The sequence below is a fragment of the Patella vulgata genome, chromosome 9 (assembly GCF_932274485.2).
Source record: "Patella vulgata chromosome 9, xgPatVulg1.2, whole genome shotgun sequence".
In the NCBI taxonomy this organism is placed as follows: Eukaryota; Metazoa; Mollusca; class Gastropoda; family Patellidae; genus Patella; species Patella vulgata.
The window spans coordinates 42,001,759-42,073,847 of NC_065887.2; the positions used below are offsets into that span (position 1 = coordinate 42,001,759).

General features: G+C 36.4%; 1 protein-coding gene and 2 long non-coding RNA genes across 3 annotated transcripts; all 3 read right to left on the reverse strand.

The window, feature by feature from the left end:
* Positions 1 to 427: 427 nt before the first annotated feature.
* Positions 428 to 42,410, reverse strand: LOC126832194 (uncharacterized). The gene is made up of 22 exons (XM_050562905.2): positions 42,277 to 42,410; positions 23,332 to 23,408; positions 21,270 to 21,434; positions 19,220 to 19,322; positions 18,269 to 18,534; positions 16,625 to 16,816; positions 15,734 to 15,874; positions 14,793 to 15,188; positions 13,546 to 13,711; positions 12,735 to 12,916; positions 11,699 to 11,812; positions 10,828 to 10,970; positions 9,607 to 9,750; positions 8,114 to 8,208; positions 5,948 to 6,231; positions 5,519 to 5,697; positions 4,481 to 4,648; positions 4,008 to 4,135; positions 3,079 to 3,341; positions 2,742 to 2,811; positions 2,139 to 2,326; positions 428 to 1,219 (listed from the first exon to the last, which is right to left on the reverse strand). Exons 1-22 carry the CDS (start codon positions 42,306 to 42,308, stop codon positions 936 to 938), a joined length of 3,780 nt encoding a protein of 1,259 aa, XP_050418862.1. The 5' UTR covers positions 42,309 to 42,410; the 3' UTR covers positions 428 to 935.
* A 25,478-nt stretch (positions 42,411 to 67,888) lies between these two features.
* On the reverse strand, positions 67,889 to 70,229 carry LOC126831816 (uncharacterized). Its single transcript, XR_007684368.1, has 4 exons — positions 70,206 to 70,229; positions 69,861 to 70,019; positions 69,015 to 69,089; positions 67,889 to 68,597 (listed from the first exon to the last, which is right to left on the reverse strand). It is a non-coding gene; the product is annotated as an uncharacterized LOC126831816 (long non-coding RNA).
* Positions 70,219 to 71,483, reverse strand: LOC126831817 (uncharacterized). The gene is made up of 3 exons (XR_007684369.2): positions 71,192 to 71,483; positions 70,973 to 71,001; positions 70,219 to 70,332 (listed from the first exon to the last, which is right to left on the reverse strand). It is a non-coding gene; the product is annotated as an uncharacterized LOC126831817 (long non-coding RNA).
* Between the last annotated feature and the right edge of the window lie 606 nt (positions 71,484 to 72,089).

Below are 72,089 nucleotides of genomic sequence, written 5' to 3' on the forward strand. Positions count from 1 at the left end.
TTTGGATAGTTGAAAACCGGCCATCAATCTCTATATGTTAGTTTGTTCTTCTTCTCCTGCTTCAGCATCTATCATTGACATGGACTATAAGAGATGGGGTGGGGCATTAGGAGTGCTGGGGTTTGGGGTGAGAACACGAGGGGTGCTGGGGCGAAGGGTGTGGACACGAGGGGTGTTGGGGCTGGGGTTGGGGGCACAAGGAGGACACGGGGAGTGCTTGGGCTCAGAGTCCAAATTTACTGGGATCTCATGGCATATTAAACATGCACTGAATAAAACATGATGAATGGAGAAGGGAAGGGTGGTACTGGTTGTGGACTGAGGGATTTATAAACACAATGTATTCATAATACACAAATATAAAATAATACATTTTATTTACAAAAACACAAGAAAAACAAAATAAAAATGGAGGTAAATTATATATACATAGATCAAGTTCAATAACAGTGACATAAATTTACATTTTTAAGTCTGTATCGAAATAATTAACCATGTTATTTTCAGGTTTCTACAATACTCATGGATTTTATAAATTTCTTGTATTTACAATGTCATCAATACTCATGGATTGTGATGACAAACATATTGATTGTTTTGATCTACGATTTTGAGGATGCATTTAGTGAATTCATGAATTGTGTTGATAAATTATACCTATACTGAATTCATGAATTGTGTTGATAAATTATACATATACTGAATTCATGAATTGTGTTGATGCATAAAATACTGAATTCATGGATCGTGTGATAATTATATTGAACCCATAGATTGTTATCATATTTTTTTATTGAATTCGTGGATCGGTGTGATAATTACATTGAAATCATGGATTAAAAGTATATATCTAAGTGAATTCATGGATTTAATAATATTTCACTTGAATCGTTTGACTAATCTTAGTGGATTTGATTTTATAATATTTTAATCTGTTAAATATCGCTATTGGTAATTGAGGTCTTTTTTCTGATATCAGTAAAATTGAAATCATCCTTATATGAATTACTAGAACTGGTGGTCTTTGAAACTTTTGATGTTGTTTTCCTGGTTTTGCAGCAGCAGAAAAGTTGTTTCCAGTAATCTCTGACTTTCTTATCTCTGGCAGTAAATAAGATAAATATGAGGAAACCCTGTAGAGAGTTGAGTACTGTGAATATATACTGAAACACCAGACGAGCATCTGATATTGCCAGAAATCCGAAAATCCAGGTTAATCCTAAAATATTAAAGATAGATATGAATGTAGATACTCATCTGCATTATCAATCTCGATGAAGGCAGACGTTAAGCCCATCGTTGACTTTGTGGTCCAATGGAAGTAGTCTCAATGCAGAAACTCCCCCGGCACATATACCAACGCCCTTTAAAAATCGGCGGATCTGGTTAAATGCATCTTCACTTAAGCATTCTAAGTTTGTGAGACAATTTATTTACCCAGGGTACTATAAAGATCATTAATACCACCAAGAGCACCAGCCCTATGTTGCTTTAGCTTTACAGATGGACAATAGTAAAACATATGAGGGCTGTAACACTATGACCAATCAGCTTTAGATAGTATTTAATTTCTCATGGTTAATATCAGTCAGGGTAGTAGCTAATTAGTTAAGTATTTAATCCATTATTGTTTATTTATGTTAATATCTCTAGGGATAATCCTGTATAGTATATGTTTTGATGTCAACACTTGAGCTTATCTATTTATAGTTAGAATATAAAAACGCTAATGTACATCAATAGGTACGAGTCATTAGGTCGTCCGACTTAGTAGCAGCTACGTCGGTCATGCACTGTGCTGGAAGTGTACATTGTATTATTGAATTATTCTCATATGTAAGACAAAAGTTCCAGTAATTATTGAAGAATAATTCCAGACATATTAATTATTAAAGAACCTAGCGGTTATAGTACCACATGTTTTATGGATTAGGACAAGACAGAATAAATATTTTAAAACTAAATGTTGCTCGACAATGTCAGGTGAAGTGAACAGATTATTCAACACTAGGCCCTGTTAAAATCTCATTTTAGCGCAATAGAAACCATGCCCAACAATGTCAGGAGATATAACATTTTGATTGTTTTTGCTTCTGCCATGTGTGTATACATAAATATATTGCAAAATTTTAACTCACCTAAAATAATAAAACAGCAGAACGAGGCTCTGATGTTAGTAACTGAGTGTTGGAGGCCTGTCGTGTTGAGATTTTTTCTGCTACAGATACTGCGCGTGACCAAGATATAGATGATAATATTAGCTAATATAATCAAACCAAGAGGTAGAGCAAAACCATAATACATTCCTTGTAGTCCCATCCAACAACTGGAATATAAGGGGAGGTAATTTACATATATTACATCAAGACACAAGTTGTTTTACAAACCAACAATGAGTCGTTCGGTTGAGACTAAAATCAGACGTCCCGTGTACACATTTGCGTGCACGCAAAATAACTAGTGGCAATTGAAATTCAAAAATGCCCCTAATAGTACACTTCATGGCGTATGCCAGTCTTCATTGGCTTAGTTTGTGCAGAAAAGTGGGACATTTACAAACCAAATTAGATTAAACGTATCATCAACCTAACATGTGGTATTTGTGTGCAAACAACGGAAACTCACTTTGTGGAAGCATTGATGTGGATCGTTAAATATACATCTTATGATCATTCTTATAGTTGCGAAACACACCTAGCTGTATTATATTATCATCACCCTACATCAATATAAATACTTACTATGTTTCACCACCGTTATACAGCTCTACATCAATGGCTAACATGATAGCAACTGGTATAACTGGTAAACCTGTCATATATAAATACATTTTTATTATTATAGTTGAAGGTATCTTTAGATGGCTTCGCAAATTATTTATAATGTTTTGGACTACTGAAACTATCTGGTTTGTCTTGTCCGCAGATTTGCCTTGTCGGTTTTGTTTTGGGAGATCGGTACACAAATTGTATTTGACCATGGTACATGATAAGGTATGACACTTTATGAAAGGTTGTTAAATTTCATATTCAATTTTTGTCACTAAAGATACCTAGTTGATTGATAATATTTTCTTACCCCAGGCTGGAATTGTCGCCTTAAGCATAAAATTTCTGACATAGGTTCCTAAGACTTTCACAAACAGAAAATATTGTAATATGCCTTCCATTAACATCCACACGAAGGACGCCATGATGAAATAATGTAACAAGACAGCAACAACAATACAACCCACGTGATCACCAGTCTGTTTAATTCCCGCCAAAAACACGATCCATGAAAACAACATGGCTAATGCTAAATTAAACATAATTTGTTGTGGTCGCCCTTCCCGTAGTTTTCTGGAAAAAAAGAAAGAATATGATACTTTCAAACCTTGTACCAATTGACGACTAGGTAATAACACCTTCCCAACTTCACCAACAATTAGTCGGGATTACAACACCGGTTTTGTTGAATAAATCCTCCCCGAGACCAACTGTTTCGTCTGGGGTTGTTTAATTATAGAATACTTTAGTTTATTTATTTAAATGGATATCGGGACCAATTATTATAGAACATCACTGTGTCAGTGTAAAATATGTAAATCAACAAATGAGTCAACTAGAATTTGTATAGAGCAAACAATATTTCAAATAAAGTTCCTTTTGAGCTTTAAAGTTTATGGGGTACTTTTATTGTTAATCATCGTCAATTAGATTGATTCTTTGAGCAGAGTATTACTGAGAATATATGCCGCAAAGTGTAAAGATCGTTTTCGTCTGTCGGTGTGTGACAGCAGGAATCACTAATAATGACTTGTTCTGCGATCGCAAGCTCCTACTGGATTCGCATGGAGTGGGTAGATCTTGAATATATTGTAGTCCTTAATTATTAAGTATTTTTAAAGTTAGTAACAGAATTTTACCTAAGTGCGATGTAAAAGAAATGATTGAATGTGAGATATTTAACAGCAATTTGCAGTATGTATTTCCAATTCGATACAGAGAAGATTAAAATAAACATACTTAAAGAAGAGGAACGTTAAAACTGTTAATCCTAATCCAATAATAGAAAGAATTAATCCAACATAGGTAATAATAGTTAGAGCCAGCTGATGACTATGTGGTACCAAATAATCTTGACCATAATAATCCTGAAAGAAAGTCCAATAATATTATGTAAAATATATTTCAGGGATAGTGAGAGTTTAATCTATAGCTATAGATTGTACAATAAATTAAAACGACCTTTAAAAGTAAGTCCGAGTGTACTATTGGCCAAAAATCGACAATGACGTCATCATCGCCATCTTTGAATTGTGAAGTCATACCAAACCTTAATTCAGCGAATCGCGGAATAGTTTTCTATCTTTCCTACCCATTGCTCTTTTCGAAGCATACCCTGTATCAACAGTTTTACCGGGCATTGGTCTGGGTGTTTAATTTACGTTTTCCAGGTAACAAAATATACAATAAAACACACAGTTTAAAGTTCTTACCAAAAGAACAGCAAAGTTTGTTAAATGATCACAAACACAGACGTCTCGTCCTTCTGTTGTATTCGCATAACGACAACCTTCACTCGACCAACCACCTCGAGAATTATTCAAATTAAAATCCCAAAATACACAACGACTGTATTTCTCTCTATATTTAGCTTGTAAAACCTGGAATAAAAAAACAACATCGTGTATAGACTACAATATTACAGTTCGTAGCGGTGATTATAATAAATCGTTTGGTGTATACTTGTTTGTTTCTAAAACAAATGATAACAAGAAACTATGTGTTGTACTCTTGTTTTAATAGGATGAGCCTCTGAAGCTTGTGGTAACCTCGGGACAAATGATCACAAGCAGACATGAACCAATATATTATTTTTACTTCTTCTATTTATACAACTTTCTTTATTGAATTTAAGAGTTTAGACTACTTTTTTTCTACATTTCACCGATGTGGTTACTTGTAGGCCTATAGTTGGATTTTACTACATATGCTTACATTCGTATTTCTTGTAGCATATAGCAGATCATGACTCATGCTGGCATTACACAATGGGTTCTTTAAGTTGTATTCCTAATTGTTTTCAAATTTAAGTGAAGTCTGTGTCACTACAGACCCGGGACTGTACAGCGCAGTGGACGCTTACGGCTAGCCCCCGGATCCATTCACTTTTTGGAATTGTCTGTATGTTTGTGTTTTCCTGAGTATGATGTCCTGTCCGTGTATTTGTTTTTGTGTAAATTTTGTGTGGTGCAGTCCCCCTGCACTTACTAATAGAGTTATTTTAATTATTATAGATCTGAGTTGTATGTTTCTATTTAAACAACTTTATAGAGTTTCTTTATTATAGATTCTTTAATGTATGTTTAATTTTATAGAATTTTCTTTTATATTTATATTCTTTTTTTATATTTATATTCTTTTTTTGTTGTTGTAATATATAGTGTACAGCGCACCAAAAACACACCGTTGTGTGAAAGCGTGCGCTATATAAAAAAAGTTTATAATTTTAATAATAATAAAATACAACTTACATTTTGTGGAAAGAAAACTGTGGTGACGAAAGAACCATTTAAATTTACAACAGTTTTTCTATCTATAGTTAAAGTAGCTGATATAACTTTACTATTAACTGTATCATTTTTATCATTGATAAACAAATTATTGGTACTTAATATATGCATAGATAGTCGTATATCAGTTGTATTCTTCTCTGGAATATTAAAACAATAATAAAATGGCACTGTGGATAAAACTAATCAATCGATACAGGTCTCAATAGACAAAAAATATTACTAAATGATCGAGACTCGACAACATGGCCTCCAGTTTGATAAATCGAAATAACCTATGAAGTACTTCCGGTCTCAATCAAAAACAGAGATTGTCCGCAATATCCCGAGGATGGTCAACAACATCCACAACAATATGTATGGTTTAAACAATATTTAGAGTTACCTTACCGTCTATTGTTCTTCTAACAAACTGCTTATTTAACAGAATCCCAACATCCGTTGTTTTGTAAATGAGTTCAATTTCTTCGTACAGCGACGATAGGGCATTGTTTTCAAATATCTCAACCGGATCAGAATCGTCACCATTTACCGACAGACCAATTATAGGGTTTCTCTTGAGTTTGGCCAGATTCCAAATTTCTACTACAGTTTTATTGGTTACTAATCTAAAACGTCCATCGTCGTTATTTGTTGGAATTCTCAGTTCGAGTTCATCTAAGCTAGCAATCAGTCTGAAATACAAGAGAACCACAATTATTAGTATTTCTACACATACACTATCTAAAGGGCGAGAGAGAGAGAAATGGGGTTTAACGTCCACTCGACACAAACTAGGTCATTTCGGGACTAACATATGGTTCAATTTTATTTCCATAATTCGCTTGCGCTAGGGGTCTTTAGCAATGGGAGAAAACCGGTGGACCCGGAAAAAACACAAGAGGTTGGACAGGCGACCCTACTCCTTGTCACGTACAACTGGGGATTCGAAACCACGCCAGTTGACTCAATGACAGGCTTTATGATACAGCGCGCACGTGCTAATTTTAAAACCAGTACACGCCGGTGTGTTCTTTATGCTCTCAAGCGCGATTTGTAATGCGGCGCCTTGATGAAATGTTAACCGAACTTCTGATGTAGACTGGATTAACCAGGCGCGAGCGACTGTCATTCAACGAATGAGACTGATTAATATGGTTTTCCTATTGTCCAGTCTATAATAACCTGTTTGACCGGTTATCCAGGTTAACTACGATTTTAATAGAGAGTCGACTATTTTGATCAGTCGGTAGGGAAACCTAGTAGATACATACAAGCAGTCAACCATAATTACTATCTGGGGATCACGTGGCTAAGTGGGTAAGACGCTGGCTCGCTAGCCTGGAGGTCGGGTGTTCGATCCCTGCATTGGCCGAGAAAGTTCATCCAGATTTTCCGGCGTGGTTTCCCCTTGTCAGTGATGCAGGATGGAGGGCCTGACAAGGACAGCTGTCTAGTCGTTCGGATGGGACAAAAAACCGAGGTCCCGTGTACACATTGGCGTGCACGTAAAAGATCCCTTGGCAGTTGGAAATCAATATAAGAGTAGACCATAGCGCCGCTGCCCGGGCAAAATTTCCCTCATAGCACACTGTATGGCGTATGCCTGTTTTTCATTAGCCCAGGTTAGGAGCAGAACAGTAGGACGTTAAACCCCATTTCATTTCATTTCATAATTACTATCTGGTTATACTAGTCACCATTTCTTTAAGTACCAGTAAACCAGTGGGCGGCTTCTTCCCTCATCGAAAGAATAAAATCTGGTCATTGTAGAGGATTTCTGAACTCAAACATTAAGCCGTTTAATTTTAAAATAATACCGATTGTTACGTTTATTATTCTAAATAATAAATCTTTAATCATGATAACAACTGAGTAACATTTAGTAAAATGGAAAGTACCATATTAAGTAACTGGAGTTCCCATGACAAATCTGTAGACTGGATAACCTGCTCTAAATGACGCCAGACTGGTTCCTACGTCACTGCGCTATTCTGATTTAAATATGAAAGTCAGAAAAGGAGTGACGTAGGAGCGAGTCTGACGTATTAGAGCAGGTTATCCAGTCTAAACAAATCTGGTGTCTCAAAAAGAGTAAACACACCCATCTTCGAGGGCGACACAGGCTAATAATAACAGAAAAAAAATGAAACGTGATTTATGTTTTCAGCTTTATCCGGGCTGATGAAGATGGGAATACCCAAATGCAGTGTGGATCAAGGGGAATTTTGCCCCGGGAGCTTCGCTACGGTCTACTATTATTTTGAATTCCATTTGTTAAGGGTTTTTTACGTTCACGTCAACGTGTACACGTGACTAGGGTTTCGTCCCATCCGAACAACTACAAAGGTGTGTGTGGGGGGGGGGGGGGGTCACCCCGGATAATCTTGTGGAGATGTCTCAGCCAACACCTAGTTCGGCAACATGGCTATCCAAGGCCATACTCACTTAACCAGCGCGGCTCTTAGAAGCATCATTGTTCATAATCGTTTGTCTGTTCAATATACAACGAACAGTAGGACGTTAAACCCCATTTCATGTTATTTCTATTGAATATATATTCTCTTTTTCATTTACTTGTTTGAAATGTTGACTTTCTCATTTGCTTCTGTTAAAACTTCTTCTTTAGAACTTTGTATATTGTTGATAATGTTGATGAAATTAATGGCGTCCTGAAAGAAAAGAATATTAAATATACAGTAAAATCTGTTTTAACGCTACATCTAATAATGATATTTGTCCACTCTTTTGTGAAACAACGAAAACACCTTTAAATAGCTTTAGTTTTTACATACCTTGCAGAACATATACAAGTATTTCTTATACACTCTGTCCACAGAGAAAATAAATAGTTTTGAAGTCTAAGAAAAGGGCGTTTAACATCAGATGGGAATATTACGATCAGAAGATGGGAATATTACGATCAGAAGATGGATGATGATCCGTATTAACTTGGCTAATATCACAATGGTCAGCACAGACAAATATATTGTGTAAAATAAATGAATGATATTATATACTTCAACGTATTATGTTTAAATTATACTGAGATAATATTGCCCATCTACACCTACCCATATACACACAATGAAAACAAAAAGGGGACAACATACATTCGTTTTAATTGTTAGAATAAAAAATTTAATCTTCAAGCAAGTAAATATGACGTGGTAATTTTCAATTCTAAATAAGGAAAGACAATATATAGCCATTGTGTATTTTCATTGAAAGCAGGTAATATATAATGTGTGATATCGACCCACTCGTTGTATAATATTAGTATATAATGTGGGATATGGACACACCCGTTTTGTAATATTGGTATTTATCACCCAATAACGCAATCTCCCGTAGGTATAGCTTGTTGATAAATTTCATAATCTACTGCGATATCTCCTTGGCCAATTAAAAAGAAACTACTTTTTGTTTATTTTCAAAGTACAATTCATTTTTTATTAAAAGTAACTTCATATTTTACTAAAAGTAACTTCTTTTTTTATTAAAAAGGAAATATTTTTTTTATTTAATTCACTCTATGGAAACACTTGGTCAATATAAAGGACTTTGCAATGGTTGAATTGCTGACACAAAATGATGTATGCCTTAATGTAATCAGGTTCAGTAAAAGTGAAATCTATAGCAAAGAATTATATTTATTTATTTGTGCAGGTAAGAAAGCATTGTGCGATAAATAATATCTCCTACACGATAAAAAAAAACTTTAGTTGATATTTTTTAATAGGAGATTCTCTATGTAATGTGTGATATGAACTCACCTGTTGTGTAATATTAATATAAAATGTGTGATATGAACTCACCTGTTGTGTAATATTAATATAAAATGTGTGATATGAACTCACCTGTTGTGTAATATTAATATAAAAGATGTGATATGAACTCACCTGTTGTGTAATATTAATATAAAATATGTGATATGAACTCACCTGTTGTGTAATATTAATATAAAAGATGTGATATGAACTCACCTGTTGTGTAATATTAATATAAAATATGTGATATGAACTCACCTGTTGTGTAATATTAATATATAATGTTTGATATGAACTCACCTGTTGTGTAATATTATCTGTTTTAGAAATACCATCTAATATGGCTGTAGTGTAGACCACATCCAGTGGCGTTAATTCCTCCGGCACAGAGGTAAAAACTTGGACTTTTACAAGATTTTTCTCCACATTATCTGTGAAATTACTCTGAAATTTGTAAAATACTACTATTGTATAATCCATAAGTGAGAGGTGGCATCGTGTATTCTAAATAGTCGTGAAGTGGTATCAAGTGGTCTAGAAAGAATAACAAGCGACCATGCATAATAAGTAGTATCAGATGTGAAGTGGTACCAGCCGTTCCGGAACGTACAACCACACGGACATGTATGGTTAGTAATATCTGGTGACAAGTGGTAGCGAGTGTGCATCAGGTACCAAGTGGTAGCGAGTGTTCTAGAACGTACAACCATATGTGTCAGTGTGCATCAGGTGTGGAGTGGTAGCGAGTGTACTAGAACGTATAACAAGGTACAACAATGTGCACCAGATATGGAATGGTAGAGACTGTTCTAGAACGTACGACAAGGTACAAAAGTGTGCACCAGGTGTGGAGTGGTAGAGACTGTTCTAGAGAACGTACAACAATGTACACCAGGTGTGGAGTGGTAGCGACTGTTCTAGAACGTATCACAAGGTACAATAGTGTACACCAGTGGAGTGGTAGCGACTGTTCTAGAGAATACCAACTAGAAATGTTTAAGCTATGTAAGCGACTTGAATGAAAATGATGTGTAAGTGAGAAATGTCTTACTATAATAGATCTATATTTATAACATGTTATTGCGGGTAGACTCAGCGTTAAGAAATATAATCTCATTGTGGGTGGGCCTCAAATAAATCATTAATTGGACATGATCAACTGTCTAATCTACGATTGGCAATAAATATTTTAATGAAAAACTGGATAATCGATTGCACTGTTCTTCAAATGGTGATAACTTCTCTCAGAATGAAGTAATTTGACTGAAAGTTTCAACATATTCCCTTTCCATTCTCTATTGTTATTCTATTATATAGTGATAACTGTCCGGTAATTGTGGGGTCGAATTATGCAAGAACGCATACCATTTCCTGCACATACTCAATTTTATAATAACGTACTTTATTATAGAATGAAATGTTGTTTTATGGTACGTCAGCACCAACCGGGATATATTATAGAAGGACGAGACATAAAACTTTCTTTTCTCAATCTAAGTACAAACAAATATGATACTTTACCTGGGCTATCGCCGACAGATTGGTAGTAACCTCTGATATAAATGATTCTTGAAAATTACAATTTTCATTAAAGGCCATCTTACTCCAGCGGGAGCCATATTTTCTTTGACCTAAACATTTTATTTCGCCTATAGGAGCACCATCTGAAAATATAAACCTATACTGTCCAAAACTCCAAGCTCATCAACACCTTTCATGGAAAGATTACCATTTCTCATAATAGTAAATGCAGGAAAAATGCATTACATACAAAACAAAAACGTCAAGATAAACCTGCGTACAAGACAAACTACAAAGATATTGCCCAAAAATATCAAATCAAGTGAACGGATCCAGTGTCAGCCGTAAACGTCCTCTCCGCTGTACAACCCCGGACCTGTGTTGACGCAAGCTTCACTTAAAATGGAAAAAAAAAAGATATTTCCAAGCAAGACGATGGTCGTTTCTTGAATGGCAATATAGTTTGCCAATGAACGTCATAAGATAGAACGTTAAGCAATTTTAACAATAAGGGCAATAATCCGGACAGAATCTCGGGAAACGCTAACCTATTCCTTTTTGTGATACATGACATACACTACACTGTTTCTCTGAATTACTTACAATGTTTTGGACCAAGAACTAACTTGTTATTGTTCTTTATCATTGAGGCGGCGCTCTTAGACTGAAGATTAAGGCTCCGGCAATTGAAGTACGATTGACAAGAAACTTGATTTTGTGTCATGACGTTACATTTACAAGATGGCGGCGATGGCATCAGGCAGGATTCATGGTCCATAATTTACTATCGTAGCTTGTTATACCTGTATTTTAATCCCCTCTCCAGATTGTATAATACAGAATGAGTTTCAAGTTATCAACTGTTACTTACCGACAACACAAATTTCATCTGTTTCCCATGTCTGTCCATGACTTGTTTCTGGTATTCTGTATTCAACTTCCACACCAGTATGATTACTAATTATAGTCGTCTCGGGACAAATATCTAACAAAGCAATAAACATAGTATCATTATTAACAATAATTGTTGAATATAGTCAACTTCATTGTTTAGGGATATTATTCTTTAGAAGTGGAGGTATAACATTTATAACGTAGCATGTAATAAAATAAAAGGTAGCAAGTCCATACAGTTGTCTTATTATGAATTTAAGGATATATTTATATCTTGAACAATATCGATTGATCGATATGTGAATGAAACTTTAAAATTATTTTAGATTTTACATTTAACGTTAACGTTAAACATTTACCTCGACAGATTCATTTTTATTTATTTTTGACTCAGATCAAAGAGAGATTGATTTTTTTCTTGGAGACTCTACGACAATTCAACAAAATGTCCTACGATACAGATAGTTCCGTGGGGTCACGGTGGGTAAGACGGGTGTTCGATCCCTGCATTGGCCGAGAAAGTTCATCCAGATTTGCCGGCGTGGGTCCCCCTGGTCACGGAGGGCCTGACAAGGACAGTTGTCTAGTCGTTCGGATGGGACAAAACACTGTATGGCGTATGCCCGGCTTCATTAGCCGAGTTCGAAGCAGAACAGTAGGATGTTAAACTCCAGAAACAAGTAAAGGGCAATTGTTCTAAAGAGAAATGCAAATAATCCAGGAAAAAGTAAAGGGCAATTGTTCTAAAGAGAAATGCAAATTCAAAGTCCATTAGATCGATCCGGCTTTACAGAGTCTTGAGGTTTGTCTTCGGGCCTGTCATAGGTGAAATGACAATAGACGACAAGGTTCTGTTTGCAAACCTTCAAATTTAAATTATATATTTGTACTGAATCAAAAGCGGAAGTGAACCCGAGAACTCCTGACCAGTGAGCCATTGTGTCACCATGGCTACCGAGATTGATATAACCCAAACCTACATCCAAAAACATGGCGGGTCAGCACATACATACCTGTTCGGGAAAATTTAACCAACGCCTTTTCACCCTCAACAAATAGTGGCTCTCTAACCAATGCTATCCGCCGTAAAAGTCTATCTCTGGCTTCTTTTAAAATACCATCCTCGTCTTTAGGTTCATCTGGGTTGTTAACTGGATGATAAAACATTTGAAAGTCCACATAGCGACCACCGGATCTGTTAATATAAATATATCTAGTCACAATCACCCAGTCACCACAAAATATAATTTGAAATGAAGTACGGTCATGTTACTTTTCGTTTTCCCATTCCAGTTGTGACCGGATCGACATCTGATTTTAGCCAAATCCGAAGGACACTTAAATATTTTCCGCGTTGTTACGACTCTAGGTTTTAATAATTGCCCCCTATTATACCAAAGTACAAATTCAAGTCCCTGCTTTTTGTTACGGCTTTGGGGAGATGGTGGGATGGAACATAATGAGTTTACCTATGGTCTAGCCTGGTAGTTATATAAATCTATAAGATATGTATTTACGATGTACATCTTTCTGTATAGATCTGTGTTTTTGATAATTAACCAAATCCGAAGCGGTCTTAAATATTTTCCGCTTCGACACAGCTCTAGATTGTAAACCGTGCCGTCCACGACTAAGTCAGACGCCTAAATTACAAACTCAGTCTATACGATAATTAATTCAGATATCGATATACAAACTCAGTCTATACCATAATTAATTCAGATATCGGTATGAACGGTTTATATTTATCCCAAAATTTCATTTAAATCCTGAAATCTGTAAATGTACAATATATAATTATATTCCCGGTTTGTTATACTGTACCTGAAACGACTTATTGTGGTGTTCACACCTCCATTCATATCGTTTAAGCCAATGTTGAAGCTTCTGACCAGGGGGGACCACTCTCGTAAAACATTGTATCTAAGAGCACTGGATTTATCAATATATTCAGAATTTACTTGTATCGAGCCAGTGTAGATTTTAATATCTGAAAACACACAACAAACAATTAGATTCCTTTACAAATTATAGAATGTTTAAATAAGGGAGAGAGAGAGAGAGATTTCATACGCACGCGCAAACCCATAAAACAAAAAAGATACACAGGCATATAAACAACGAACACAGGGAGCAGAGAGAGAGAGAGAGAGAGAGAGAGAGAGGGTTTACGTCCACTCGGGACTAACACATGGTTCAATTTTATTTCAATAATTCACTTGCGCGTAGGGGGCTATGACAGTGGGAGGAAACCGGAGGACCCAGAGAATACCCACGAGGTTGGACAGGCGACCCTACTCCTTGTCACATACAACCGGGGAATCGAAACCCCGCCAGTTGACTCAATGACAGACCGTATGATACAGCGCGCGCGTGCTAACCCTTCAGCCATCCAACCCGCCAGGGAGAGAGAGAAGAGATATGGGGTATAACGTCCACTGGAAACAAACTAGGTCATTTCGGGACTAACACATGGTTCAATTTTATTTCAATAATCCGCTTGCGCGGAAAGGCGACTCTACTCCTTGTCACGTACAACCGGGGAATCGAACGGCTTAAATGATATTTTGTTACTTTTGGTTGGTAATGGATATAAATATAGCAATCGGAGGAAACCGGGGGACCCGGAAAAAAAACAAGAGGTTGGACAGGCAACGCTACTCCTTGTCACGTACAACCGGGGAATCGAAACCACACCAGTTGACTAAATGACAGACTTTATGATACAGCTGCCAACCAAACCCCCCTGTTTCAATAAGGAAATGATAAGTTTACACAAAAAAAAAAAAAAAAAAAAAATCAGCAGAATTATTTTGAGTAATTGGCATCTGAGTGCCGCGTTGACCTCTAGCTGGCGATTGTGATTTCGATCCCTGGTGTGAGCGTAGATAAAAAAAATGAAATTAAGACAACTTGTCTGCGATATCACCTTGGGTGGAAGCGGACGTTAAACACTAAGAAGAAGAAGAACAACAAATGAAAACCGTCTATTGATCGATTACAAGTCTGTGAGGGTAAATTACGCCCACCACATGACAAGCCTAATAATATTCTAACATATAAATACTTACTTAATATATTGATGTGAATTTTACTCGATTGTTTTATTGTGTTCGTCTTCAAGTCGACAGCCTCACACCAGTAATATCCTAATGCACCATATACTGAGTCACCGTCCCGGAACTCATATGAATACTTCCTACGAAACTCACCATAATATATGCCCAGGTCGACGGTGTTTGAAGAACTGAACGAATCTAAATATGCTCCGTCCTTAACCCAAGTCAGTTTCTGAAGTTGGCTAATCAGACTGGGCAGTGAACAACTCAAACGCAGTAGTCCTTCGTTAGACATTCCTAGAAGCACGGCCTCTGGCACACTTATCTCCCTTAGACCAGGTCGAATGTATGTAAGAGTAGCTGATTGAATTGTGTTATTACTTAGCCTCGGTTGACCCTTTGGAATACCTTAAAATACATAAATATAGCATAAATGGTATTTACAAGTCCATAAATACAAAGTGACACAGTAGTGTAATATTAGATCAGGAGGAACATGAGGATGGGACTGAGGAGGAGTCTGTGAGTAGCTTCGGGTGGCCTTAAATAAGTCAATGATCTTACGTAGTTTAGGGAGCCTGTTTAGTCTTGAATTTACTTGCAAAACTAGTTTTTTTTACAATGTAATTCAAACAGTCCGTCCCCTAGCCTTACCATGACAAAATATTATTATGTGTTTCAAGTAACATACTCTATCTTGGGTGAAATACCCGTCACAACTAACATGATTTTTTTAAAAAAAAAAAGATTAGGAGAAATTTAAATTTGTAGTGAATAATTATTAAGCAGAACAAACCATACAATCTACACTGAATGAAGGCAGACCAGCGTTAAATTTCGCGATTGACGTTCCCTACAACAGTACGCTACTCGATTCTTGACCAGAAAGAAAAGAAAAGACAATACCGTGGAAAGTCATGAAAAGTGAGAACGAGAGAATTGCTATAACTTACTTGGATAATTTACAGGACGGGAACAAATATATCCTAGCTGTTTCTCACAATCCCAGTCAATTGTTTGGTTTGAGGTCGTCAATAAAGCCCGACAACCCTGTTCATCTGTTGTCTTTATCCACACTAGATCACCCTTCTTACCTGGATTGTAAAACAAAATGTTTACAGGATTCAGGTTTTGTACAATTGGGTAGCAATTTAAACGGTAACATACATGTAATTGATTGGTAAAAATCTAGAGCCTTATCATGAAATGAGGTTGTAATATATAATCTAGATTATAATATATAACCTAGATATAATCTAGATTGTAATATATAATCTAGATTGTAATATATAATCTAGATTGTAATATATATTCTAGATTGTAATATATAATCTAGATTGTAATATATAATCTAGATTGTAATATATAATCTAGATTGAAATATATAATCTAGATTGTAATTTATAATGCATCGACTTAGAGCCAAGCCTTTTATAGCACTCGTCGTTGAATATTATGACAATAAACTGCAGACCAAAATATGCGCGACACTTGGTGGAATAAATATCCAAGTATGGCCAGCTTAAGGCCGATGGACGGACATCATGTAGAATATTTATAATCTAATAACCGACGTAGTTTGTAACCTAACACCCTACCTAGTATAAGCAAATAACTGGAAATTATTTTTCATCGAAGGGCGAAAAATCTCCAAAGTTCCATACAGAAGACCTGCTTCCTCCAGGGAATTCAGCCCGTGTGCAAAAGGACCCTGGCCATGACGAACAATATGCTTATAAGTTGGGGGGTTTTTTTCTATGAGAAGGCCACGCCTATCTGCAGTAGTTTCGGTTTGACATCGTTTCATGCTATTTTCTCTTTGTTATAAAACACGGGTTAAATACCTTTAGCATACATCGGACTATTCAGTATCATGGTTGACCAATTTAACTCGGCTGCCGTTTCAACTTTCATAAGATCACCTTCCTCATCTAAACACGATTGATCAGCACTTGGTCCAGTTGTAGCATTGGTGAAAAGCTTGTAGCAGAAATCATGGGTATATGTCCCTAACCACCCGTTGGGACAAATTGAAACTGAAATGAACGTATTGTACAGAATCAAATTTTATGTTAAAGAGCGGAACAAGAGATGTTAGTTCGTCAACTTCCGGTCTATTTGACTCCTTCAGACAAGTGGATGACCAAAGCGTTATCGGGCCCGTACCCCCGACATTGATAAGGTAGCCACTAACATGTCTTTCGTTCCTCCGTAGGGTTTTACGTCCACTCCCACCTTGGGTGATATCGCAACATGTCTCGATAATCAGCTTTTAGAACTGATTTTTTTTTAGAAAGCGTTGATTAATACACTGACTGTGATTGGTCGACTTCATTTCAACCTACCAATCAAAATTCTCATAGAGCCTAAACCTAAAACAAATGTTGGTATAACTTGACGAGTGCTTTTACATAACATTCAGAGATCATTCGTCTCTTATATAATTATAGGCCCTACATTTCACAGTAATCGTATGTACAGCCAAGGGAGATAACTTTAACAACTATTTTGCGTAAACAAACTCTTTCACCACTACATTATGATAAACCAACGTGAGCAGGGTTATTATTATTTTTGGTATAAAACATTAATTATAAAAAGAAACCTAGTTATCTAGGTTGCTAAATATATACTCTTAAAAAAAGTAGGCGATATTCAGAACCAATAAAAAAAACTGCGGAAATGCACTGCTGTTTTTATTAGAGGTAACCAGTGTATGTTAATAACAGGCCAATTGCCTACACATGAACATAAACAGTTCATATGGGCGGCTTATCTGACGGTCCCATTTCACTCGCAAAGAGATACACTGTCAAAAGTGAAAATGAACGTTTTTCCTTTTTTTGTCTTAATAATGAGTAATTGCTCCATCAATCCTCAGACATTCAGCAGTTCGTCGTGGCATGCTCCTAATTAACCGCCAAATCACGATTTGGGGCAATCTGATCCACTCCTCTTGCAGTGCCACGGCCAACACTTGCAGTGTTGTCGGTTGACGTTGACGTCGACGAACACGTCTCCCCATCAAATTAAACGTAACACACTAAAACAAAGATACGCTAAACAGTAAATATTATGCAAGAACCGATAGGAAAGCAAACATGGATAGGATAAACCAGCAAGCGGCAGTTTTCATGTTTTCATAAACCTTTCCTTGAAGTGTCAAATTTGACAATGAACCCCTCCCACGTGTATGGCGCTATTGCGTGTCGCACATGCAGCTCAGTGGTTATGTTGGGGCGATAAGTTCTTCATCTGTGAACATACTCTCAAAGCATGTCAAGTGTCCATGACTATTTATCATATCAAAACCTGCATAGGTATTTGAATTTCAATATCCCGTACTTTTTTTGAAGAGTATATATGAGCACGTCTAATCATCTGTAACCAACCCATATCGATCATCGAATACCAATATGGGACCATTCCTTCAAGTAAAACACATAGTTATTATTTACAAACATTGTACCAGCATAAATTATACTTACTGTCTGTCCCCGAACCACCAGGTGACTCTATTGACTCCTCAAATGGGATTTCTGAAAATGTATTAATCTGTCGAGAACAAACGAATGGCTGTTTCTTGGAACAATCTGTCAATTCATATTCAATCTTGGGAATGTTGAGAATATTAGGCTCGTTCGGGCCAGGACTGGCACCCGAGCCTTCAGCCGGCTGCTGCTCTTGTGTTGTAGTCACATAGGATATATTATATTCCGTGCATCCCGAGTCTCGGTTGATTAATATATCTACACTGAAAATAAAGAATATGTTTAATTACATTTTCAATCCATACGCAACACAATTTCAGGACTAACAAGTTGCTGTTGCAATAAATCACAGACCTAAATATGTTTTACAGTGTGTGTGTGTGAGAGAGAGGGAGAGAGAGAGAGGGAGAGAGAGAGGGGGAGCTGGGATTAACGTCAATTCGACCCAAAGTAAATCATTTCTAGGACATCATGCGGTTTATTTTCATTTCAATATCTTTCTTGCGGTTAGGGGTCTTTAAAAGTGGCAGGAATCCTGATGACCCAGAGAAAACGCACGAGGTTAGACTCGTCACGAAACACTTGAGCTGGAAAATGCACCACTTACCGTATGATCTGAAACACAAGATTAGGTCAGTAGACCACCAACCAAGTAGGTGTTTAGAAATACCTTGGAAAACAGAAGATAAGGTCACTAGACTACCAACCCTGCACGTGTTTAGAAATAACTTTGAAACATTAGGCTGCTGATGCTACTCATTGCCAAGTACAAACAGATATCAAACTGGTCCTAACGACAAATATTAAGTATGGTCGTTAAGTGACAATATTTCTAAACACAAGTACATGTTTGTCTTGCACTGGATAGAGTATACTAATCATTGCAGAACATCAAATACCACTTATACGTTATTCGAGACGTATACAATATTGTTTTACAGTATTTACCGTTCATTGGCCTCATTCGCGAAATACGTTTTCATTTCCTTAATATCTTGTTTAACTAATCTACCATCTTTAACAAACTCTGCGCTCCAACCGGCTCTTATACCTGGAAAATTAGTAAATAAATAAATAAATATCAAAATCTCCTCTCCAAGCGCTTTTTACACCTGATAAAATAATCCCTGTAAACAAATATAGTGGTCCGTTCTGTCTTCATCAAACACTCCTCTCTTACTACACCCAAACAATTGGGTACTACGGTATTAAAAAACAGTGATCAGAGTACTGCGATATGTAATACAAGTCTATCAGTTTACAGTTATAGTGGTCAAGGTATTACGATATCCAACTTTACCATGATCAATTTGATGATATATGGGGACAATATGATCTATTTGGTTAGACACAGATTAATTCGAATAATAGTTTAACTCAAAACAGCTGTTCCCCCAATCTGATTAAAGGCTCAATACCACTCTTGTTGTAACTGAATAATATGTCCCAATCTTTATTCTGGTCAACAAATTGTACTATTTTACAATATTCCAATTAATTGATGATACAAATTTAATCTTCACACACCTAATTTAAAAAATTGGAAAAATTAAAGTAAATGATTTGAAAAGCCTGACGTAAAGCTTTTCAAATGTGACTTGGATTTAAAAATATTTTTGAACCCTCTGGACAAGTAAAATAGGGTTTAATGGATAATTTACACAACAGGTAGGACACTAACACATCTAGTACTTAGAATAAGGCGATTTTTTATTTTCTGGGGTTGTCAAGCCAGCAAGAGTTTTATTGTCCCTTTAAAACACAGATCCTATTTCATTTTGTTCTTTATAGTTCAAAATTCGGTTTATTTTTCTTCACTACAGTGACCTCTGAGGCGACCTACCACTACAACCTATCAGATGTTATGCGGAGGAGGTCACTGAAATTATAAAAAAAATGAAACAAAATATGGATTTATATTTTAATCAAAATAGTGTCAATTTTAGGCTGCTATCTTTGGGGTAGTTTAATTCAAATCACGCATTTCCAAATCCTGTTACTTCAACCAGTATTTTATATAAACAAAATTTGATTCAGATATCTATTTGAATAACGATTGGGAAACAGGCAAACAGTATACTGGTCGCACCGTTTCACCAGTATACTGGTCGCACCGTTTCACCAGTATACTGGTCGCACCGTTTCACCAGTATACTGGTCGCACCGTTTCACCAGTATACTGGTCGCACCGTTTCACCAGTATACTGGTCGCACCGTTTCACCAGTATACTGGTCGCACCGTTTCACCAGTATACTGGTCGCACCGTTTCACCAGTAAACTGGTCGCACCGTTTCACCTCCTTTCTACAGATGTGAGATCTGGAGTGAAAAATATGTCAGAATGATTGTAGAAAGAAAGCGAAATTATCAATGGGGGTAAGGCGTGGGATGGGGGCGACACCCCCCCCCCCCAAAAAAAAAAACAACAAAAAACCCTCAATAGTGGCTTTGTAATCTACCCTCACTGATGCATACCGAAGATCACGTGTTCCCATCTTCCGGCGAATCATAATTACTTCATTAGCTCAAACTTGAGCTGTTGTGTTGTCCGTGGAAAATTCTGGTGAATTCAAAATCACTTTAGTTCACGATATATGAAATAAAATGAAATGGAGTTTAACGTCCTACTATTCTGCTCCGAACTGGGCTAATGAAGACGGATATACGCCATACAGTGTGCTATGAGGGAATTTTTGCCCAGATCGCGCCGCTACGGCCTACTCTTACATCGAATTCCAACTGCCATGGGATCTTTTACGTGCACGCCAATGTGTACACGGGACCTCAGTTTTTCGTACCACCCGAACGACTAGACAGCTATCCTTGTCAGGTTCTCCGTCCGGCACCACTGACAAGGAGGAACCACGCCGGAAAATCTGGATGAATGTTCTCGATCAATGCAGAGATCGAACACCCGACCTGCAGGCTTGCGAGCCAGAATCTTACCCACTTAGCCACCGTGACGCTCAGTTCTCAATACAATCAACGTAATACCTACCGTTATCATACAAAAACTTATAAACTTGGTTGCCGTACAAATTAGACATAATTTTAGCATGGTTTTGGTGACAGTATTTTCTGGCTTCTTCCATCGTTGATGAGGAACCAATCAGAACACACGGACCTCGCAGTGATGTCTTTACCCACCCATCTTCACATGTATCTATTGAGTAGAAATGTAGTATTTACGACATGCTATCTTCACATGTATCTATTGAGTAGAAATGTAGTATTTACGACATGTATCTATTGAGTAGAAATGTAGTATTTACGACATGTATCTATTGAGTAGAAATGATTAGTACAATGAAATATAAGCGACATGGAAAACAGAAATGATTAATTGAATGAAATATTTGCGAGATGGGGGCCAGAAATGAGAATATATTTTACTAGAACTCACCCGACTGCTAAAAATTCTTAAAGTTGTGAATTCGTTTCTTTTTTTTATTATTTTTTTATTTTTTATAAGGAATATTTTTCTTCAGATTTGTATCTGAATAGGGATTGGAGAACAGGCATAGTGAAAGTGAAAATATAACAATGATGCAGTGTGTTAGTTGTCCCTGGAATAGTCTGGTGGTTTCGAAAAACGAATGGACAGTTTTCCGTGCCGTCAGTTCCGTGCAATAAGATAGTGGTATTCGATGGATAGTAGGTTAATTATTTATAACATTAGTTCGGGCATCTGATTATAAGGAGCACGCGCTAACCATTCGGCCATCCAACCCCCTTTTAAAGTGAGAAGTTTGGGAAGTCACTCTTAAACTACAAAACATATATATATATACTCTTCAAATAAGTAGGGGATATTCAGAAGCAATACAAACCTGCGGAAAAACACTGCTGTTTTTATTAGAGGTAACCAGTGTGTGTTAATAACAGGCCAATTGCCTACACATGAACATAAACAGTTCATATAGGCGGCTTATCTGACGGTCCCATTTCATTCGTAAAGAGATACGCCGTCAAAAGTGAAAATTAACCATTTTGATTTTATCTTAATAATGAGTAATTGCTCCACCAATCCTCAGACATTCAGCAATTCTTCGAGGCATGCTTCTAATCAAACGTCCAATCACGATTTGGGGCAATCTGACCCACTCCTCTTGCAATGCCACGGCCAATTCTTGCAGTGATGTCGGTTGACGTTGACGTCGACGAACACGTCGTCTCCCGATCAAATTAAACCTAACACATTATAGCAAAGATACGCTAAACAGTAAATCGTATGCAAGAACCGATATGAAAGTAAACATGGATAGATAAATCAGCACGCGCCAGTTTTCATCAACCCTTCCTTGAAGTGTCAAATTTGACAATGAACCCCCCTCCCGCGTGTATGGCGCTATTGCGTGTCACATGCACAGCCCAGTGGTTCTGTTGGGGCGATAAGTTCTTTATCTGTGAACATACTCTCAAAGCAAGACAAGTGTCCATGACTATTTATCATATCACAACCTGCATAGGTATTTGCATTTCAATATCCCCTACATTTTTTGAAGAGTATATTATACAAGTAAAATATAGAAAGAACACTATAATTACACACAAAATAAGATAGAATGCAGTTGCAAGTTAAATATACGCGAAAAATAATAAGTATGTCATCAGTTGAATATTATGGTTTCTTCAGTAGAGGGCAATGATGAAAAAAACTTGTGACCTTTTTTTTCCCAAGTTGTTGACAATAAATGTTACTTGTTGCCAATAAGTGTTACTTGTTGACAATAAACGTTACTTGTTGCCAATAAGTGTTACTTGTGGACAATAAATGTTACTTGTTGACAATAAATGTTACTTGTTGACAATAAGTGTTACTTGTTGACAATAAGTGTTACTTGTTGAGAGTGTTACTTGTTGATAATAAGTGTTACTTGTTGATAATAAGTGTTAATTGTTGATAATAAGTGTTAATTGTTGATAAGTGTTACTTGGATGTTAGATTAGCCCCCCCCCCCCCCCCCGGTCTTAGTGTTCAAACGGGGAATTCCCCTCTGATCGAGTGAGCTATTACCAACGTTTCTAATGCATTAAAATATAAAAGATGTGGTGTTTACCTTGATATAAAGACGGTGTTATTACACATGAAACGTTGCATATCACCACACCTATCCATATCACAGTTCTCCACATCCTGAAATAAACAAATAAATAAATAAATATATAACTCCAAATACACGAAACCACACAAAAATATAAATAAACACACATGTAGATACATAATCAGAAATAAACACACAAATAACGACACACACAAACACACATAACAACACACATAACAACACACAACCACAATCCCACCGAACACAAATAATCACATAAAAAAACACATATAACCACAAAGGCCACAAATTACCACATAAAACAACACAAATAACCACATACAACAGCACAATTAACCACATACAACAACGTAAATAACCACACACAACACTCACAAATAACCACAAAGACCACAAATAACCACACACAACAGCAGAAATAACCACACACATCAGCACAAATAACCACATACAACAACACAAAAAACCCACATACAACAACACAAATAACCACATAATAACCACAAATGACCACACAGTTACATAGACCTAACTACATGTATATGAATAAACACCCATACAGATACATAACCATACATATAACCACACATGTATAAATAACTCACATATTATACATAAAAACACATAGAATTGAACAAATATATATTTAGGCATTTACTACTCCTCGTGTCTTTATTATGAACAACATGAGTTGGACCACTCAAAGCGCGGGGAGTGAATTTAGTTTGCTGTTAACAAACAAACTATTCTTAGTAGGTAATTGAACGTGTGAACGGGATATCAGGGTTAGATGACTGGGGAAAATCCATTCATATACAATTATTGTATATCAAAGAATCTATTTCAAAAGAGCATCGTCATCACCGTCGATTTAATTGAAATCTAAACAATGTAAAACTCGTTTAACAACAGATATCTTCAACCAATAAGATGGCTGAACGATTCTAACAGGATACAGATAGCAACGATTTCATGGTATATAATGTATCTTTTATCCACGGGTTGATGGTCCGTGTGAGAAATCTTATGTTTATTTAGCTCCGGCATGAGCTTCATCCCTAGCCATTGGCAACATCCTTCTTGTAGATCTTCCACAATACCGATTCAGCCCTTACATCGTATATAGAACTCTAATGCCCTATCACCCAGATCTAGAGTCATCACACCCATTCTATAAGTTTTCCATTGGCTCCATGTTTCTTACTCTAAATGGAGTCACGGTGAGTAAGACGCTGGGTCGCTAGCCTGGGGGTAGCGGGTTCCATCCCGGTGTTGGTCGAAAAAGTTCATCGGTATTTTCCGGTGTCGTTTCCCCTTGTCAGTGGTGCAGGGCGGAGGGCCTGACAAAGACGGCTGTCTTTTCGTTCGTATCTGACAAAAACTGAGGCCCCGTGTACACATTGGCGTGCACGTAAAAGATCACTTGCCAGTTTAAATTCGATATAAAAGTGGGCCGTAGCGCCGCTGTCCGGACAAATTTTCCCGGACAGAACAGTAGTACGTTAAACCCCGTTTTATTTCTTACTCTAAATTTCAAATGTGTAAATGGGACCGTTATTAAATATCTTTTTGTCTGTTATTGTCTTGTATTGTACTTCAATCAAAGGCTGTCTTTTTAAACAAGCGTTGGAATTCTGGTACAATGATGGACGTCAATTTTAAATTATTAATATCCTTACAATTAATGTCATTCCTCGTTCCTTATTTAATTTCTAACACGCCACTGACAAAGGGGTTATTTTTTCAAAGGGACAATAATCCTCTCCAATCACCTCCTTTTATTGTATCTAATTATAATATCTTATGTCATCCTCAATCGTCTGCATCCAAATTTTCTTTGTTTTACAATGCGAGACATACATTTATTTAACGTCCACTTCCACCGAGGTGATATCGCAGACAATTTTTTTTACATTGTTCAGCTGTTCTTTAAATTAAGGAAGCCTATTCCGGCCATTTTATAATCTCGATTTTATTCGCCCTAAACTTCTCGCTATCTCGCCTTTAAAGATCATTGCATTCTCGCACCCTCGACTTCTCGCTTTCTTTCTAGCCATCGACGTCTCAACTCGCTTCTCACTTTCTTGCCTTGGTACGCATGTTCACTGACTACCACCAGTAGCACAATTTACCCAAGCGCACACAAATCTACCCAAGTCGCGATTATGAAATGGCAGCAATAGGCTTCCATAATAAATAGTTACGAACGTCTGCGGACTAAACTGTTATTTTTAATTTAATAAACGATTGATGTTGTAGGTAAAACGTCAACATCGTTACATGCTATCAATATTAAATCACCCTCAGATATCATTCTTAAGGACAAACTTTATTCACCTGTAATTGGATATAGAGACAATCTTGAGTGTCAATTTCATAATCCATTTGTGAGCTTATTATATAACAATAAGAATTTTTACCAATGTGTTTAAACTTGCGTGTGACGTACCTCTCCGATCAATCCGCTGTTGGAGAGAGAGAGAGAGAGAGAGAGAGAGAGAGAGAGGGGTTTTAACGTCCAAACTAGATCATTTCGGGACTAACACATGGTTCAATTTTATTTCGATAATTCGCTTGCGCGTAGGCGTCTTTAGCAGTGGGAGGAAACCGGAGGACCCGGAGAAAACCCACGAGGTTGGACAGGAGACCCTACTCCTTGTCACGTACAACAGGGGAATCGAAACCACGCCAGTTGACTCAATGGCATCTTTATGATACAGTGCGCACGAAGGATACAGCGCACACGTGCTAATCATTCAGCCACCCAAACCCCCTCATACAAAATGAAAAACAAACTAATATAAGTAAAGTAATCCCAGAAAAAGAGGTAATATATCCCAAACGTTTTATCGCAGCACTAGTGTCTGACTGTCATTAAGTTCATTTTGCCATTAAATTAGCGGTCTTTTATATTTTAATTTCCCGGATGTGTACTTGACAACTGATTGCCTGTTTTGTGCCGCTTCGTGAATATTGACTTATCAACCGAGTAATTTTAATATGAACTTGGGTCTTATTCTACACTGATTACCAGATACACCCTAATTCACCCAAGGTTAAATGAACAAAATATATCCACAATATAAATATGTTATCATCTATCACACCCTGAAGGGAACTTTATCAGTTTAAAGCCATCCAACCGTTAAGATTGAGATTTAATTTCTTTTTACAAATTTATTTTTTGAAGACTCTCGGTTGAATTAGCTATTATGGTGGGTATCGTATAGTACATATAGTGTGCTTACTATTTCTGGAACACTTTGTAACACTTCGCATTGTGTTGGGGAGATTCACATAGTTAACAATATTCGTCGTTGTGTTATTGTTTAATTGTTATGTTACATCCGCTGGTAACACAAGGATAGGCCATATTGCCTCCCTACCACTAAAGCGTTTGGATGATATATAAAGTTATTCCACTAAATATCATCTACTAATTCTCATCAGTTGGTTAGCAATGATTCTGGTTCCTTTTATTTATACCTTTTCCACTCCAGGGAGTCACGCATGCTCAGTGAGCAAGACGCTGGCTCACTAATAAATGTTGGCCGAGAAAGTTTGCCCGGAATTCCCCAACGTGGTTTCCCATTGCCAGTGATGTAGGAACGAAGGTTCTGGAAAGGTACAGTCTTTGAATTTTTATCTAGACCAGTTTCAGGACGAGAAAGCGTCATGTCATCCCCCGAAACATGCACAAAACGTTGCGCATTGGATGATTAAAGGCATCCCTAAGCCTGCTCATTCTTTCATATTAATCTGTTTTCAGTTAATTATATGTGTAATCAATCAAACTCGAAACGATGGACTGATTTATAAGATTTTTTTTCTATATTAAATAATTTTATCGTGTATAAATGTTAAGCATGTCTATAGACATATTTAACAAACAGTAAATTAATGGTGATACAAGAATGGTGTGGCGGATCAGAATTCGTTTGTGAACAAACTAAATTGACGCAAGGCATGCAAAGCCCACCCCCGCCCCCACCCACATACAGGGCTAGTCGGATGTAATGATAATTGGGGGTCCCATGTACACGTTCGTTAGCGTGCAATAAAATAAATCTTGACAGTTGGAATTCTAAATAAGAGTAGGCCGGGCAAATGTCCTCTATACCACACCGTGTGGCATGTGTGCATTTTCATAGCACACCGTGTGGCAAGTTGAAAAGGTTTATTTCTACAGTATTCGTACCTTTCCGGTGAGTTTTGTGGTATGGTCAACAAGGACTTTGCTTCGTCTACGTCTGGATTATTTCTTGGCCCAGTTAAAAACGTGTAGTATTTCTTCGAAAATTTGACCCCATCCTAACCGTATCTATTACATCCGTATACTAGTTTTCCACGTAGGCTACATGTAATTCCACGTTTGCTTTAGTATGGCTATGGGCTCTCGAAGAACCACTTTAGAAAATGATCTATAAAAATAATACCTTGAATGTAATCAAAATATAAAAAGCTGATTATGGCCCGGCTATTTAATATTTACATTTCTGAACAGAGGTAAAACCAGCAGTATTTCGTGCATACAAGCCCATCCACTCTTTATATACTCGTATGTTGTGGTACTTGAGTTTCCTTTATCAGGCTATAATAACTGCCTTTAAATTTGCTTTTACATCCCCTTAAAGATACATTATGGGAGGCATTATGACAATTCTCGCTATAATAGTTAAAAACTTGATAATGTAAACTGAATTTGCTGAACATTTCAGTCGAATTAATTCACTCTGAGCCGAGAAGTTAGCTCTTGAATTTTGGGCCTAGCCTCGATCATCATTACTAAAGTCGGTACGATAAAATACGTAGTCTTGATTATCCACTTCTTGGTTTTATCATGAATGAGAGTTGAGTAGCAGATCGGGGTCCTATTTCAGTAAATATCGCAGGCTAGCGATGACATCGAGAGTTGATTATGGTCTGGATAGGTTATTTAATGTCTAATTATTACTTCTATAACAGGTCTTTATTGTGCCCTCAAATGTTATATAAACTATTATTTAGACATTTATTAACATTACAAGCCAATAATCAACTTTCTAGGACATTGAATGGTCGGGTCTTAAAGGGCAAATCCCGATCATATTTTGGAGAATAAAACTGCTTAATTTTGCGTTAAAATTCTGTAGAATCCTCTACCTTAGGGCCAAGCAACTAACTCAATATATGCAATACGTTTTCAAACAACTTAAACTTGTCAGTCTTCATCTGGAAATGGAGGATAAAACTAGACTTTTATTTTATAAAAATAATGTGTAGGTGAAATTTACCTTTCGTTATCAAGTACAGCACATGGGTCATTCGATGTATAGAGCTCTAAAGGAATGGGAATCGATTATCAGGTCACCCAACGAAAAAATTGACCCAAAATCTTAAAAGGGTTACGTGTCCTGATAAGCAATTTTGACGTTCGCGTCCAAACGACTCAATATTTTGAGCATACACCATTCCTCTAAATTTTGGCTCTTAAATTTCATACATACTTGGACTTTTATTTTTGAGACACTGTTCAACTCGGGATAGTCCCTTTAAATGGATTAGATCAAACAATCTACGCTACATCTTGTCAAAACCTCGAACACTAACTTCACCCAGAATAAAGTAATAAATTCCAATGAAATTTTCAATATATCCATTTTGAATTATTTATTTTAGAACTGTAAAACGGTTAGCTCTTTATCTAAATTTTACATAATCCATCTTTAAGTTTTGATAAGAAAATAATACAAATTATTTGCGAATCATCTAGCGTGTAGCATCTTCTCTCCGGAAGTTGACATTGAGTTGTATGAACGTCGTTTGACCGGTTTACAATTCCTCTCAGTATTTACAGCGAGATCACACATAAATGTTGGGTAAAAGTTTTGGATGGGCCACTTTAATCCTCTTGAATCCGAACCATTGATAACTTGGTTTTCATTTCTAAATTAAATATGAAATAACGAATTTGAACAAATTTTAGCTTGGATTAAGCCGAAATAACATGTTGGGTATCGGTGAAATAGCACGGTAGAGTATCGGGGACTTCAAATGGAACAGGGCCCTATTTCTCGAAATCTTAACTAAAGATAAAATCCAAATTTTAGTAGATACTTCAATGTTGATTGACTAAGCACTAAAATCAATCTAATATTATCCAATCAAATTACTAAAATTTGGATTTTATCTTAGTTAAAATTTCATGAAACAGGACCCAGTTCATCGTACAGTATGATGTAATTGTTATCATTAATTGTCCGGACAGATTGTCTCTGCGTGTTTATGTTTTATTCAAGCTGCCTCGGGTGTTTTATTATAACTATACAAGGATACAATCTTTATAGTTATAGGAGAGGATATTTTATACCAATCTTATATGATCTATATAAAACATGATATTTTAAACCAATGTCTATATAAACGTTATAGCAACCATGCATTTTTGCAAAAAAAAAAAAAAAAGAAAAACATTTATTGTTTGCACTAAAATTAAATTTTATGCATATGTGGTTGATATTGCAAAAATAGGAAGTCGAGAGAACCATTTTTACAATTAAAAAAAACCAAAAACATTTTACAAATATTTCTCGTTTTCTCACATTTTTTATTGTTTTTACCCTGTCCTAATCATTATCCAGGATTTATGGTCAGAAAGTCTAGAAAAGACATATTATTTTTGTGTCAGAATACGTTTAAGTTTTGTTTCAAAGTAGTCCTTCGGATGAGACGAAAAACCGAGGTCCCGTGTATAAATTGGAATGCACGTGAAAGATCCCTTGGCAGTTGAAATTCGATACAAGAGTAGGCCGTAGCGCCGCTGCCCGGGCAAAATTTCCCTCATAGCACACTGTATGGCGTATGCCCGTCTTCATTAGCCCAGGTTAGGAGCAGAACAGTAGAACGTTAAACCCATTTCATTTTTCCATTCATTTCGAAAGATTTAAATATATTTTACGATTATGAACGTGACACCATTAAACATGATATAAATCGGACAGCGCGTGCATGGAGTTTTAATGATTTAATGATGTAATTAAAAATGGGAAAGCGAGGCTAAGCCCCGAACATACCAGTACCGTTGTTACGATAAAACGCAATTAATACACACATCTTGTCAAAACTACAAACAGTGATAACTTGACTCAGAATAAAGTAATTTGAATGCATTTTTTAATATATTCATTTTGTATTATCTATTTTTTAGTTATTATAGCAAGAACGGTCAGCTCTTTATCTAAATCTTACATAATGTATCTTACGTAACCAGTAATAGAGTGTGGAATACTTAATTATGGATTAACCAATCACTTAAATATCTCGTACCGGGGAACCCTAGTGCCCACCCCTTTCCTTTGAAAATCAGCCCGCAATTGTCTGGGTTGGCAATAAGCATTTTAATTGTTTTAGAATGATTAGTCATTATTTTGATCTGCTTGAACTTGTAATTTTTATCAAATGAATGGGACTCAGTTGGTATTTTTATCCATGCTATGTAATAAATTAATGTTGTTTTTTGTTTGTTTTTTTAAGGGGGGGGGGGGTCGTTTTGACTAAAGTGTTGCGACTGTTTAGACCAAAGGGAATTTTGACCGTTATGGTTTATCGCCGCTATGACTGCATTCAACTAGCTAATGGAATGAGTCACATGGTTTGTTCGATTATCGTGAAACTATTAACCAGTAACTGGTCCATGCTGTGATATACGCACATTCAATAATAAACACTCGCAAAACAAACATACACACAAACACACAACAAACCCTCAACCCATACACCCCTCCACACACATAATCAAATACAGTGTGATTTATTTAGGTTAATCACTCACTCACTCGTTAATTAGCGTTTGCCCTGTTAACATCTATTTTGTGTTTAGTGGATTATTGGATAATTAGGATCACTCTATACTGTAAGTTATACTTAATTTTTTTCTTTACTATTATTTGTTTTAAATAACTTTCGTCACCTGAACAACTCAAGTTAGCGGGCGGGCTAATCTTAGTTGTTCAACAAAGTTAGGCTTCAGACTTTCGTCCTTTTCGACTCCTTCCCCAAATCCCACCCTATTCCTCTCGTCCTATAGCTGACTCAACTTAATTTTATCCTTATCATATTTTTAGCTTATTTTCTCAACTATTTACCACCTATATTTATATTTTTTGGAAGAATTGCATTTATTATGGCCATGAATTATTCAAACGCCTTGGTAAACTCACCAAGACAACCCCAACCAGCTCTCGCATCAAGGATGGTGCGTGATTACAAATACATTGTGCTATGTTCGCCTAAAGAGGGGAAATCCTTCAAGGGCACAAAAGTCTCGAAAATCGGAGATGAAATTAGGACAAAATGGGAGACAGCAGCTCTCCCAGACATCAGAATACTGGCAAACGGAAACGCCAGACTAGGATTCCAAAATATGGAGGACGCCCAATTGGCGACAAACATTAAAACGTTAGGGAATATAAAGGTTGAAATCTCCATGTCGGAGCATAACCAAACAGACAGAGTAATAATATATAACATTCCAAAAGATTACACAGACGAGGAGATCCTGGACAACCTCACACTGGGAGGTTACAAACCCCTGGCAATTTACCAATACCCGGTACGACCAGGCAAAACAATCAGGACGGTCCAACTAACCTTCAAAAAGGATGATACCCCGCAGGGTATTATCTACATGCTATATGAAAGAAGGTCTGTTCACCCATATATACCCAAAGTAAAAAGGTGCACAAAGTGCCAGAGAATAGGACATCTAGAAAAATTCTGTAGGAGCACAGCTATCTGTGGCAAATGTGGTAACAACCACAAAACCGAGGAATGTAGGGCCACTCAGACAAAATGTGTCAACTGTAAAGGGAATCACGGAGCTGATTCACCAAAATGCCCCAAATATATAAACACAAAGTCAATCTTGACCATGCAGTACGTGCATGGCATATCTCATAAAGAAGCCACGGCTCATATTAATAATAAAACCATACCCGAACAAAAAAAAGCAGTAAATCCTCCTAGCAAAGAGGAAGTAACAAAAGTCAACAATAAAACTTTCACTCCCCAATTTAAAAGCATAAAAGAGTTTGTCAACTTGAACGTGTGAACGGGATATCAGGGTTAGATGACTGGGGAAAATCCATTCATATACAATTATTGTATATTAAAAAATCTATTTCAAAAGAGCATCGTCATCACCGTCGATTTAATTGAAATCTAAACAATGTAAAACTCGTTTAACAAAAGATATCTTCAACCAATAAGATGGCTGAACGATTCTAACAGGATACAGATGGCGAAGATTTCATGGTATATAATGTATCTTTTATCCACGGGTTGATGGTCCGTGTGAGAAATCTTATGTTTATTTAGCTCCGGCATGAGCTTCATCCCTAGCCATTGGCAACATCCTTCTTGTAGATCTTCCACAATACCGATTCAGCCCTTACATCGTATATAGAACTCTAATGCCCTATCACCCAGATCTAGAGTCATCACACCCATTCTATAAGTTTTCCATTGGCTCCATGTTTCTTACTCTAAATGGAGTCACGGTGAGTAAGACGCTGGGTCGCTAGCCTGGAGGTAGCGGGTTCCATCCCGGTGTTGGTCGAAAAAGTTCATCGGTATTTTCCGGTGTCGTTTCCCCTTGTCAATGGTGCAGGGCGGAGGGCCTGACAAAGACGGCTGTCTTTTCATTCGTATCTGACAAAAACTGAGGCCCCGTGTACACATTGGCGTGCACGTAAAAGATCACTTGCCAGTTTGAATTCGATATAAAAGTGGGCCGTAGCGCCGCTGTCCGGACAAATTTTCCCGGACAGAACAGTAGGACGTTAAACCCCGTTTTATTTCTTACTCTAAATTTCAAATGTGTAAATGGGACCGTTATTAAATATCTTTTTGTCTGTTATTGTCTTGTATTGTACTTCAATCAAAGGCTGTCTTTTTAAACAAGCGTTGGAATTCTGGTACAATGATGGACGTCAATTTTAAATTATTAATATCCTTACAATTAATGTCATTCCTCGTTCCTTATTTAATTTCTAACACGCCACTGACAAAGGGGTTATTTTTTCAAAGGGACGATAATCCTCTCCAATCACCTCCTTTTATTGTATCTAATTATAATATCTTATGTCATCCTCAATCGTCTGCATCCAAATTTTCCTTGTTTTACAATGCGAGACATACATTTATTTAACGTCCACTTCCACCGAGGTGATATCGCAGACAATTTTTTTACATCGTTCAGCTGTTCTTTAAATTAAGGAAGCCTATTCCGGCCATTTTATAATCTCGATTTTATTCGCCCTAAACTTCTCGCTATCTCGCCTTTAAAGATCATTGCATTCTCGCACCCTCGACTTCTCGCTTTCTTTCTAGCCATCGACGTCTCAACTCGCTTCTCACTTTCTTGCCTTGGTACGCATGTTCACTGACTACCACCAGTAGCACAATTTACCCAAGCGCACGCAAATCTACCCAAGTCGCGATTATGAAATGGCAGCAATAGGCTTCCATAATAAATAGTTATGAACGTCTGCGGACTAAACTGTTATTTTTAATTTAATAAACGCTTGATGTTGTAGGTAAAACGTCAACATCGTTACATGCTATCAATATTAAATCACCCTCAGATATCATTCTTAAGGACAAACTTTATTCACCTGTAATTGGATATAGAGACAATCTTGAGTGTCAATTTCATAATCCATTTGTGAGCTTATTATATAACAATAAGAATTTTTACCAATGTGTTTAAACTTGCGTGTGACGTACCTCTCCGATCAATATGCTGTTGGAGAGAGAGAGAGAGAGAGAGAGAGAGAGAGAGAGAGAGAGAGGTTTTAACGTCCAAACTAGATCATTTCGGGACTAACACATGGTTCAATTTTATTTCGATAATTCGCTTGCGCGTAGGCGTCTTTAGCAGTGGGAGGAAACCGGAGGACCCGGAGAAAACCCACGAGGTTGGACAGGAGACCCTACTCCTTGTCACGTACAACAGGGGAATCGAAACCACGCCAGTTGACTCAATGGCATCTTTATGATACAGTGCGCACGAAGGATACAGCGCACACGTGCTAATCATTCAGCCACCCAAACCCCCTCATACAAAATGAAAAACAAACTAATATAAGTAAAGTAATCCCAGAAAAAGAGGTAATATATCCCAAACGTTTTATCGCAGCACTAGTGTCTGACTGTCATTAAGTTCATTTTGCCATTAAATTAGCGGTCTTTTATATTTTAATTTCCCGGATGTGTACTTGACAACTGATTGCCTGTTTTGTGCCGCTTCGTGAATATTGACTTATCAACCGAGTAATTTTAATATGAACTTGGGTCTTATTCTACACTGATTACCAGTTACACCCTAATTCACCCAAGGTTAAATGAACAAAATATATCCACAATATAAATATGTTATCATCTATCACACCCTGAAGGAAACTTTATCAGTTTAAAGCCATCCAACCGTTAAGATTGAGATTTAATTTCTTTTTACAAATTTATTTTTTGAAGACTCTCGGTTGAATTAGCTATTATGGTGGGTATCGTATAGTACATATAGTGTGCTTACTATTTCTGGAACACTTTGTAACACTTCGCATTGTGTTGGGGAGATTCACATAGTTAACAATATTCGTCGTTGTGTTATTGTTTAATTATTATGTTACATCCGCTGGTAACACAAGGATAGGCCATATTGCCTCCCTACCACTAAAGCGTTTGGATGATATATGAAGTTATTCCACTAAATATCATCTACTAATTCTCATCAGTTGGTTAGCAATGGTTCGGGTTCCTTTTATTTATACCTTTTCCACTCCAGGGAGTCACGCATGCTCAGTGAGCAAGACGCTGGCTCACTAATAAATGTTGGCCGAGAAAGTTTGCCCGGAATTCCCCAACGTGGTTTCCCATTGCCAGTGATGTAGGAACGAAGGTTCTGGAAAGGTACAGTCTTTGAATTTTTATCTAGACCAGTTTCAGGACGAGAAAGCGTCATGTCCGTCCCCCGAAACATGCACAAAACGTTGCGCATTGGATGATTAAAGGCATCCCTAAGCCTGCTCATTATTTCGTGCACATCTTTTTTTAGCGAAAGTTATCTTCTTTCATATTAATCTGTTTTCAGTTAATTATATGTGTAATCAATCAAACTCGAAACGATGGACTGATTTATCAGATTTTATTTCTATTTTAAATAATTTTATCGTGTATAAATGTTAAGCATGTCTATAGACATATTTAACAAACAGTAAATTAATGGTGATACAAGAATGGTGTGGCGGATCAGAATTCGTTTGTGAACAAACTAAATTGACGCAAGGCATGCAAAGCCCACCCCCGCCCCCACCCACATACAGGGCTAGTCGGATGTAATGATAATTGGGGGTCCCATGTACACGTTCGTTAGCGTGCAATAAAATAAATCTTGACAGTTGGAATTCTAAATAAGAGTAGGCCGGGCAAATGTCCTCTATACCACACCGTGTGGCATGTGTGCATTTTCATAGCACACCGTGTGGCATGTGTCCATCTTCATAGCACACCGTGTGGCATGTGTGCATTTTCATAGCACACCGTGTGGCAAGTTGAAAAGGTTTATTTCTACAGTATTCGTACCTTTCCGGTGAGTTTTGTGGTATGATCAACAAGGAATTTGCTTCGTCTACGTCTGGATTATTTCTTGGCCCAGTTAAAACCGTGTAGTATTTCTTCGAAAATTTGACCCCATCCTAACCGTATCTATTACATCCGTATACTAGTTTTCCACGTAGGCTGCATGTAATTCCACGTTTGCTTTAGTATGGATATGGGCTCTCGAAGAACCACTTTAGAAAATGATCTATAAAAATAATACCTTGAATGTAATCAAAATATAAAAAGCTGATTATGGCCCGACTATTTAATATTTACATTTCTGAACAGAGGTAAAACCAGTAGTATTTCGTGCATACAAGCCCATCCACTCTTTATATACTCATATGTTGTGGTACTTGAGTTTCCTTTATCAGGCTATAATAACTGCCTTTAAATTTGCTTTTACATCCCCTTAAAGATACATTATGGGAGGCATTATGACAATTCTCGCTATAATAGTTAAAAACTTGATAATGTAAACTGAATTTGCTGAACATTTCAGTCAAATTAATTCACTCTGAGCCGAGAAGTTAGCTCTTGAATTTTGAGCCTAGCCTCGATCATCAATACTAAAGTCGGTACGATAAAATACGTAGTCTTGATTATCCACTTCTTGGTTTTATCATGAATGAGAGTTGAGCAGCAGATCGGGGTCCTAATTCAGTAAATATCGCAGGCTAGCGATGACATCGAGAGTTGATTATGGTCTGGATAGGTTATTTAATGTCTAATTATTACTTCTATAACAGGTCTTTATTGTGCCCTCAAATGATATATAAACTATTATTTAGACATTAATTAACATTACAAGCCAATAATCAACTTTCTAGGACATTGAATGGTCGGGTCTTAAAGGGCAAATCCCGATAATATTTTGGAGAATAAAACTGCTTAATTTTGCGTTAAAATTCTGTAGAATCCTCTACCTTAGGGCCAAGCAACTAACTCAATATATGCAATACGTTTTCAAACAACTTAAACTTGTCAGTCTTCATCTGGAAATGGAGGATAAAACTAGACTTTTATTTTATAAAAATAATGTGTAGGTGAAATTTACCTTTCGTTATCAAGTACAGCACATGGGTCATTCGATGTATAGAGCTCTAAAGGAATGGGGATCGATTATCAGGTCACCCAACGAAAAAATTGACCCAAAATCATAAAAGGGTTACGTGTCCTGATAAGCAATTTTGACGTTCGCGTCCAAACGACTCAATATTTTGAGCATACACCATTCCTCTAAATTTTGGCTCTTAAATTTCATACATACTTGGACTTTTATTTTTGAGACACTGTTCAACTCGGGATAGTCCCTTTAAATGGGTTAGATCAAACAATCTACGCTACATCTTGTCAAAACCTCGAACACTAACTTCACCCAGAATAAAATAATAAATTCCAATGAAATTTTCAATATATCCATTTTGAATTATTTATTTTAGAACTGTAAAACGGTTAGCTCTTTATCTAAATTTTACATAATCCATGTTTAAGTTTTGATAAGAAAATAATACAAATTATTTGCGAATCATCTAGCGTGTAGCATCTTCTCTCCGGAAGTTGACATTGAGTTGTATGAACGTCGTTTGACCGGTTTACAATTCCTCTCAGTATTTACAGCGAGATCACACATAAATGTTGGGTAAAAGTTTTGGATGGGCCACTTTAATCCTCTTGAATCCGAACCATTGATAACTTGGTTTTCATTTCTAAATTAAATATGAAATAACGAATTTGAACAAATTTTAGCTTGGATTAAGCCGAAATAACATGTTGGGTATCGGTGAAATAGCACGGTAGAGTATCGGGGACTTCAAATGGAACAGGGCCCTATTTCTCGAAATCTTAACTAAAGATAAGATCCAAATTTTAGTAGATACTTCAATGTTGATTGACTAAGCACTAAAATCAATCTAATATTATCCAATCAAATTACTAAAATTTGGATTTTATCTTAGTTAAAATTTCATGAAACAGGACCCAGTTCATCGTACAGTATGATGTAATTGTTATCATTAATTGTCCGGACAGATTGTCTCTGCGTGTTTATGTTTTATTCAAGCTGCCTCGGGTGTTTTATTATAACTATACAAGGATACAATCTTTATAGTTATAGGAGAGGATATTTTATACCAATCTTATATGATCTATATAAAACATGATATTTTAAACCAATCTCTATATAAACGTTATAGCAACCATGCATTTTTGCAAAAAAAAAAAAAAAAGAAAAACATTTATTGTTTGCACTAAAATTAAATTTTATGCATATGTGGTTGATATTGCAAAAATAGGAAGTCGAGAGAACCATTTTTACAATTAAAAAAAAACAAAAACATTTTACAAATATTTCTCGTTTTCTCACATTTTTTATTGTTTTTACCCTGTCCTAATCATTATCCAGGATTTATGGTCAGAAAGTCTAGAAAAGACATATTATTTTTGTGTCAGAATACGTTTAAGTTTTGTTTCAAAGTAGTCCTTCGGATGAGACGAAAAACCGAGGTCCCGTGTATAAATTGGAATGCACGTGAAAGATCCCTTGGCAGTTGAAATTCGATATAAGAGTAGGCCGTAGCGCCGCTGCCCGGGCAAAATTTCCCTCATAGCACACTGTATGGCGTATGCCCGTCTTCATTAGCCCAGGTTAGGAGCAGAACAGTAGGACGTTAAACCCATTTCATTTTTCCATTCATTTCGAAAGATTTAAATATATTTTACGATTATGAACGTGACACCATTAAACATGATATAAATCGGACAGCGCGTGCATGGAGTTTTAATGATTTAATGATGTAATTAAAAATGGGAAAGCGAGGCTAAGCCCCGAACATACCAGTACCGTTGTTACGATAAAACACAATTAATACACACATCTTGTCAAAACTACAAACAGTGATAACTTGACTCAGAATAAAGTAATTTGAATGCATTTTTTAATATATTCATTTTGTATTATCTATTTTTTAGTTATTATAGCAAGAACGGTCAGCTCTTTATCTAAATCTTACATAATGTATCTTACGTAACCAGTAATAGAGTGTGGAATACTTAATTATGGATTAACCAATCACTTAAATATCTCGTACCGGGGAACCCTAGTGCCCACCCCTTTCCTTTGAAAATCAGCCCGCAATTTTCTGGGTTGGCAATAAGCATTTTAATTGTTTTAGAATGATTAGTCATTATTTTCATCTGCTTGAACATGTAATTTTTATCAAATGAATGGGACTCAGTTGGTATTTTTATCCATGCTATGTAATAAATTAATGTTGTTTTTTGTTTGTTTTTTTTAAGGGGGGGGGGGGGGGTCGTTTTGACTAAAGTGTTGCGACTGTTTAGACCAAAAGGAAATTTTGACCGTTATGGTTTATCGCCGCTATGACTGCATTCAACTAGCTAATGGAATGAGTCACATGGTTTGTTCGATTATCGTGAAACTATTAACCAGTAACTGGTCCATGCTGTGATATACGCACATTCAATAATAAACACTCGCAAAACAAACATACACACAAACACACAACAAACCCTCAACCCATACACCCCTCCACACACATAATCAAATACAGTGTGATTTATTTAGGTTAATCACTCACTCACTCGTTAATTAGCGTTTGCCCTGTTAACATCTATTTTGTGTTTAGTGGATTATTGGATAATTAGGATCACTCTATACTGTAAGTTATACTTAATTTTTTTCTTTACTATTATTTGTTTTAAATAACTTAGTTAATTTCGTCACCTGAACAACTCAAGTTAGCGGGCGGGCTAATCTTAGTTGTTCAACAAAGTTAGGCTTCAGACTTTCGTCCTTTTCGACTCCTTCCCCAAATCCCACCCTATTCCTCTCGTCCTATAGCTGACTCAACTTAATTTTATCCTTATCATATTTTTAGCTTATTTTCTCAACTATTTACCACCTATATTTATATTTTTTGGAAGAATTGCATTTATTATGGCCATGAATTATTCAAACGCCTTGGTAAACTCACCAAGACAACCCCAACCAGCTCTCGCATCAAGGATGGTGCGTGATTACAAATACATTGTGCTATGTTCGCCTAAAGAGGGGAAATCCTTCAAGGGCACAAAAGTCTCGAAAATCGGAGATGAAATTAGGACAAAATGGGAGACAGCAGCTCTCCCAGACATCAGAATACTGGCAAACGGAAACGCCAGACTAGGATTCCAAAATATGGAGGACGCCCAATTGGCGACAAACATTAAAACGTTAGGGAATATAAAGGTTGAAATCTCCATGTCGGAGCATAACCAAACAAACAGAGTAATAATATATAACATTCCAAAAGATTACACAGACGAGGAGATCCTGGACAACCTCAAACTGGGAGGTTACAAACCCCTGGCAATTTACCAATACCCGGTACGACCAGGCAAAACAATCAGGACGGTCCAACTAACCTTCAAAAAGGATGATACCCCGCAGGGTATTATCTACATGCTATATGAAAGAAGGTCTGTTCACCCATATATACTCAAAGTAAAAAGGTGCACAAAGTGCCAGAAAATAGGACATCTAGAAAAATTATGTAGGAGCACAGCTATCTGTGGCAAATGTGGTAACAACCACAAAACCGAGGAATGTAGGGCCACTCAGACAAAATGTGTCAACTGTAAAGGGAATCACGGAGCTGATTCACCAAAATGCCCCAAATATATAAACACAAAGTCAATCTTGACCATGCAGTACGTGCATGGCATATCTCATAAAGAAGCCACGGCTCATATTAATAATAAAACCATACCCGAACAAAAAAAAGTAGTAAATCCTCCTAGCAAAGAGGAAGTAACAAAAGACAACAATAAAACTTTCACTCCCCAATTTAAAAGCATAAAAGAGTTTGTCAACTTCTGCAAAGAATTGACTAAACTAGGAAAAATAACAAATGAGGAAGAAGGAAACATAGAAGTAGGGAAAGTTATAATAAATCATGTAACTAACACGTCAAAAATGAACAGAGTTACCCAAACCCCATCAAAAAAAGGAAAACTCCCTCAAACAGAAAGGGCTCCAGAAACAGAAGAAACAAATATGCCCCCACCCTCCGAAACTAAATCAAAGGAAAACCGAAGAAGCCGTAGTCAATCAAGACCGGCTAAAAGAAACACAAGTTCAGTTGTCAATGAAGACGAAGACAATTCGTTAAGGCATGGAAACAATCCCATGATTACTGACAATGAAATAATCAACCAAGACAAGCGCAAATGCAGCGTAAACAATAGCGAAGATGTTTTCTAAAAATAATCTAAAATACTAAAACAACAAATTACTAACAATTAAAATGGCGAAGCCAATTAATATCTTTCAACTTAACGTAAATGGGCTGCGGTCTCGTTTGATAGAACTCAAACAATATGTCTATCAAAACAACCCAGACATACTATGTATACAAGAGACACGGTTAACTCCCAAAAACAATGATATCAATTTGGACAGTTACACAATGGTGAGGCATGATCGACCGGGCCAATCAAAAGGAGGCGGTCTCGCCATCTATGTTAAAAGCAACATCCCTTTTAGCAGATTAACAATAAATCAATCAAGTAAATTAGAATTAATGGCGATTGACATTGCTATAGGAAACAAACAAACTTTAAGCATAGTAAATGTCTACAACCCACCAGCTACTAAAACAAAAAACAAAGACTACGATAGGATTTTCAAACAAATTCCGGGAGACACCCTAATCATATGTGGGGACTTCAACTGCCATCATAAGGCATGGGCCTCACCAGCGAGCGACACAGATGGGAAGGAACTGTACGTCACACTATTTTATGGAATAACAATTACTGGTTTATTAACATGCAACGTTTCGACGATCATACTCTCGTCTTTATCAAGTAAATGATAACATATATGTAAAACATCAAGTATTTATATACAGTCCTGCTTTATAGATATGTAATTAATTATGGCTTCGGTACATTGTAACAACTTAGGGCTTTGTCATCATCGCTTTGATCAGTGCTAGTTATATATAAGGTCTATATTTAAGGCTTCTTTTTTACTGTATATAAACACTTGATGTTTTACATATATGTTTTGTCTACGATATCACCTTAGGTGGAAGTGGACGTAAAACCCCAGAAACGAACGAACATATATGTTATCATTTGCTTGATAAAGATGAGAGTATGATCGTCGAAACGTTGCATGTTAATAAACCAGTAATTGTTATTCCATAAAATAGTGTTAGTGTGTTACTGTTCAATTACTAAATGACACTTAAAGAAGATATGGTCGTACGAGATGTAAACATAAAAGTAAAGTCATACCTTGTTTGATATAAATGTGGCTTCTTTAACATTTGTTAATATTCTTCTGTGAGATATAGTAATCCTGTAATACATAAAGTGTGCCCCTTGTCTTGTACTGGCCATGAAATGAAGGGTAACGAATACAAAATATACCCGCCTCCACTGATCCGGCTCGAAGTAATGTCTGAACTATATATATATAAATTATGAGTAATGACAAGACATGGATGACTGAACATCCGTTACAAATAAATATATATAATTATAGCCTCTCGAGTCAAGAAATCTCAATTAAATAGAATGTACTCTATACTGTCGTGATTTTAGGAGAGTAATGTGATCGGGTTGGTATGTAAGTTGAGATGGGTCATTTCTGACCTGGAAACAATTGTTTTGTTAATAAGGGTACAGCGTGGGAATATAACACCCCCTCTAGGATGTCCACTAACCATTGTTTATGTTTGCCTTTCTTTAAATGGATGTCCTTTATCTTTGATTAACCAACAAGATGTATTAGGTACTTGTGTCTAATGACTGAACCCATGCGTTTTAATTGTTAGAGACATTAAGCTTGAATCGGGATTAATTGCTTTTGAATACAAAACCCTCCCGATTTTAATAAGCTGGGAGTAGTGATAATCAGAACCTGATTTTATTATTATGACGAAGGGATAAGATGACCTGCCCTCTCTTCTCACGGCAGCAAAATTGACAAAATGTTGTGGTTTTTTTTGCGCATTACTCCTTCATAAGTAAAATAACTTAATTATATTTAAATCAACCTGTCCACAATATCATGATTGGACGTTAAACTTGTAACAATCAACAACAACCTAATGGTGTAATGATTTGACCCGGACTTGACCGTCCAATTTATGGTCTAACAGAACACACCTTTTATCCACCAATATTTCAAAAGACCTATACAAAAAGAAAATAAATGAAATCAAATCAAATTTACGCTTCAACCTTCACTGCCTTGTTATGTATGAAGGTCTTTTTGTTGACTATCACTTCTCCTATATGAAAACGTTTACTGTGCTGCGATCATTAAATTTCAACAACAGAAAGCAACTTATATATTATATTTTCGTAAATTAGTACCGTTAAACAGTTTTATATATATATCAATTTTATACAACCCAGAAACTCGCTATTATTACCGTCTGTTCGTTTATTAGCTTTATACAGATACATGACATCAAGAGTATGGTTTCTCCAATATACTTAGCAAAACTTGTGTAAAATCCGTGTACAACAGGAATATGAAAACAATGGATCGAAGGATCCGATTAGGAAGTGTCCGTCATTTGATAAATATTTTAATATTTTAATATTTATCTAGTGAAAGACACTTACTTTAAAAAGTACATGTAGATAAACAAAAGAGACACTAACACTGTTTTTATCGTCTGATATAATTTAACCAACGTTTCGAAGAGTTACTCTCTTTTTCTTCAAGGTAATATAACCCGTACAGCAGGAACCCGACCCTAATAACTATTCCATGTTATACCAGCTACATTAACTATAAATCATAAGAAACCGCCTATAATAACCGTGGGTTTGATGACCAAGAACTAGCTTTAATAACTATGGGGTTTGATTACCGAATGGTTTACTTGCCTATAATAACCATGGGGTTCGATGACCAAGAACTCGCTTTAATAACTATGGGGTTTGATTACCGAATGTTTTACTTGCCTATAATAACCATGGGGTTTGATGAAAGGATGGTTTAGTCGCCTATAATACCCACGGGGTTTGATGACCGAGTGGTTTAACGCGTGTGCTTTAGATCATAAGGTCTGTAATTGAGACTAGGGGCGTGGTTTCTATCCCAAGCTTGTATGTGAAAAGCGGTAGGATCGCCTGTCCGACCTCGTGATTTTTCTCCAGTTCCCCCAGTTTTCCCACCACTGCCAAAGACCCAATCTGTTTCACAGAGATAATGCGAAAGCCCTCTTTTAACTCTGTATAAGATGACTGACCTTTAATAAGTTCACGCGAAGCATAGGTTTATGTCGTCACATCATAAGGCATCGATTTCACGTGCGTTGTTTACATCGGACGTAGCAATACAAACTGGTGCGGGCAAAAATTATGCCATTTTATAATTTTACATCTTCGCGTACTATTTTATGTACACATCTACACTAAATAGAAATATTTTGTATTCAGATATACTTCCAACTTCTTTATTGTTTTAATTAATAAGGCATCGATTTCACGTGCGTTGTTTACATCGGACGTAGCAACACAAACTGTTGCGGGCAGAATTGATGCTCTTTACTGCTATTACGTCTTCGCGTACTATTTTATGTACACATTTAAACTAAATAGAAATATTTTGTATTCAGATATACTTCCAACTTCTTTATTGTTTTAATTAATAATTTAAAAAAAAAATGTTTTAGAGTTGACGTTATACCCCAAAATTATCCCAGAATTCTTAACACGCACTACCTTTCTTTCTAGCCACATGGGATGTGCATCTCGACCAACCAGGCGCTAATGGTAATGATTGTAATGAAATAACTTTAGTATGACGCTGGGTATTCGAGATACTCTACCTGAACAACTTCCATCCTCGGCGATCCAACTTTTGGCATTTACCAAACGATATGGTACAGAAATTTGAACGTTAAACATGTTTTAATAAGTTCTACAGCAAATGACAATCTCGTATCGTAAGACTTAAAATACAGCCCGCAAATTATATTTAAAAAAGAGGTAAAAGATAGAAAGAAATGGGGTTTAACGTCAACTCAACACAAACTAAGTCATTTCGGGACTAACACATGATTCAATTTTATTTCAATGATTCGCTTGCGAGTAGAAGTCTTTGGCAGTAGGAGGAAACCGGAGGACCCGGGGAAAACCCACGAGGTTGGACAGGCGAACCTATTCCTTGTCACGTACAACCTGTTGACTCAACGGCAAACCTTATCATACAGCGCGCACATTCGGCTACCCCCCCCCCCCCCACCGCCAAAAAAAGAGGCGCGTCAACGAATCATAGATTGGGGGCAAACCAAGTCAAATCTTAGACATATACTATTCAAAAAAAGTAGGGGATATTTGATTTTTAAGTGTTATTAAAGTCACCTAATGAAACTGACGAAGAAACAAATGACAAAATGAAATGAAGTTCACATTCATCGATTTATTCCAAATGATCGTTAGACTAAGTAAGGCACAGACTGACCATTATAAGGGTAAAATGATACCCGGGGTCAAACAGCAAAGTTACCACAGCATCACAACCAAGTCAGTAACGGGTAAATCCTCCTCTGTTTGCCAAACAAGCATTGATCCGACGTGGCATACTCCTAATGAGACGTCTAAGGTCATTTTGGTCCAGATTGTCCCATTCCTGTTGCAACGCAGCAGCAAGTTCTTGGACATTGGCAGGACGTTGTTGACATTGACGTAACCTCTGTCCAAGCATGTCCCAGACATGCTCGATGGGGGAGAGGTCGGGACTCAGTGCTGGCCAAGGTAATGTGGTGATGTTCTGTTGTTGGAGGTAACCTGTAACGATCCTGGCCCTGTGACATCTTGCGTTGTCATCCTGGAAGATGAAACGGCGGCCATGACGTCGTGCGAACGACACAACATGGACTGCCAAGATGTTGTCCCGGTAGTACTGGCCTGTAACACGCCCTGCAACAACATGTAAAGCCGTTCTTCCAGCAACAGTGATGCCTCCCCACACCATAACAGAACCACCCCCAAATCGATCATGTCTGATGACGTTAACGTCTTGGAAGCGCTCGTTTCGACGACGCCACACCCTCCTACGTCTGTCCAAAAAATCAACAGTGAACCTTGACTCATCTGAAAACATCACATTGCTCCAGCGTCGATTATCCCAGTGTTGACGATCCCTACACCAACGACGTCTTGCCTGAATGTGATGATCTCTCAAACAAGGGATCACGCGAGGACGTCGGGCGCGAAGGTGACCCCTATGCAGTCGATTCCGAATCGTCTGGCCACTCACTCTCACACCAGTGTTTGTTTGAAGACGAGCGCTGATCTGATTTGCTATGATGACACGATTTCTCAAGGCCAAGGTACGGATAAATCGATCCTGGGTTTGAGTTGTCGCCCTTGGTCGACCTGAGCGTGGTCTGTCCTGTACAGATTGTGTATCACGGTATCTGGACCATAGCCTGCTTATGACAGACTGAGAAACATTCATCGTCCGCGCCACAACCGCCTGTGTTGTGCCGATCTGTAGCATGCCAAGGGCACGTAACCTTTCATTTTGGGTAAGCCGACGCATATCAAAATTTGTTTTCTGGTCACTAAAACAATTAAACTGATGTTTCCACCCTGGAATTCAATGCCACAATGACTGTAACATTCAAAGTCAGAGTCGTGCAAATCTTGGGTTGGACCCCCATGATGATCCCAAGCATCACCTGCATTCCATGCGGTAGCTATTGGTGCGTTTGGGCGTCACATGTAACTGGAAATGTTTCTTCTGTTAGGTTCTATAGTGACTTTTTTCGTAGTCATTTGCATATTTTAGTATTATGCCCCCAAAATCAAATATCCCCTACTTTTTTTGAATAGTATATATGAATTCAATCGCCAACCCCGAAATGACACAGAAAACTGCATTCCTTTCACCTCTAGTAAAACAGGCTTCTAGTTATACATTAAACACTGCAATATCATACGACTAATCCATTATGCTTGTAAAGAAACCTGTCAAAGAAGCATAGATTGTAGGCGGACAGCGTAATGTCGACAGCTGAAACATCTTCCTGGTGACAGTCCCATTTGTCAACATCAAATTTTTATTATAAAACTATTTGCACATCCTTTTTAAAAAAATAAATGATGCACGATGTAAGATTTAGATAAAGAGCTGGTCGTGAAATGAAATGAAATGAAATGGGGTTTAACGTCCTACTGTTTTGCTCCGAACTGGGCTAATGAAGACGGGCATACGCCATACAGTGTGCTATGAGGGAAATTTTGCCCGGACAGCGGCACTACGGCCTACTCTTATATCGAATTCCAACTGTCAAGGGATCTTTTACGTGCACGCCAATGTGTACAATGGACCTCAGTTTTTCGTCCCATGCGAACGACTAGACAGCTGTCCTTGTTAGCCCCTCCGTCCTGCATCACTGACAAGGGAGAACCACGCCGGAAAATCTGGATGAACTTTCTCGGCCAATGCAGGGATCGAACACCCGACCTCCAGCCTAGCGAGCCAGCGCCTTACCAACTGAGCCACATATGTACACTGTCAATAATTCACTATTCAACTGTCTTAGTCATTATTGGTCATATTCACGTTGAAATAAATACGTTTTTAATCTAATTTTAAACGATTCCATTGAAGGAGCAGATTTAACACTCAGTGGCAGGGGGTTCCAGAGATTAGGAGCACTGAGTTTGAATGATTTGTATCCGAAAGTTTGAAGGTTACATTTAGTAACTTCAAGCATTTTTTGGCCTTGGGATCGTAGGTTTCGTTGAGGATTGTGCACCTGGATTAGTTCGGATAAATATTTTGGACTGGAACCGTTTAGACATATACACAACATAGAATCTTGTAGTTGATTCGTAAGTGAATAGGCAGGCAATGCAGGTCTTTCAGAAGGGGTGCAGCATGCGTTCGTTTTGAACAGCGGTGAATTATCCTGGCGGTTGTATTTTGTATTACTTGCAGTTTTTTGAGCGAGGTTTGATTTAGACCACTCAGAAGACTGTTGCAGTAGTCCAACCTGGAGAATACTAGCGACCGAACCAATGGTTCGTAGGTTGCCAATGGTTCGTAGGTGAAAATAGCTCATCTTACATAAGTAATTGACATAAGTAATCACCACCTCTGTCTTGTCGTCATTTAGTTTTAGCATTTTTGACATCATCCACGATTTTATCTCCTTAGTACAAGACATTGTACTTATAAAGGCATTACACCATTGATGAGGTGGGAAACTGTTGATAATCTGTGTATCATCCGCGTAAGAGTGGTGTGAGAGATTATGGTTACTGATGACGGAAGCAACATGGTTGGTGTATAGAACAAACAGGACTGGACCTAACACCAATCCTTGTGGTACGCCACAATTTAATTGGATCCTACCTGACAACACGTTGCCAATTTGTACAGACTATGTGCGGCCTTCAAGATATGAATTAAACCCACACATTGTTGATAAATTTTCTAGTAGCCTTTGGTGATCAGTCGTATCGAAGGCTGCGGATAGATCCAGCATCACTAGTGACACAAGGTTACCACTATCCACAGCACATCGAAGATCATTTACGACTCGTAACAAGGCACATTCAGTGCTGTGATTTTGACGGTAAGCAGATTGGTAGTCATCTAAAAGGGAATTTGCAGCAAGATGATCTTTAAGCCGAGCATTGACAGCCTTTTCCAGGACCTTTGACAGAAATGAAAGATTTGAGACAGGACGATAGTTTTGCAGTTCGTTTTCATCTAAATTGTCTTTCTTGAGAAGTGGGCGAACCACGGCTGATTTGAAGTTATCTGGAAACACACCTGTCGCTAAACTGGTATTAACCAATAAAGTAAAAAATGGAATGAGCTGGTCTAGGAGTTTGGCCACAATTGAAGTAGGTATAGGATCAGACAGGCAGGTTGTGGATTTAGATGATTTATAATTGTTGTCCATTGAAGATATCAGAAGTACCATAGTAGGGTGAGATATTGCTTGCGATTAATCCATTGCGAATCTTTTCAATTTTGTCAACGAATACATTATTAAATTTCTCAGCTAGGAAAGGAAGGTTTTCTATATTGGGCAATTTGGCTTCAGATTTGGTACGTTATTGATAATAGTAGAATCAGATGGAGTCAGAACCCAGTCCAAAATGTTGCCTGATTTTTGAGTGGGTTTGGTCACATGTTGATCAACGCTTCTGCCCTCAAGGAGTGACACAAACTTTTTTTACCACTGGTTTGTCCAGATGATTATATTGGATATTAAAGTCACCTAGAATTAATGTGTTGGTTTTAGAGTGTGCTAATAAAAGGGATGAAAATTCATCATAAAAATCAGAAGGAAGAAGTCTATTTTTCGAAGATGGCGGGGGTCTATAGATACAGACGACTTTAAAGGTTATGTTGGCTGTGGTGATTTTCAAAGAAAGGTTTTCAAAAGAGTTAGTAGTAATCTTGTCGGTAAGCTTTTCAACAGTAAGAGACTTTTTGTAGATGACTGTTATACCACCACCGGTGGTATGAGATCTAGCAACATGAATAAACGAATAGGATGGCGGTGTCATAGCAGCTATGAAATTTTCATCACCGGTTGGTCGTAGCCAAGATTCAGTGATAACAAAAATATCGTGATTGAAATCAATTAACAGATCAAAGATTTCAGTTGTTTTATTTCGGGAAGATTGCGTATTCCAAAGGCCAATTGAGAAAGGTTTGGATTTAAATGGAAGAATTTGTTTTTTGATTCACTTTTGTCTGACAATTTTGTCTTATTTATTTTGTGACGTTTCTTCGTTCCAGATGCGCAACCTCGTCTAGTTTTCTTGTATATTTTAATTTTGTCTTCAGATACTTTATACCTTTCCAGAAACCTTTTCTGTTCTGGTGAAAGTATGTTACTTGTGCAGTTTGATTTTGAAAGGAGTTCATCTCTAGAGTATTTTATAACACTATGATTAGCTACTGAAACAATAGTGAACATAATTATGACCCAACAAAAGATGAATGAAAACAGTTCAGTTTGTGGTGTAGAAAAGTTAATAACATGCTTCAGTGGTCACTATTTGAAACAAGTGAAAAAATATATTCTTCAAATTCTCCAAAATTATCCAATAGTTCAGCATGAATAAGGTATCAATGTGTACACACACACACACACATGGCACAGATGAATATCGAATAATTCTATAAATTAAACCACATTACACAATGTAAACAGTGAAAAATGACAGAGCGCATACTAGGGCAGCCACTCAAGAGTAGCGCTCAACTTATCAAGTGTTGATTATGTGCTTGTCATGTAAATAAATGTCTAAAAAGCATCTTACATATATGCATCCTAAATATTCCTTTCATTACACGTTTTCTAGTGTGTTATTGTGATAAAATCAAACTTCCTCATGTTACTGTCATTTTATTTCATTCGTCATTCAAATTACTCACTTTCTGTAAATAATTTCACGTGGGCTTGGCTTGAAATTATCACTGTTAATCCTTGTTGTTTAAATAAAACGCATATTTCATCCTACGTTTTTACATATTTAAAATGTCTTCATTTTTTATATTGTTGAGTGAGCACTAGGCATTAGCGGGCATACCATCGGCAAATTTGGCCCGGGCATCACCATACCACCGCACGACATTGATTGTCCCGCCGATTCCCGAGTTGAAATCCTGGATAGCTTCCGGTACTTCAGCAAATTTGAATTTATATTGGGAAATCAGTCAGGTGGGGAGGTTAAACGAGAAATTAGGAGTTGTTGCGCGATGGGACTCACTCCAGATCAAATCATTAAACACTTACCGGGGATGGCAGCACAGTGAGATAAAACGTGGTTTAATATCTTTGTGTACTTGAAATATGTTACACACCGACCATCTATCGTAGGAACACAGATTCAATACATCTATTGGTCACCTATGATTTTATCAATAAGTTAATTATTTTTATAGTCCGTTAATCATGGCAATTGACGGAGGATGAGAAATATAACCTTGTTACAGTATTAGTTCTTTAATCTAGTTCAGATGACAAGACTAGTTTAACATTTTATAATACTTTTATTCTTCTTCTAACATATTATGTACAAAACTTAAAGACTCCATAACTAACTTGTATTGAGGGAGCCATATCCTAGCTTGGCTAGGCACGAGTGTGCCAACTCCAATACGCTCTCCCTCATTCCGTCTCGTCTGTGCCAAGGCGCCCATGGTCCCCGTGTCCTGTCCGGACCTCTCTGTCGATTCGTTTGTTATCTGGGCTTATATACCATTTCAAACAAAGGAATCATATTAGACATCTGGCTGATGTATCATGTATCATATCAGGTTTAACATTTGTTTATCATGTGGCTCATAATAATAATTAGGCACACGATAAAACAATATCAGTTTATAAATGTAGAACTAACTTGTTTAATATTCCAAGTTGTACTTGTGGTCTTGATTCATTTGATTTTATTTCAATATATCCGATAACTATAAGACAATGCAGACTCTGTTTTAATCACACGTGTTTATAAAATATGTTACTAAAAATAGAATAAAGTAACGCATAGTATGATTTTTAATTTAACTGAAAACTAAAAGTAGACATCTTGCAAGACGCGTGAAATTACGAGAAACGGAAACTTGCCATTATTGATGAATATCTGAGAAAAGATTTTATTTTGATGCCGTATTCTCGGGTTGATAATATTTTGAATGGGAAGAGGGGGTTGTTTTTAAAGAAAGAAATAAACAAGCAAAGAAACGTCTACAAATATTTCGATTGGAATGGTGTAACTTAAAGGGACAATAACACTCTTGCTGGCTTGAAAACTCCAGAAAATAAATAATATCTCTATCTAAGTACTAGCTGTTTAACTGTCCTACCTGTTGTGTAAATTATCCATTACATCCTATTTTACTTGTCCAGAGGGTTCGAAAATATTTTTAAATCGAAGTTTCATTTGAAAAGCTTTACGTTAGACGTTTCAAACCATTATTTTGAATTTTTCAAAATTTTTAAATAAGGTGTGTTAAGATGAAATTTGTATCATCAATTAATTGAAATATTCTAAAATAGTACAATTGTTGACCAGAATAAAGATTGGGACATATTATTCAGTTACAACAAGAGTGGTATTGAGACTTTAAAGGAGCTAAATCGCTAATATTTTGGACCTAGAAGTTGGCACAAATGGGGATCGCAACACATATAATAATGTAATATGAATGTATATAAACTGTTTTACATTCAATCGTGTCCGTTTTACTGTGAATTGTCATCAGTTATGTTCGGCGAAATACGTCAGAAGTCTCAACCACAAGTCAGTTTCTAGCGTCTGGTTATTCCAGTCAACACCAATATTATTTATTGCGCATGCTCTCCAAATAAGAACATGATATCACCGGTTGACATGACTTGTGGAATATGTCTAGCCTCATTCTTTAAGCACCTTGTTACAAATGGCACTGAAACGCATTATGGTACACGATTCGTGTACCAATGGTAAAATGTTTATTTTGTCATAAATATTGGATATCGGGAGCCCATCTTTTCCAGGTAAGATCACAACACCAATGCTTGTTTTTTGGAGACGACATTTTGTTTTTATCTTCAACCGTACATAAGTCGAAGCGGAGTATAAGACGAAGACCGGACTTCTGCGGAAAAAAGTATCGACTTATAAAACTAATTGAACATTGTCATTATGTATAAAATGTATAAAAGGAATTGATATTGCTGAATTTGGTTGATTCTGCGTCCATTTTATTTGATGTGTACAATGCTTATGTGGAAACCTGTTTAATGGTTTCATTGGTACCGGATGTGACATATGTTTAAGAGTAACGTGGCACCGGTGAAACCCGTCTTTACTGCATCGCAGTTCTAGTAATGATTGTTTTTACCAAAACAATCATCCAACACGTTGACCGTTTTATTTTCCACTTGAGCATATCTCAGAAACTACTTGGCGGTTCTGTCACAGGAAAGTCAGCATGACTTAGAGATTAAACCTATTTCGAACATTCTGTGACAATGCGAAATGTCACCGAAGTTGCCGTTTTTTTAAATCTCGCCGTAATATTTACAATAATCGAGCGTTTTTAACATTTGGTACATTTTAACATAGCTGGTACTTCAGATTTTCGATTTTCGACGAATCTTCGCTTATATTAGGCTCGAAATTTTGAAAATTTAAATTTTTACAAAAAACTTTTTTTATTAATGAATATTTTTTGATGGCATTTTACACAGGATTAAATGGTCATCTGACTTGAGCAAAAATGTGAACAATTCTTGTCTCCGTAATTCGGGTTAGCCGCCATTGGCTAATTCAGTTTTTCGATCCTAGATCAATTATTTATTGTTCGATATGTATAATAGAAAGTTTATAAGGTCCGTTTTCCGAAATTTCATTTTCTTTTTTGTTACCGTTCAAGTTTTCTGTCGGCAACGGGAGTGACATAATTTTACCAAAAACTACATTTTTGACAGTTCGGTACCACTTTTTGAAAGCAAATATTATTTTTTCAAAATTTGATATAACCAAAAGTATGGGCCATGCAAAGGGACACAAAACATCAAACTCAGTTTTTTTAATTTCGTTTTCGTACTATTTCGATTAAAAGGTGAAAAAAGGCGTAAAATTAAGCTATTTACAACCCATTCAGCGTCTTCATGTTTTAAAAGAGAGAGAGAGAGAGAGAGAGAGAGAGAAATGGGGTTTAATGTCCACTCGACGCAAACCTGGTCATTTCGGGACTAACATATGGTTCAATTTTATTTCCATAATTCGCTTGCGCGTAGGGGTCTTTAGCAGTGGGAGGAAACCGGAGGACCCGGAGAAAACCCACGAAGCTGGACAGGCGACCCTACTCCTTGTCACGTACAACCGGGGATTCGAAACCACGCCAGTTGACTCAATGACAGACTTAATTATACAGCACGCACGTGCTAACCATTCAGCCATCCAACATCTCGTAGCAATAATCCATATGAAGTGAATGTATGTAAAAATTAATTTGTAACATGCGCAGTTGCCGAGAAATAGGCAAGTTTGCATGCGTCATTTTTAACATTATTTTGCTTGTAGTATCACCGGAAGTTTTAGTCTCATTTTGGCAAAAACTGTATTTTTATACGCCCACATTTTCATATGGACATATATTGCCGTCGCCCCTGTCCGTCTGGACATCCGTCCGTCTACAATTTGTTTGTTGACACTCTACAGGTCACAATTCTTATCCGATTTGGACGAAACTTGAAATATAGGTTTATCACCAAAAGATCTCGGCTGCTTTCGATATTGGCATGTATTGGATCGAAACTTCATGGATTATGGTCCCTGTTTGTACGAAAAATCACGTTTTTAGCTTGTGGATCCTATAGAGGTCACAATTTTTATCCGATTTTGTTGAAACTTGAAATGTAAGTTTATAACACAAAGATCTCGGTTTCTGTCGATATTCGCGCATATCGGACCATAACTTCCTGAATTATTGCCCCTGATTGTACGAAAAATCGCGTTTTTAGCTTGTGCTCCCTATAGAGGTCATAATTTTTATCCGATCTAAAAAACCGATTTATAATCACACCGTTACACCCTAAGGACGACTGGACTTCGAAAATCGGCCCCAAATTGACAGACAAAATGGCCGCCGTTCGTTCTCAAATAGCGTAAAAATATGGTACATCAAGGTTGTGGACCCTATAGAGATCAGAATTTTTATCCGATTTTGTTGAAACTTGAAATGTAAGTTTATAACCCGAAGATCCCGGTTCCTTTCGATATTCGTGCATATCGGACCGTAACTTCCTGAATTATGGCCCCTGATTGTACGAAAAATCGCGTTTTTAGCTTGTGGACCCTATAGAGGTCATATTTTTTATCCGATTTAAAAAACGTATTATTATATCACCGCTACACCCCAAGGACGGCTGAGTTCGAATTTCGTGAAAATTGGCCCAAAATAGACAGACAAAACGGCCGCCGTTCGTTCTCAAATAGCGTAAAAAAAATAGTATATCAAGGGTGTGGACCCTATAGAGGTCACAATGTTTATCTGATTTTGTTGAAACTTGAAATGTAAGTTTATAACCAAAAGATCTCGGTTCTTTTCGATATTGGCGCATATCTGAATGTAACTTCCTGAATTATGGCCCCAGATTGTACGAAAAATCGCGTTTTTAGCTTGTGGACCCTATAGAGGTTATAATTTTTATCCGATTTAAATAACTGTGTTATTATATCACCGTTACACCCTAAGGACGACTGAGTTCGAATTTCGCAAAAATCGGCCCAAAATTGACAGAAAAAATGGCCGCCGTTCGTTCTCAAATAGCGTAAAAATATCGTACATCAAGGTTGTGGACCCTATAGAGGTCACAATTTTAATCCGATTTTGTTGAATCTTGAAATGTAAGTTTATAACCCAAAGATCTCGGTTCTTTTCGATATTCGCGCATATCGGACCGTAACTTCCTGAATTATGGCCCCTGATTGTACGAAAAATTGCGTTTTTAGCTTGTGGACCCTATACAGGTCATAATTTTTATTCGATTTAAAAAAACGTTTGAATATATCACTGTTACACCCTTATGATGGTTTGTACAAATCGAACCAAAACTGCCGGACAAAATGGCTGCCCCTCGTACGCAAATATTGTAAATATATGGTATATCAAGGTTTTCGACCCTCTAGAGAGAGGACACAATTTTGATCCGATTGTGATGAAACTTGAAATACATGTTTATAACAAAAACATCTTGGTTCCTTTTAATATTCATGCATATTGGATTGTAACTTCCTGAATTATGGCCCTTGATTGTACGAAAAATCACTTCTTTTTTTGAGCTTGTTCACTGTCCATCTCTTGCAAAATGTGAGCGTATCTTGCATGGCAACCGCTTGTTAGCCTTCAAAACTACTTGTACGATTGCAGAGAAATAGACGATTTTCTTCAAGTTACTTTTCAAGTTTTTTGGTCTATTCGATTTTCATCAAATTTTCACCATGTGATGCCTTATGCCATTTAGGATTTCATACAACTGATTTAACATTTTCATTATCACCGGAAGTAATGCCATTTTGGCATAAACTGCATTTTAAGCGGTCATTTTTTTTTTATTGAAAAGGGTTGAATTTATTATTTGTTTAACAATATGATATTTGATTTCAATGAACATATAGATTGGATCAATATGATCATATAGATGTCAAAAAATTGCTTCTATCATCTTCCCTTGTCGAGAAATAACCAATTTTCTGAGGATCACTGTTTACAAATGTATGAATGGAATTGATATTAATGGGTTTGATTGATTCTGCGTCCATTTTATAACACGGCTGCAACGTTTATATGGAAATCTGTTTATCGGTTTCATTGGTACTGGAAGTGGTATGAGTTCAAGGTAACGTGGCACCAGTGAAACCCGTCATTACTGCTTCGCAGTTCTAGTTATTATTATTATTATTTTTCCATTTGAGCATATCTCAGAAACTACTCGTCCGATAGTGGGTTTGACTTAAATTTTAAAGCTATTTCTAACGTTCTGCGTCAATGCGAAATGTCCGAAATCACCGAAGTTGTCGTTTTTCGAAATTTTGCCGTAATGTATTCAACAATGGACGGATTGTAATATTTGATACATTTTGACATAGCCGGAGACAAGGCGCATAGCTACAGTTCTTTAGATTTTTTTTATTTTTTACGAATCTTGGGAGATATTAGGCGCCAAATTTTGAACATTTAAATTTTTACAAAATACTTGTTTATTTCTGAATACTTTTATGTGGTACTTTACAAATGTATGAATGGAATTGATGGGTTTGATTCTGCGTCCATTTTATAACACGTCTGCAACGTTTATATGGAAATCTGTTTTTCGGTTTCATTGGTACTGGAAGTGGTATGAGTTCAAGGTAACGTGGCACCAGTGAAACCCGTCATTACTGCTTCGCAGTTCTAGTTATTATTATTATTATTTTTCCATTTGAGCATATCTCAGAAACTACTCGTCCGATAGTGGGTTTGACTTAAATTTTAAAGCTATTTCTAACGTTCTGCGTCAATGCGAAATGTCCGAAATCACCGAAGTTGTCGTTTTTCGAAATTTTGCCGTAATGTATTCAACAATGGACGGATTGTAATATTTGATACATTTTGACATAGCCGGAGACAAGGCGCATAGCTACAGTTCTTTAGATTTTTTTGATTTTTTACGAATCTTGGGAGATATTAGGCGCCAAATTTTGAACATTTAAATTTTTACAAAATACTTGTTTATTTCTGAATACTTTTATGTGGTACTTTACAAATGTATGAATGGAATTGATGGGTTTGATTCTGCGTCCATTTTATAACACGTCTGCAACGTTTATATGGAAATCTGTTTTTCGGTTTCATTGGTACTGGAAGTGGTATGAGTTCAAGGTAACGTGGCACCAGTGAAACCCGTCATTACTGCTTCGCAGTTCTAGTTATTATTATTATTTTTCCATTTGAACATATCTCAGAAACTACTTGTCCGATAGTGGGTTTGACTTAAATTTTAAAGCTATTTCTAACGTTCTGCGTCAATGCGAAATGTCCGAAATCAGCGAAGTTGTCGTTTTTCGAAATTTTGCCGTAATGTTACCAATAATGGTCAGATTGTAATATTTGATACATTTTGACATAGCCGGAGACAAGGCACATAGCTACAGTTCTTTAGATTTTTTTATTTTCGACGAATCTTGGGAGATATTAGGCGCCAAATTTGGAAAATTTAAATTTTTACAAAATACTTTTTTATTAATGAATATTTTTATGTGGTATTTTACCTAAGGTTAAAGAGTCATCTGATTTGAAAAAATATGGCAACATTTTTTGTCACCGTATTTTTTTTTTTTTTTTTATCAGTTTTTCAGTCCTGGATTACATGTAATTATTTATTGTTCGATTTGTATAAAACAAAGTTCATATGCTCCGTGGTCCAAAATGTCATTTTGTTACCGGTACATTTTCATTTTCGGCAACGGGACTTACGTAAATTTAGCAAAAGCTGCAATTCTGACAGTTCGGTACCACTTTTTGAAAGCAAATATTATTTTTTTCAAATCTGGTATGACTGAAAGGGTGTGCCCTGTTAAGGCGCAGAAATCATCGCGCTCAGTTTTTTTAATTTTTATTTTGTTTTTTGATCATTTTGATTTATAGGTGAAAAAAGGTGAAAAAAATGAGCTATTCACAACCCGTTCAGGCTTTTCATAGTTTAAAATATTTCTTCGCAACTTTCATAAACTAGTAGCAATAATCCATACGAAGAGAATGTATGTGAAAATTAGTTTGTAATATGAGTAGCTGCGGAGAAATGGGCAATTTTGCATGAGGCACTTTTTACGCTAGTTTGCCTGTAAAAGAGTCAATTATTATTGGATTTTCATACAAGTGATACCATTTGATGCGTAATGTCAATTTGAACTAGGTCAAACCAATTTAACATTTTCAATGTCACCGGAAATGACGTAATTAGGGCAAAAGCTGTATTTATAGCCTTCAAAACCAATAATTTAGTCAAATGAGTCATATTTGTTATTCGATATTCGATTTTCATAATATTTTCAGTGTGTGATACCTAATGCCATTTATGATTTCATACAAGTAATTAAAGATTTTCATTATCACCGGAAGTAACGCCATTTTGGCAAAAACTGTATTTTTAGCCTTCAAAACAGATATTTTATTCAAATGAGTCTGATTTGTAATGCTTTTCATATTATGATATTTGATTCCAATCAAAAAATAGATTGAACCCACGCGATCATACAGATACCAAAAAATGGTTTCTAACTTGTACGGTTGCAGAGAAATAGACGATTTTCTACAAGTCACTTTTCAAGGTTTTTGGTCTATAAAAGTGGCAATTATTATTCAATTTACATAAAATTTGCACCATGTGATGCCTTATGCCATTTCTTATTTCATAGAACTAATTTAACATTGTCATTATCACCGGAGGTACTGTACACTTACATGTAAAAAAAAATGTATAAAAGAAATTGATATTGCTGGATTTGGTTGATTCTGCGTCCATTTTATTTGATGTGTGCAATGCTTCTGTGGAAACCTGTTTAATGGATATGTTTAAGAGTAACGTGGTACCAGTGAAACCCGTCATTACTGCATTGCAGTTCTAGTGATGGTTGTTTTTTCCCCTTGAGTATATCTCAGAAAAACTTTTTTATTAATGAATATTTATTTATGGTAGTTTATCCAGTGCTAAAGGATCGTCTGATTTGAGCAAAAATGTCAACAATTTTTGTCTATATAATTTTGCTTGGCCGCCATTGGCTAATTCAGTTTTTCTCTCCTAGATTGATTATTTATTGTTCGATTTGTTTAAAACAAACTTCATATGCTCCTTTTTCAAAAATGTCATTTTTTATGTTACCGATAGAGTTATCTGTCGGCACCGAAAGTGACTTAATTTTAACAAAAACTATAATTTTGACAGTTCGGTACCACTTTTTGAAAGCAAATATCATTTTTCAAAATTTGATATTACCAAAAGGATGCGCCATCAAAGGCGCACAAAACATCGGACTCAGTTTTTTTAATTTCGATTTCGTTTTCGGGCTATTTCGATTAAAATGTGAACCAGCGGCTGCCAGCCAGGATATGCCCACATTTTCGAGAGATGGATAGAGAACAAGCTTAAAAGAAAGTGATTTTTCCTACAATCAAGGGCCATAATTCAGGAAATTACAATTCAGTATGCGCAAATATCGAAAGGAACCGAGATCTTTGTGTTATAAACTTACATTTCACGTTTCAACAAAATCGGATTAAAATTGTGACCTCTATAGGGTCCACAACCTTGATATACCATATTTTTACGCTATTTGAGAACGAACGGCGGCCATTTTGTCTGTCAATTTTGGGCCGATTTTCACGAAATTCGAAATCAGCCTTCCTTAGGGTGTAACGGTGATATAATAATACGTTTTTTTAAATCGGATAAAAATTATGACCTCTATAGGGTCCACAAGCTAAAAACGCGATTTTTCGTAAATTCAGGGGCCATAATTCAGGAAGTTACAGTCCGATATGCGCGAATATCGAAAAGAACCGAGATCTTTGGGTTATAAACTTACAATTCAAATTTCAACAAAATCGGATAAAAATTGTGACCTCTATAGGGTCCACAAGCTAAAAACGTGATTTTTCGTAAAATCAGGGGCCATAATCCATGAAGTTTCGATCCGATACATGCCAATATCGAAAGCAGCCGAGATCGTTTGGGGATAAACCTATATTTCAAGTTTCGTCAAAATCGGATAAGAATTGTGACCTGTAGAGAGTCCACAAACAATTGTGGACGGACGGACAGGGGCGACGGCATAATACGTCCACATGAAAATGTGGGCGTATAAAAAAGGTGTAAAATTAAGCTATTTACAACCCATTCAGCGTTTCATATTTTAAAATATTTCTTCGTAACTTTCATAAACTCGTAGCAATAATGCATAGGAAGAGAATGTATGTGAAAATTAGTAATATAGGCAATTTTGCACGCGTCACTTTTCACATTATTTTGCCTGTAAAGGAGTCAATTATTCGATTTTCAATTTATTTTTTACCATTTGATGCCTTATGCCAATTTTGACTAGGTCAAACTAATTTAACAGAAATGACATCATTTGGACAAAAACTGTATTTTAGTCTTAAAATCAGATATTTTATTCAAATGATTCTTATTTGTAATGTTTTTTTAAATTTATGATATTTGATTCGAATTAACAAATAGAATAAACCCATACGATCATACAGATACCACAAAATGGTTTCTGACTTGTATGGTTGCAGATGATTTTCTACAAGTCACTTTTCATGACTTATGAGATTTTCATAAATTTTCACCATGTGATGCCTTATGCCATTTATTATTTTATAGAACTAATTTAACATTTTCATTATCACCGGAAGTAATGACATTTTGGCAAAAACTGCATTTTAAGCGGTCATTTTTTTTTTTGAAGTGGGTTGTATTTATTATTTGTTTAACACTATAATATATTTGATTCCAATGGACAGATAGATTGGATCAATATCATCATAGAGATGTCAAAAAATTGCTTCTAACATCTGTTTATCGGTTTCATTGGTACCGGAAGTGATATGAGTTCAAGGGTAACGTTTCACCGAAAGTGACATAAGTTGAAGGGTAACGTGGCAACAGTTAAACCCGTCATTACTGCTTCGCAGTTCTAGTTTGTAATGTTTTTAATAGCGGACCTTGATTTCCTTGATTAAGGCCCCTGATTGTATGGAAATTGTACGAAAAAAATCGACATTTTAATTTTTTGATTTTAAAAACCATTTAAATATATCACCTTTTCATCCTATTGTAGGCTAATCAAGAATTTCGGGACAATTGAATAGAAAATGTCCGACAAAATGGCCTTGTACGCAATTGTGTAAAAGTATGTAATACGAAGATTGTTGACCCCCTAGAGGTCGCAATTATTGTCGGATTTTGATGAAACTTAAAATATATCTCAGTACCTTTCAATATTCCCGCATTTCAGACCATAACTTCTTGGATTAAGGAAGGCTACTGATCATATACGAAAAATTGTGGGTTTTTTTTATAACTTGTTCTCTATCCATCTCTTGCAAAATGTGTCAGTATCTTGCCTGGCAACCGCTGGTTGTATAATATATATTTAAGATGTGGACCTAATAGACCCACTGGCCTACAAAGAGCATTTTAAAATAGTATGTGGTGATCTTAAGGGGACATAACTTGCATGCGACGACGTGAGTAATTCGTGATTTTTGGCAGTGGAGGTTATTCCATAAGTTAAAAATTCATGCTTTTTGGCTAATGTTAGGGTTAGGATTAGAGCATTCCATATTTTAAGTGTGTAGTTGAGTTTTTCAAATAGCCAAGTATATGTAAAATAGAGCTTTTGAATACCGATTTAAGGAAACAAACTTGTTTAAGTGGATAAATTAAGTATTTTTATTTAACTTTAAGAAAACCTTTGAATACAGACCTAGATGTTGATTTATTTCGGCCACCTGGACATCTAATAAAATGAACTGAACCGTAAGATTTCATATTAATCTGTACCAGCCGTAGTTAATTGAACGTGGTTTCAACCATTTTCCGCCTTTACTTTTCAACTCGACAGTGCATTATTTGCATTTTGCGCTAAAATATCAAATTTCTCATGACTTAATCCACACCAATATGTACTTAGATTATTTAACATTTAATTAAGAAAACAAAATTAAAATACCAACGCTAGATTATGTCACGGCTTAGATTCAATGGGATTTAAAACAAAAAAAAAACAATATTTCCGCGGAAACAAAATATATAGGACGTTAAATCCCATTTCAATTGATTTGAATAACGGAACACAAAGATTTAAAGCTTTACAGATTCAACTATCTATCGCCGTATCTAGAACGAGCTGCTTGTTTTTCGTTATCGGCCGGGGGCCCGCGGCGGCTCTGAGTTAGGTTCAGTGTTCGATCATGGGATTGGCTGAAAAATTTCATCGGATTTCCAGGCGTGGTTGGGAAGAAAACCCGAGATCCCTTGTACATATGTTGGTAACATGCCCCTCATAGCACACTTTATGACGTATGTCCGTCTTCATTAGCCCAGTCGGTGCAGAACGGTAGGACGTTAAACCCCATTTCCTTTCATTTTGTTATAAGCTAATATTGAAACACAAGATATTAGTTTTTCGTAATTTGCCAAAATTGACAATATTCGAAAGGAAAAGGCAGTTTAATTAAATCCAGAAATAGAAAAAGTCTGTGCATTACCATGTATAGAATGAATAAAAACAAGGAAATGTACGGACTATTTCTATTTTTCTTGCGTTCTCTTATCTAGTGACATTCAATTACTTTTTTGAAATGTCGGGTTTCCTCTCAGTCTCACACAACTTTTGGTCTTTGAAGGAATTATTAGTGAGCAAAAATTCGCCCGTGTATTTGTTTTCACTCATCACTTCGGTCAGTTATATAGAGGGATAACTCGTGTTAACCTTTTGCGTTCGTCACTTCCGTTTGTTGAATCCTTCATTACTCATCTATCGTAGTGATCTGTGATAAAATAATATTTGGAACGTGTTTAACCAGTTCTATAACATATGTGATAATGACCGACACCAATATTGTCCTTTAATTCTCTGAGGAGGTTGGGGGGGGGGCGTGCGCGTTAGATAAGGTCAGTCATGTGATCAATTTGTTTTCGACTTGCCACTGGTGGATTCTCTCCCCACGGCTCAAGACCAATATGCACAAACAAATTATTTAAATACATTTGAACCACATGTTAGTCAGGAAATGACCTAGTCTGTGACGAGTTGACGTTAAAGCCCCACTTCTCTCTTATATTAATTTCGTTGATTTACCCAACAAGGGCTTCGTTGATTAACCCGACGAGGGTTCAACGCTTTTTCGTGCAATAGATGAAACAGTGTAACAAAATGGGCCGAGGGGAACCTACACCTATAGCATCTGAGGGGCCGATAAAGCTAAACAAAACTTGTAACCTGTGAAATTGTTATCTCAAATTAATAAGATGCCTCATGTTTCTTCCATGATAATCGTCACTTCCCTGAACATTGATTTCAGAGCTATTTTTCATCTACCACCGCCGTGTTAAACATTTCGCAGCAAAATTAACAGGCTGGTGTTCCGCCACCCTATCAGATTCAAAACACAGCGATGGTGAAATATTTTATTTGTAAATGATTTTTAACTACATCTATCAGTAATTAATTGATTAACAAACAATAATATAATCTTTTAAATTATCAATTGGTCCATATTAAACAATATTTTAAAAGCTATGAAATGCGGTTGCTCCTAAAATCATATCCACCCCGCACCCACTACTACATGTTGGTATGTCGAAAATTTCGAAATAATTTTGACCCATTCTAATTCCCATAAAGGTTTATGTTCCAAGTTTAGAAAAATAGAAAATTTAGAATGTTGACCTATTGCATGATGGTCTGGCGGTCAGGATCCCCCCCCCCCACCTTCAAATCATTTTGGTATGCAGAAACTTTCGAAATATTTTTTACCCCGTTCAAATTCCCATAAAGGTTTGTACCAAGTTTAGAAAAATGGAAAATTTAGAAGTTTGACATGTAGCATTACAGACCTACAGGCATAAAATAATGGGCGTAAAAAAAACAACAAAATAATGTTTAATATGGGAGTACAAAAAACACACAACCTATATAATGAGTATTAATTTAACATAAGATAATCATTATGATTATAATAAAGAAAAATCATATGTCGATGATATTGTCCCAAGAGTAATATCAGCGAAAAACAAATATAAATTAAAACATCTTATGCGTCTGACAAAATCCTACAAACACAATAATGCACATAATAATATCGAAAAAACATTAAATATTCTGTCAGGAAAGCCTACAGTCTTTAAAGATATTATTCTAAGGTAATTATTTGAGTAATATAAGAGAATTACAGACCTAACGTCCATATAAAGTATGTTACCCAAAATTAAACATTCTGATCTTTGTAGGCGTTTATGACATGAGTGGTCTGTGTTGAGAGCCGGCTACCCAACCCTAACTCCCATTTAGGAAGGGGGAGGTAGGATTTTCCCAAGTGCTCTGATCAACCGGAAGTGTTTACTCACTGCTGACCTTACATTTTAATAAACATAATCATGCACATAATATAAATGAAAAATAATAACAGCAGACGTCTGTAGACGACTTCACAAAGCTTATTTAGATGAAAACAAAAAAAATCACGTTGGTTTGTCGAAAGTTTCGAACAAATTGTAATTTCGAAATGGTTATTTCTAATGGCGTATTCAGTTACCAACGACAAACACAATAATACACATTAAATGTGAATATTTGTTTCCAAAAAACATTAAATATTCTGCCAGAAAAGCCTACAGTCTTTAAAGATATTATTCTAAGGTAATTATTTGAGTAATATAAGTGAATTACAGAAATAAACCTTAATAAAAACCTCCCCTCGAAAACAATAAAAATATGAAAAGATAACATCTTTTAACAAAAAAATCCTGTTGCTCGGTCATGAAGAATCCATAAAGTTTTATGTCCCAAGTATAGACAATGAAAATTTTTGAATGTTGACCTAACGTCCTTATAAAGTATTATGTTACCCCATATGAAACATTTTGATCTTTGTAGGCGTTTCGGACATCAGTGGTCAGTATTGAGAATCTATCGGAAGTGTTTACTCACTGCTGACCTTACATTGTAATTAAACATAATAATGCATATAATATAAATGAAAAATAAAAACAATAGATATCTGTAGACGACTTCATTAGAAAAATACTAGTTTGGCAATAACAAAGCTTATTTAGATGAAAACAAAAAAAAATCATGTTGGTTTGTCGAAAGTTTCGAACAAATTGTAATTTCGAAATGGTTATTTCTAATGGCGTATTCAGTTACCAACGACAGACACAATAATACACATTATATGTGAATATTTGTTTCCAAAAAACATTAAATATTCTGCCAGAAAAGCCTACAGTCTTTAAAGATATTATTCTAAGGTAATTATTTGAGTGATATAAGTGAATTACAGAAATAAACCTTAATAAAAACCTCCCCTCGAAAACAATAAAAATATGAAAAGATAACATCTTTTAACAAAAAAATCCTGTTGCTCGGTCGAAAGTTTCGAAAGAGTTGTAATTTGACATCATGAAGAATCCATAAAGTTTTGTACCAAGTTTAGAAAAATGGAAAATTTAGAAGTTTGACATGTAGCATTACAGACCTACAGGCATAAAATAATGGGCGTAAAAAAACCAAAATAATGTTTAATATGGGAGTACAAAAAACCACACAACCTATATAATGAGTATTAATTTAACATAAGATAATCATTATGATTATAATAAAGAAAAATCATATGTCGGTGATATTGTCCCAAGAGTAATATCAGCGAAAAACAAATATAAATTAAAACATCTTATGCGTCTGACAAAATCCTACAAACACAATAATGCACATAATAATATCGAAAAAACATTAAATATTCTGTCAGGAAAGCCTACAGTCTTTAAAGATATTATTCTAAGGTAATTATTTGAGTAATATAAGAGAATTACAGACCTAACGTCCATATAAAGTATTATGTTACCCAAAATTAAACATTCTGATCTTTGTAGGCGTTTATGACATGAGTGGTCTGTGTTGAGAGCCGGCTACCCAACCCTAACTCCCATTTAGGAAGGGGGAGGTAGGATATTCCCAAGTGCTCTGATCAACCGGAAGTGTTTACTCACTGCTGACCTTACATTTTAATAAACATAATCATGCACATAATATAAATGAAAAATAATAACAGCAGACGTCTGTAGACGACTTCATTAGAAAAATACTAGTTTGGCAATAACAAAGCTTATTTAGATGAAAACAAAAAAAAATCATGTTGGTTTGTCGAAAGTTTCGAACAAATTGTAATTTCGAAATGGTTATTTCTAATGGCGTATTCAGTTACCAACGACAAACACAATAATACACATTATATGTGAATATTTGTTTCCAAAAAACATTAAATATTCTGCCAGAAAAGCCTACAGTCTTTAAAGATATTATTCTAAGGTAATTATTTGAGTAATATAAGTGAATTACAGAAATAAACCTTAATAAAAACCTCCCCTCGAAAACAATAAAAATATGAAAAGATAACATCTTTTAACAAAAAAATCCTGTTGCTCGGTCGAAAGTTTCGAAAGAGTTGTAATTTGACATCATGAAGAATCCATAAAGTTTTATGTCCCAAGTATAGACAATGAAAATTTTTGAATGTTGACCTAACGTCCTTATAAAGTATTATGTTACCCCATATGAAACATTTTGATCTTTGTAGGCGTTTCGGACATCAGTGGTCAGTATTGAGAATCTATCGGAAGTGTTTACTCACTGCTGACCTTACATTGTAATTAAACATAATAATGCATATAATATAAATGAAAAATAAAAACAATAGATATCTGTAGACAATTTCATTAGAAAAAAAATAGTTTGGCAATAACAAAGCTTATTTAGATGAAAACAAAAAAAATCACGTTGGTTTGTCGAAAGATTCGAACAAATTGTAATTTCGAAATGGTTATTTCTAATGGCGTATTCAGTTACCAACGACAAACACAATAATACACATTATATGTGAATATTTGTTTCCAAAAAACATTAAATATTCTGCCAGAAAAGCCTACAGTCTTTAAAGATATTATTCTAAGGTAATTATTTGAGTAATATAAGTGAATTACAGAAATAAACCTTAATAAAAACCTCCCCTCGAAAACAATAAAAATATGAAAAGATAACATCTTTTAACAAAAAAATCCTGTTGCTCGGTCGAAAGTTTCGAAAGAGTTGTAATTTGACATGAAGAATCCATAAAGTTTTATGTCCCAAGTATAGACAATGAAAAATTTTGAATGTTGACCTAACGTCCTTATAAAGTATTATGTTACCCCATATGAAACATTTTGATCTTTGTAGGCGTTTCGGACATCAGTGATCAGTATTGAGAATCTATCGGAAGTGTTTACTCACTGCTGACCTTACATTGTAATTAAACATAATAATGCATATAATATAAATGAAAAATAAAAACAATAGATATCTGTAGACGACTTCATTAGAAAACTACTAGTTTGGCAATAACAAGCTTATTTAGATAAATTGATGACCATTGGCGATATATAACAATAGTTAAATCCAAATTGCAAACGAACCCCATCAATATTTGAATCAAAATGTTACAGTATAGAAACATTAGCTAACAAGTCTTGGAAACACCTTTACATAGAGAAGTGATTTGATAGACTTTTAGTGAGGATATCGGTTTAAACTGCAGGACGAAACAACCCCCAAATGTTATGTTCCAAAGAAACGAAGCAAACTGCCTATATCTATGTATGAAGAAACTGTACGGACAGGAGAAGGTGTTTATTTTGTGTATGTATGAAGAAACTGCCTGTCCCATCTGACCGTCGGTGTGCTTTCTCCCGATAGAGATAAACATATTTGGTGTGATCTTTGTTGATGAAGTTATGGTGTTTATTTTGTGAATGTATGAAGAAACTGTCCGTCCCATCTGACCGTCGGTATGTTTTCTCCCGATAGAGATAAACATATTTGGTGTGATCTTTGTTGATGAAGTTATGGTGTTTATTTTGTGTATATATGAAGAAACTGTCCATCCCATCTGACCGTCGGTATGTTTTCTCCCGATAGAGATAAACATATTTGTTGTGATCTTTGTTGATGAAGTTATGACATGTTAGTCTCGGCATAACAGATGGACTCGGTCCCTCAAGTAGTTTTACACCCCAAGCCTAACTAAAAGTCAATGTTTTCAAGGGGTCCGTATTTTAAAATGTGTTTCAAACTTGTCAACATAATGTTCTTTACTGTACCTACGTGTATTAGACAGACCCATGAAAATTTAGAAAATATATATAGTACATGCAGTACATACATAAACCTGCTATTGCCAATCTAGAATTTCCCTGTTAATGTTCCATTTCCCAGTCGAGTTCCTGGAACCATAAACGGCCGCTTGACATCCATCCAAGTCACAGCTGGAAAAAAGGTAAAATGTGACAATTAAATGGTCCACATGAACAATTTCCTTTTAAAAAGGACATAGTTGATAATCTGCCCATCTGTACAACACGATTAATATTTCAGCAAATCTGAAAAGTTTTCGAAAACTACCAACAGACATGCTGTATTGTTTTGCGACTATAGAAAATCTCATCTTGCAGCTGAAGTATGATTTGTTCACAGTAAATTCATCTAAGAACTACCATTGAATGTACCTATGGCGACCAAGTTATACGTTCAGTTGAAATGTTACAGTTCTGAAGGCGTAATTTCTATTTCCACGAATGTCTCAGTCAATATGTATAATTTGATTCAAAGACCACCATATTATGTAATTAAGCATATCGCATGGACTTTAATTTGAATTATTTATAAATAAATGCTATTAATACCTCCCCTGTCTGTGTCCTATAACCGTGGTAATCATCATCGTATTGATCATTCGGCGCCTTAACATTGTTGTGGTCCTGTAAAATATACGATTATATATTTTGTGTTTATAACATCGGGCACTATCTTGGCATGCTAATAGACACATTTCAACAGCCAAAGACAAACTTGCAGCCTAGAGGAACTAGAGAAGTTGTAATTAGCAAGTATGTATGGTTTTTAAATGTTCTAAAATAAGGATCCAATAGTGAATTATTAGACATACACAATATGTAATATATTTGAACTCTTTTAACACAATCAGCTACCCTCATTCGTGAAATTTCTAATTGTGGACATCAATTTGAAGACACCGAACATTTTTTTATTGAAATGCTCCTTATGTTCAGATGCCCGAAATAAAACAATAAATAATTTATCGACTATTCATCGAAACACTCAATATTTTTAAAACTGTCCATTCGTTTTTCGAAATCACCAGACGGTTCCAGGGACAACTATAAACACTCATCATTGTAAATATATTCTCACTATAATCATACTTGCACGTGTACATTGATTATTAATATCTAAAATGTAAATGCATGTATCTATATCTGACAGGGAGAGGGGTTTAATATAGGCTATGTCTGTTCCCCAATCCCTATTCAGATACAGATCTGAATAAAATATTGCTTATAAAAAAAAACATTTCTTTGAAATACCACTACCATTTCGGTTCATCGTGTTACGTTATACTATACGACATTTTAAGTTCTAAATAAAACATAATGTTTGAAATTTTATATTACCGTAATAACACTTGCGATTTTGTTTTAGAAATAGAAAATATTGATATTAATGCTTACCTCATCAATTGCATTGACTGTACAATACCTCCATGTATAATATGCTCTGCGTCCCCACGATCATGTAAGAGAGGAGGATTATTCAGTTTCACGTTCTGTACATTCTAAATTTCCAGACTGCATCCAATTACAGTATATGTACTTTAACCGGCGCCGTCACTATTTTTAAGGAAAAAAAAATATATTTATGTTTAGTTGATTCTGGCTAAACCCTTTATTTGTTTTCTATCAAACTTACAATAACAATCCTGTGAAATAGAATTGTTTCAAATTAGAATCTGTTCACACAATCTGTTTACTTTTGTCTTGTCTTATATTACCAAAGAATATTAAAATCTAACTCACCTGTATCCGTAAACTCTAGACCCCACTATCAACAATACATCTAAGTTTATCATAGAAACACGTTATACAAGGTTATCTTTACTGGACTCATGAGAAATTTGCAATTTACGTTAACGGCATTAAAAATCTAAGATAAAGAAAATATCAGAATATATTAAATATAGCACCCCTTACATAGCAAGCAAATGCAGCGAAAAACGTGCACCCCCCCCCCCCCCAAAAAAAAAAAACAAACAAAAAACAACCCAAAAAACAAAAATATTAGTTGCCTAAAGAAGATGTAGGATTAGTCGATGCCATATTAATATATCCCAATTTAATTACTCCCCATGTCTATAACTTTCAACCAAAAAAAACTAATAATACATCATGGAAAACATCACATGATATTTACAAACGAATCTGGTGCACAAGCCAAGCTTATACAACAACAAGCCAAAATATAAAGACAGGCCCAGTATAAGATAAATAATAACGTGTGGACCTCTATTATATCATAAACTTCTTGTCTCCTATAGCGTAATTTGAAAATAAAACCCCATGAATTAATATTAGCGTTAACTCTTTTCCTAAACTCAAATCAATATGCGTATCAATTGACAAATTCATTGGTGTTGAATGGTTATATTTACAAATGTCAGTAACATTGGACTAGACCTGTGTCATAGGTCAGAGTAGCCAGATATAGGACGGGAACTTTTTCTATGTAGTTTGACGAATATATTGTAATATGGTGAAGATCTTTTATTTAAACAAATGTTGCTTACCCACAGAACAACTACCATGAAGCCATCGTCTGTAATATGTAATAGAAATATGGATAAATGTTATTAAATAAACAGTTTAATTCTGTGTGAAAGACTCTAGCCTGTATAGCAATCTAAAATTTTATGACGCTATGCCAAAGAAATACAAACTTTCATTATTCATGTGATGGAGGCGAAAAATCAGAATATTCTTCACATTTTGTCTCTTGATTTGCATACCTTGTGAAAGCTGGAACATCCATGTCCACCTCGTCCCAGAAATCCAAGCGGAGTTCTCCACACCCCGTTTTCGTCCCCGGGTCGGCCTCGCTCCACCATCTCCATCGAGTCTTGGATCGTACGAAAGTGCGCAGTGACTGGACGAGAGATCGGGCTCAACAATCCCCCGCCTTCCGACCGCTTCGTTGCCTTCTAGAGAGAGAACCGTGGGCTGAATGATCCCCTGCCTTCCATTCTCCACCGTCTCGAGTCTTGGATCGTACGAAAGTGCGCAGTGACTGGACGAGAGATCGGGCTCAACAATCCCCCGCCTTCCGACCGCTTCGTTGCCTTCTAGAGAGAAAACCGTGGGCTAAATGATCCCCTGCCTTCCATTCTCCACCGTCTCGGGTCTTGGATCGTACGAAAGTGCGCAGTGACTGGACGAGAGATCGGGCTCAACAATCCCCCGCCTTCCGACCGCTTCGTTGCCTTCTAGAGAGAGAACCGTGGGCTAAATGATCCCCTGCCTTCCATTCTCCACCGTCTCGGGTCTTGGATCGTACGAAAGTGCGCAGTGACTGGACGAGAGATCGGGCTCAACAATCCCCCGCCTTCCGACCGCTTCGTTGCCTTCTAGAGAGAACCGTGGGCTAAATGATGCCCTGCCTTCCATTCTCCACCGTCTCGAGTCTTGGATCGTACGAAAGTGCGCAGTGACTGGACGAGAGATCGGGCTCAACAATCCCCCGCCTTCCGACCGCTTCGTTGCCTTCTAGAGAGAGAACCGTGGGCTAAATGATGCCCTGCCTTCCATTCTCCACCGTCTCGAGTCTTGGATCGTACGAAAGTGCGCAGTGACTGGACGAGAGATCGGGCTCAACAATCCCCCGCCTTCCGACCGCTTCGTTGCCTTCTA

Excerpts from the sequence above, each read along its gene's own strand:
- LOC126832194 (XM_050562905.2), bottom strand. The coding sequence starts at position 42,308 with ATGTTAAAGAAGCCACATTTATATCAAACAAG. Across the intron at positions 10,971-11,698 it reads AGATGAAATTTGTGTTGTCG|ATGGTGCTCCTATAGGCGAA; the intron begins GTAAGTAACAGT and ends TTATATTTTCAG. Across the intron at positions 2,812-3,078 it reads GGCGACAATTCCAGCCTGGG|GTTTACCAGTTATACCAGTT; the intron begins GTAAGAAAATAT and ends TATATATGACAG.